A 72,089-nucleotide genomic window follows, 5' to 3' on the forward strand; every position below is an offset into this window, starting at 1 on the left:
GATGATATATCGTAGTACAGAGTTTATTGGGAAATTGTCCACCTGTATTTAATTTGTGATATAACATCTTGAAATATGCACTTTATGACTAGACATACATCTGCACATTCACCAAATGGTTACTGAATCATTAACTAAGGAGGGCTCCTTCACCTTTCTACAGGGAAACTCTGGCAATATAAATAATTATACTCCCCTTCCGTAGGTTTAACTAGTTGGAAATATAAAATAATAAAACATAAACTGAGAATATACAGTTTAATCTAAAGTATTAGTTATATTTGGCAATTAAGGCAACATGACAGACAGATTTGTCAGAAATATTTCTTGATTCTAAGCTTGGCTTTTTTTTTCATTATTGTTTTGGTACTGACCTCAGATAGCACATAATTTTCTTAGACAAAAAATGAAACTATTATTCTAAGAAATAATAGTCCAGAAACACAATAACATAACATGGTATATAACTTTAAATGAAATGTAGTATGGATGAAAGTTTTGAAGGTTGAGGAAAAGTTTGGGGGAGTAATAAATAGTACAATATGTATGAGGGAACTGAGGAATGTCATAAATTCTTTTAGATTTAGTCAAGACAATTAAGCTCGGGTAATATATATTAAAAATATAACATAAAATTATAAGAGGTTATGAGGGGCAAGGGGGAGGGGAAAAAAGGGAGAGAATTGAACAACAGCAGGGGAGGTAGAGAGGGAAGATGGGAGGGGAGGGGAGGGGGGAATAGTAGGGGATAGGAAAGGTAGCAGAATACAACAGTCACTAATATGGCATTATGTAAAAATGTGAATATGTAACAGATGTGATTCTGCAATCTGTATTTGGGGTGAAAATGGGAGTTCAAAACACAATTTGAGTCAAATGTATGAAAGATGATATATCACGAGCTATGTAATGCTTTAAATAATCAATAAAAAAATTTAAAAAAATTGAAAAAAAATATAAACCATTATCTATTCATGATATTAAGAAAAGTTTGAATTATATAGATCAAATAATGAAAATATTTGTCACATAATATGTGAAAAATAATAAAAACTTAAGGAATAATAACTAAGCCATAACAAGTTATGTAAAATACACCATGGGGTAATCACTATGGAACAATTAAAAGGGAAAGAAAAGTATAATTAAAAAAATAAAGTCAAAATCATCATCTTTCTAATTTTGTGCTGTCAAATTACTAGTCATAAACTACAGGAAATGATAAAGAAGAAAAGGCCATGCATCTTTTTCCTCACTTTAAATCTTGTTTTAGAAATAGAAAGACCAATCTGTTTAATAATGAATCTAAATTATAATGAATGGATTAGGCAATTCTGTGCTTTATCTAATTAAATTAGCCAGAGGTTCTCTATTCTGGAGGTATTTGAATCAGTTTTAGAGATAATTTGAAGTCATGAAGTTTTGGTCCAAAAGCAGAACAGTTAAACTAACTTTCTAAAGGTAAGCTATATACTTTTTAAAAATTTAATCCTCAAAGAAAATAAAAATTGGTAAAGTAGACTGTAAGTGTCACTCCATTTTACAGATAAGGATAATATGGCTTAGAGTAGTTAAGATTGAGGAATGTAGGAAACAGTTTTGTGGGACTCAAATTTGAATTTTCTGGTTCCATACAGGATTTTTTTCTCCACTAGACCATCAGATGTCCCCCACTACTAATGGACCTTGAAATGAAACCTCAGGTCCAGTAGTAACTCCAGAAATCATGAAGTATGGAAAAGATCCGTGAAGATCACACATGGCCAAATGCAGTCTAATGGAGGGTATGGGTTTATACTCAGGGTGGTGTTGTGTCCTCAGATGAGACTTTATTTGCTAGGGGAATGTATGGTGATCTCTGGGATGACAGAGAGGAGCATTTTAGTAAGATCCAAGAGGAGGAGAATCCAATCTTTTCAATAAGCTCCCTTTCTAATAAAAACTGTCTCTTCAGTCCAAAGGGCTTTCTTTAGGACTCTATAATATTTCAAGAAATTCAATTGAGAAAGGTAAAATCTGACTTCACAAGTCCTAGAAAGGGAGCAATTGATTAGTCTTACTCTCTGTTTGGAGGTATGCTGTCTCTGTCTCTGTAGTCGTTGATCCTGACCCTGAAGCTGGCCTCTCTGTTTTAACTCCCAGCTTCTCTGCACAGGGTAAGATTCCACTGACTACCTAACACTCTTTATGTTTCCCTGCTTGATACTTCTCCCCTGCACTTGAAGTATTTATATACTATATATTCTCCTAGTGTATTTATTTACTGTCACTCCGATTGGAGAGGAGGCATCGCAGGGCATGAAATTTTTCATGTGTATTATACAGTTCCTTGTTGTGCTCCTAATACTTATGTGGCAGTTGGGATATATAGAACCTTAAATAAAAATGCATTGAACAAACGAATGAATGAATAATTAAATAGATGACTTCTTAGAAAAGCTTTTTTTCCTGGTTATTGAGATGTGCTTTCTATATAGATAAGCTGTTTCTTTTTAAAAAAAAAATTATTTATTTATTTATTTAAATTAGGTATATATGACATCAGAATGCAATTTGATTAATTGTACACAAATGCACCACAGCTTTTCATTTCTCTGGTTGTACACAATGTAGTGTCACACTATATGTGTACGCTTCTCTACTGAATTGGTCCATTCTTTTGTTGAGAACAGGTTCCCAAATTTCTGTTTATGTATTTCTCACAGTTTATTCTATTCTTAACAATGTTTTTCATACTTTATCTCCATGAAAAACTGTCTTGTTTTGTAGTCATATATGTACCTAGGATAATGATGTCCATCGTATTCTATCTTATTTCCTGCTACCGTGTCTCCCCTTCCCTCCCCCACCTTTGCCCAATCAGAGTTCCTCCCTTTTTCCCATGTTCCCAACTCCCCTGCCATTATGGATCAGCATCAATTTATCAGAGAGAACATGGGCTTTGCTTTTTGCTTTCTAAGCTTACTTCGCTTAGAATGATATTCTCTAACTCCATCCATGTTTCTTTTTAAAATATTTAAAATTTGATCAGAGAATTAATTCAATCCCATTTTTCAGGATCTTTACTTTTTTAATTTGACAAACAAATCTGTATTCACCAATTCACAGGCTTCAGAGATATTTTTCCTCTTCTGTGGAATAGATAGTGTCTCTAAGTCATTTTTAAAATTTATTTTGTGATTTTATTTTTGTGGTGCTGGGCATAGAACCCAGGGCTGCATATATGTTATGCAAACACTTCCCACTGAGCTACATTCCCAGCCCCCCACCAAGTTCTTGACTTCAAGCTGTTGGACTGAAGTGGCATGATGATTAGGATGAAGGATAAATATATTTGGAGTTACACAAAAGTTGTCATCTATGTATTGCTACTGATGAATAGGATGAGCTTGAATTATTTACTACTTATTTGTGAAATGTAAGTAACAATAAAACGTAATATAGTTATTTAAGTAGTGACCAAAAAGTATAAAATACAGTTTATTCTAAAACTTTAATAATTAAAATGTGTTAAAGAAATAATTTCATTGGAAAGTTGAAATTCTTTATAAAATTTCAACTTATTCAAGGCTATTAGAATTAGGGGTGTATTAGGTAGAGGGAAGTGAATGGAGAGGAGATATAGGAGTAGAAAGGATAGTACAATGTATCAGATATTATTACCCTATATACATATATGACTACACAACTGGTGTAATTCTATATCATGTACATGCAGAAGAATGAGAAATTATACTCCATTATGTATTATGTGTCAAAGTGCACTCACCATCTGTAAAAAACAAAACTTTACAGGGCCTGGGGTTGTGGCTCAGCTGTAGAATGCTCGCCTGGCACATGTGAGGCCCTGGGTTCTATCCTCAGCACCACATAAAAATAAATAAAGATATGTGTCTAACCAAAAAAAATACATATTAAAAAAAAACTTTACAAAAGGAAAAAAATCAATGTTCCTTGAAAAAAAAACTGCTATGAACATTTATGTAAGTTATTTTGGGACACATCTTATTTTCTTGGGTAAATGCCTGTGAATATAATGGCTGATCTTATGTGAAGTATACATTTAACTTTTGAAGAAAATGCTAAACTTCTTTCTAGGGTTGTTATAGTATTATATTATACTCACTAATTATGAAAGTTCTAAATCTTCTGAATTCTTGTCAACACTTGTTACATCTAATTTTTTAAAAATTTAGCTGTTATAAAATGTATGCAATGTTGTCTCAATGTATTTTACCTTTCATTTACTCAGTTACTGGTGATGTTGAGCATTTATTTTCATGCTTATTTACAGTTCATATATATTCTCTGATGATAAATCTGTTCCAACATTTTGCTTATTTAACTGTGTTGTATTATTGAGCTTCAAGAGCTCATTATATATTCTGAGTATGTCCCTATCATACAAGCTATTTTAAATTATGTTTCCCATTTATGGATTAGTTCTGCATTTTCTTAATGGCGTTTTCAATATTTTTTTTAATTTTAAAGAAATCAAATTTGTCAATATATTCTTTTATGAAGACTGGTATTGACATCATATCTAAGAAATATTTTTCTGAAACAAGATCACATATAGTTCTTTTATGATTTCTCCTAGAAGTCTCATAATTTTGGGTTTTATTTTAAATCTATAATCCATTTAGAATTAATGCTTAAACATGGTTTGAGTTGTTAAATGAAGTTCGGTGTTTTTTGTGGATAATATCATTTACTGATAGTGTACCCTTCTCTACTGAATTGGTCCATTCTTTTGTTGAGAACAGGTTCCCAAATTTCTGTTTATGTATTTCTCACAGTTTATTCTATTCTTAACAATGTTGTTCATACTTTATCTCCATGAAAAACTGTCTTGTTTTGTAGTATTATAATAATACCCGATGTTGATCACTGTTCCTTTTCCAACATAATTTATCATTTTCAAAGTTATTTTGGATATTCTAGCACTTTTATATAAATTTTATAATAAATTTGTGAATTTCTACTGGGAAAACTTATTTGATTGGGCTTGTGCGTTGAGTCTACAATTTACTTGAGGTAGAATAGACATCTTGAGTCTTAAAATCTATGAACATGATAAATCTCTCCGTTTATTTAGATATTTTGAAATTTCTCTCAGAATTTCATGAGGTTCTAATGTGTGGATTTCTTACATCATCTAATATGCTTCATACCAAATAATTCATACTTTCAAAGCTATATACACTAAGCCCAAGGCCAACATCATTCTAAATGGAGAAAAACTGAAAGCATTCCCTCTAAAAACTAGTACAAGACAGGGATACCCTCTTTCATTATTCCTATTCAACATAGTTCTTAAAACCCTAGCCAGAGCAATTAGACAAAAGAAAGAAACAAAAGGGACACAACTAGGAAAAGAAGAGCTCAAACTCCCTATTTGCCTGCAATATGATTCTGTATTTATAAGACACACACACAAAAAACTCTACTAGGAAGTTTCTAGAGCTCATAAACAATTTAGTTAAGTAGCAGGGTATAAAATCAATGCCAATAAATTAATTACCAATAAATAAATAAATTAATCAATACCAATAAATTAATAAATTAATCGCATTTCTATAGAACAAGAATAAGTCAGCTGAAAGAAAAATCAGGAAAACTATCTCTTTTACAATAACCTCAAAATAAGAAATCTGGGAATCAACCTAACAAAAGAAGTGAAAGGCCTCTATTTTGAAAACTATAGAACACTAAAGAAAGAAATTGAAGAAGACCTCAGAAGCTGGAAAAAACTCCCAGGTTCCTGGATAGACAGAATTAATATTATCAAAATGGCCATACTACCAAAAGTGCTATACAGATTTAGTGCAATGTCTTTTAAGATTCCAGTGATGTTCTTTACAGAAATGTAAAAAGCAATCATGAAATTTATTTGAAAATTAAGAGTTCCAGAATAGCCAAAGCAATCCTTAGCACAAAAAGTGATGCAGAAGGCATCACAATGCCAGAACTTAAATTATACTGCAGAGCTGTAGTAACAAAAAGAGCATGCATAGTATTGGCACCAAAACAGACCCGAAACCATTGGAACAGAAAGCACAGAAACACACACACTTAAATACATTTATATCATCTTAGACAAAGGCACCATAAACATACATTGGATAAAAGGTAGCATCTTCAACAAATGGATCTGGGGAAACTGGAAGTCCATATGTTAGATAATGAAATTGAACCCTTATCTCTCACCTTGCACAAAACTCAACTCTAAGTATATCAAGGACTTAGGCATTAGATCAGAGATCCTGCACTTACTAGAAGAAAAAGTAGATCCCACCCTTCATCATGTAGGCTTAGGAACCAACTTCTTCAATAAGACTCCTAAAGCATAAGAAGTAAAATCAGGAATTGTTAAAGAGATTTTGTCAAACTAAAAAGCTTCTTCTCAGCAAAGGAACAATCAAGAACATGAATAGAGAACCTATAGAATGGGAGAAAATCATAACCGTCTGTAGCTCAGATAAGGCATTAGTTTCCAGGATAAACAAAAGACTCAAAAGACACCAGAAAAAAATAACTAACCCAATCAATAAATGGACAAAGAAAATGAACAGACAATTCACAGAAGAAATATGCTCTGACAACAGAGGTGTGAAAAAATGTTCAGCATCTGTAGCAATTAAAAAATGCAAATTAAAAGTACACTGAGAATTCCATCTCACTCCAGCCAGAATGACAATTATGAAGAATACAAATAACAATAATTGTTGGAGAGGATGTGGAAAGAAAGGTACTCTCATACATTGCATTGTTGGTGGGACTACAAATTGGTACAACCACTATGGAAAGCAGTATGAAGCTTCCCTAGAAAACTTGTAATGGAACCACCAATTGATCCTTTTATCCCACACCTCCATCTATACCCAAAGAACTTAAAAACAGCATACTCAGTGACACAGCCATATTATGTTTATAGCATCTCAATTCACAATAACCAAGCTATGGAAACTATCTAGGTGTCCTTCTGTAGATGTATGGATAAAGAAAATGTGGTATACATACATAATGGAATATTATTTAGCCATAAAGAATAATGAAATTATGGCATTTGCCAGTAAATGTATGGAGCTGGCGAATATAATGCTAATAAGCCAATCCTAAAAAAACAAAGGCTGAATGTTTTCTCTGATATGTGGATGCTAACCCAAAACAAGGGAGTTTGGGTAGAGGAATAATAGAAATTTATTGGATTAGACAAAGGTAAATGAAGGGAAGCAAGGGAGGAAGGGAATAGGAAAGATGGTAGAATTAATAGGTCATAACTTTCCTAGCCTTGTATTTGTATACACTACCAGGGTAACTCTGCATCATATACAACCACAAGAGTGGGGTCCTTAATTAATATTATGTAGTGGTGTAAGTTATACTCTGTGTATGTATAATTTGCCAAAATACATCCTACTGGCATATATAACTAAAAAGAGTAAAAAAAAATTTAAAAAAAATTCTTACTTTCAATGTCACATTAAATGTTAAGTTTAAATTTCCAACTTCCATTGATAATGGGTAAACTGATAAATGTTGTATTTCAAGTAGTATTGAACTATATTACTAGTTCTCATAGCTTTTTGCAGATTCCCTTGTGTTTTATATATTGACTACTACATGTTCTGTGAATAAGCATGGTTTATTTTTTTTCCTCTCCAAGCTTGATGCCATAATGGCAACGGAAAGCCTACAACTGTTTTTTCAGTATTGTTGCTTTAGTTTTTTATTACAGTTTTAACTACAATTGCTAGGTTTTGTTTGTTTGTTTGTTTAATACAGTACTGGGGATTGAACCTACAGTTGCTTTACCACTGAACTATACCTCCTGTCATTTTATTTTTTTTTAATTTTGAGATAGATACTTGTTAAATTGCCTAGGGCAGCCTCAAACTTGCCATCCTCCTGTCTCAAACTCTAGAGTAGCTGTCATTACAGCGCTGTATCACTGCCCAGCTTACCTTGTGCATTTTAAACTACCTCCACATAAGCAATATCATTTTGCTAGATGTAGATTAAGAGTCTTAGTATAAGTAGAAGAAAAGTATTACTCCATCCCTGTGAAAACCACCAGAGGTTTGATTCCACTGTACGTTTGGTTTAGTAATAGTTGGATGACCACATGTCATTCAGATCCTTTAGAGGTGTGCTATTTTATCTTCCTATCATTTTCCTCCCTCCTCAGTGCACAAATTCTAAAGCAAGAGATTACTTGGCTGTCCTTGCTCTGACATCTGTGCTAGAACTCCATGTTCCTATACTGGAGATATCCATGCACTTACAGCATACAATCCAGGATATTATTCCAGGTTACTCTTCCAACACTTGTTTCCATTATCTCCTTTTCTGATTTGTTTTATCTACACCATACCTTCTCCTATATTTGAAAAGACAATTTAAATTTAGTACAGTTTAGATAAATGTGTTTTAGATTTTTTTGATAAATTATAATATGAATCTATGGATCTTTTCTTTACCTTTGCATTTTTTACGAAGGTTACTATGTTCTGTTAATTTTCCCAAATGATACAAAGGAAATGAGAGTGTTAGGAATGTTTTTTATATGAAGATTTTTGTCTTGTATTTAATACAAGTGTTTCTATCTAAGTTATTATCTCATAGTCTAAATTAAGTTAGTATAATCCAGGATCTCATTTAAATTTAATTTACAAGAGTACAAAAATTAGAATTTAAAGATATTTTAAAACCAAAGAAAATCTCCCCATTAAAACTAAAGTTTGATTAAGAAATTTACTAATAGAAATGTCTCATGTTGGTTACATTTTAATTCTCTAAAATATGATGTATCACCTATTGTGTGTGTGTGTGTGTGTGTGCCTGTGTGTGTTTATGTGTGTTACATATCCTGTTTCCTGAAAGGAAGTTGGTGACATCAAACCTATTATTTGAAGCAACCTAAACTAGATTTCTTTTTTGCAAAGTCTGATATAATTTAGCAATTTTGACTCTGAAATTCTCAAATATAATTTGAATTCAAATATAATGTTTTACAGGACTTAGTAAATCATGACCCATTTCCATCTTTGGCATGCTTTACTATTCATTTTCTTCCAGTTAAATTCTAAGATAAATGAAAATGTGCAAGAACAAAGAAATGGCATATCAGATCAATTTGTATTAGTATAAATAAATATTCAATATTCATCTCAAGCATAAAAATACTTGTGAAAATTTGGGGGACTCATTTCCTAATTACATCTTAAAGCTCATCTTCTTAACTATAGTCTAACAACTTTGAATGACATTTTTAGATTCCTTGTTGCCATGGTGTTTTCTATCAATTAGCATTGTTGTTTTCTAGTTTACATTCTTGTGAATTTATGAGCCCATATATGTTATCCTTATATTGTCAAATGACTTTTGAATCAGTTTTTAAATTATCATCTTTCTATTTTATTTTTTTTATTGTTGGTCGTTCAAAACATTACATAGTTCTTAATATATCATATTTCATAGTTTGATTCAAGTGGGTTATGAACTCCCATTTTTACCCCGTATACAGATTGCTGTATCACATCAGTTACACTTCCATTGATTTACATATTGCCATTCTAGTGTCTGATGTATTCTGCTGTCTATCCTATTCTCTGCTATCCCCCCTCCCCTCTCCTCCCCTCCCCATTTCTCTCTCTACCCCCTCTACTGTAAATCATTTCTTCCACTTGTATTATTCTTCTCTTACCCCTCATTTCCTCTTATATGTAATTTTGTAAAACCCTGAGGATCACCTTCTATTTCCATGCGATTTCCCTTCTCACTCCCTTTCCCTCCCACCTCATCTTTCTATTTTAATTAAGTGGCTGCTCCTGAAAGTAGCATAAATCTGTGTACATGGTATGTGCTTGCTGAACTACATATGAAGCTTTTTCTTAAGCAATACTCAAGATAATTATTTAATACTCAAGCTTCTTTTGCAATTCTTTTATACATTTTGGTTGACTTTTATTGTACAAATTTTCCTATAGGTGAAGGTCAATGACAAATATTAATAAATTTAAATTGATTTATAAAATTATAATAGAAATCATAAAACTTTGAATAAGTATTGAAGCTTTACTTAACTATAGAAAGTCAGAAATCGAAAATCAAATACACACTATTTTGATTTCAATAATGGAGCAAAATTCAAAATTAATGTAAAAAAGACAGAAAAAAAACAGAATCTAAGATTAGCAATGAAAATATGATACATAAATATTTTTGAAATGCAATTTGTTGTTTTTGTTATGTAATTTACAAACAAACATCAAATTTGGTTTAATCAATATTAAACGCCCCTTCTAGGCATTTCCTTAGCATTATATTCTTTACTTAATATTACTCACTTATTATCAGAAATACTCATTTTAAAATTAAAACCCATGATCATAAGCTTGGAAAGGGAAGATATAAAGCTTTCTGAAACGGGTGCCTTTCGTGTTCAGCACAATGCTTGGCATTTGGTATGTGCTTATTATTAGTAGCTAGGACCCTGAAAGAAGGGAGGAGGGAGAAAAAGAAAACTAAAGAAAGAAACAGAAAAAAAGAGGAATGAGGAACAAAAAAGGAAAGAGGTAGGAAACTAATTTTATATTAAAACCCTCACTTAAGTTCAATTTTGTATAAAATCCTCATTTTATTTTTAGATGAATCTAATTTATAGATACAATGGTGGGAACACAAAAGAAACCAAATTTAATAAAAATATTACCTCTGCAATTTAATGTGCTGCTGCAAAAGTCCTGGAGACATACATACGTAAATAGACACGAGGTCTAATTCAACTTTCAATGTATTGAAAACTTTTTTGAAGAGTTTGAGACTTAGTCAATATCAGCTAAATGTGTGTGTGTGTGTGTGTGTGTGTGTGTGTGTGTGTGTGTCTATCTAAGCTGACCAAGAAGCAAGAAATTTCAAAATGCTGTTTATCTAAAGAAACTTTGTGAGATACTACATAGAAACATCCAGGAGTCATTTTGATATAACAAATTTAATATTAGAATGTAAAATAAAATATTTTTAAACCAGTGGAAAGGTATATTTAATGGTACAATGGTCATTTAAAATCAAAACAGTAAGTTTTCTTTTTTCCTTGGTGAAAATTTTTTGAAGCGGTATTTTCTATGTTTTCTGCAGTTAACATGCATTATATTTGTGCCCATAAAAAATAAGATAAATGTTAATAAAGATGAAAAATATAAAACAGGCTGGATGCAGTGACACATATCTGTTAATTCCAGTGATGTCAGAGGTTGAGGCAGGAAGATAATAAGTTCAAGTTCTAGGCCAGCCTTAGCAACTAAGTGAGGTCCTTTCTCAAAATAAAACATAAACATGGCTGGAATAGTTCAGTGGTTCAGTGTTCCTGGGTTCAATCCTCTTTACCACACACACACACACACACACACACCTGCGGCAGTCCGGCTGCAGCAAAATAACGGGGGGGGGGGGTGACGAGCAACTTGTGTAGGTTGATACAGCTGGAGTGGGAGCCCTTTATTGTAGGACAGGAGGGGTATATATACATTCCACACAGCTTATCTTAATTAACATAAAATCGATACAGCAGTCAACCAATAAGGAATCTCCACACTTAATGGCTCGCTGGCGCCACCTCGCAAACCACTCCCCCTGGCAAAATGCCAGGTGCCATCCTGACTTTTACAGACTCTAACACACACCTCTATAAACAGATAACTGAATTGAGAATAAAATCATGTTATCAGAGAATCATCATGGTGGTTTGTATTTAAATGTATAAATTCTTATATTTTGTCCTTTAATCACTTTTATAAAGAAAGACATTGAAAGCCAGGTTTGATTGCCCATGCCTGTAATCCTAGAGGCTCTGGAGACTGAGGCAGGAGAATGGTGAATTCAAAGCCAGCCTCAGCAATGGGAAGGCACTAAGCAATTCAGTGAGACCCTGTCTCTAAATAAAATACCATATAGGGCTGGGGATATGATTCAGTGGTTGAGTATCACTGAGTTCATACCTCAGTACTAAAAAAAAAGAATGAAATAGTATATATAGAATCACATTCTATTTTTAAAAAAATATATTTGATTATCTTATTGTGTGTGTGTGTTTGTGTGTGTGTGTTAATAAATATATGTATATTTTCCCCAAATTGATTGAATATAGAATTCTCTTTAGATACATTCTGTATCTTTTTTTCCTTATATAGTTTTGTAATTGTGCTGCATGCATTTGAAAATTTGAGATATCTGGGACAAATACTTTTGTACACAAGATTTTTAAGTGTATTGATAATGCTCTATAGACAAGTTGCTTATTTTATGTTTCTATTGCAAAATTAATCTTTATAATCTCTGAGAATGTTTGCTAATTTGATAGTAAATAAATTAGAGCTTACAGATAGTCTTACTTGGAGTTTTGTTGGTAAATAACATGACTATATTTTTTATGCATTGGTTAGTGGATTTTTATACTATTAATTTATTTATATTATTTTTATTCATGTTTTTAAGTATTTGTTTCATCACTTTGTGAAGTACCTGTTTAAAGAGTATTTGCAAATCAAAAATAATATGTCACCTTTATTCTGCAATAAACGTATAAAAATATAAATCTGAATATTAATTTGATTTACAGGAGAGAAAGATTTTGAAATCAACTTGACAAATTAATATGTCTGAACTATAAATAAACTATCTTGATTTGCATTTGTAGGTTGAACTTTTTATCATTAGTCTTTGCTTAAACTATATCATTCTGTATCATTACTAGAGTTTAGAAAATTAAAATATGAAATTAACAAGGTACAACCTTTGGCAATATATCTGTTACTTTTACTGATAGAGTAACCATTTAGGGTGCTAAAAACAGTTGCTTTCAAACTCTAAGACACTTCCTTTGGAATAGAATCATTGCAATTGTGGCAGTAAATGGTTCAAAGTGTATCTAATGCATTCAGAGTTCACCAAATTCTTTGCATTTCCAATCTGACCCACATCATATTTATTGGGCTATAATGACTGTGGATCACAATAAATTCATGATGCTTCTGGAAAGGCAAAATCTCTCCCATTAATAATGCAACAGTTGAACATTAAAGTACTGTCACTATACTAGTTTATGGTGTGATAAAAGTGTTAAAAGTACATTGCTATATAACTGCAGGGGTACACTTGGCTTTAAGTGTCTTTTTTAAATATGAAAGATAAACAAGAATAAAATGAAGAGTAAGGTAAGGCAAAACAAAGGAAACTACGTGTTATAAGGCTAAGAGGAATATATGCATATATGTGTGTAGACATGTATCATACATGCAGTGTACATGTTCTGAGTTCATGTGTCTCTGTATATGTGTGTTCATTGATGTGCCTTTATGTATTTATACGTTATTGTGTGTATGTGTATGTGTGCACATGCTTATCTATGTAAACTGGTCTTTAGATTTCCCAGTTTGCAAATGAATTTGCTAATGCCCTATAGTCATCAGGTAGGGAAACTATGGAGAGGATATGTGTTCAGGAAATGAATACTTCTATTAACAACAGAGAGAGAGCAAAATCTAAATATCCATTACACACCTGTAAATTCCTCGAGATCTACTCTAGTTTGTAGCACAATAATAATTTCTTTCAGAAAATATATACTGAAACAAAAACCTTACTTTTGAAAGAGGTTTATTAGTTTTTGATTGCTGTGTCATAAATTACCACATTTGGTACTTGACATTCTTATCTCTATTTGTATACATCAGGAGTCCTGGCACAGTTGAGTTGGGTCTTCTGCTCAGGGGCTCCAAAGACTGCATTCAAAATCTCGTTCAGGCTGCTTTAATATCAGTGAGCTTCATTAGGGAAGAATTTGCTTTGAAGCTCATTGAGTAAATGTTGGCAAGAGCTATCTTCTTACCATCATAGGATTGAGGAAGTTGTTTTCTAACTGGCTGTTGGCTGGGTTGACTCTGAGCTCACCTACCTCACCCACTACCCACAGTGCAGTTCTATGGGCTTCTACACAGCAGTTTTACAATATGACTGCTTCTCCAAGGTCAGGAAGAGGATCTCTATTCTCAGGAAAAGCCTAGTTTTTTTTTCTTTTTTTTTTCTGTTATGATTTATTTTTATTATTTTTTATTGGTTGTTCACAACTTTACAAAGCTCTTGACATATCATATTTCATACATTAGATTGAAGTGGGTTATGAACCCCCAATTTTACCCCAAATGCAGATTGCAGAATCACGTTGGTTACACATCCACAATTTTACATAATGCCCTATTAGTAATTGTTGTATTCTGCTACCTTTCCTATCCCCTACTATCCCCCCTCCCCTCCCCTCCCATCTTCTCTCTCTACCCCATCTACTGTAATTCATTTCTCTCCTTGTTTATTTTCCCATTCCCCTCACAACCTCTTATATGTAATTTTGTATAGCAATGAGGGTCTCCCTTCATTTCCATGCAATTTCCTTTTTCTCTCCCTTTCCCTCATATCTCATGTCTCTGTTTAATGTTACTCTTTTCTTCCTACTCTTCCTCCCTGCTCTGTTCATAGTTGCTCTCATTATATCAAAGAAGACATTTGGTATTTGTTTTTTAGGGATTGGCTAGCTTCACTAAGCATAATCTGCTCTAGTGCCATCCATTTCCCTGCAAATTCTATGATTTTGTCATTTTTTATTGCTGCATAGTACTCCATTGTGTATAGATGCCACATTTTTTTTTATCCATTCATCTATTGAAGGGCATCTGGGTTGGTTCCACAGTCTAGCTATTGTGAATTGTGCTGCTATGAACATCGATGTGGCAGTATCCCTGTAGCATGCTCTTTCTATCTATGCTAAGCCTCAGGCTAGCATCATTCTGAATGGACAAAAGTTGAAGGCATTCCCTCTAAAATCCGGAACAAGACAGGGATGCCCTCTATCACCACTTCTATTCAATATAGTTCTCGAAACACTGGCCAGAGCAATTAGACAGACGAAAGAAATTAAAGGCATAAAAATTGGAAAAGAAGAACTTAAATTATCACTATTTGCAAATGACATGATTCTATACCTAGAAGACCCAAAAGGGTCTACAAAGAAACTACTAGAACTAATAAATGAATTCAGCAAAGTGGCAGGATATAAAATCAACACGCATAAATCACAGGCATTTCTGTATATCAGCGACAAAACTTCTGAAACGGAAATGAGGAAAAACACTCCATTCACAATATCCTCAAAAAAAAAAAAAATAAAATACTTGGGAATCAACCTAACAAAAGAGGTGAAAGATTTATACAATGAAAACTACAGAAGCCTAGTTTCTTTCTTTCTTTCTTTTTTCTTTTTTTGGTATCAAAAAATTATAAGGATACTTGGCCACTGAGTTACATCCCAAACCCTAATTTATCTATCTATCTATCTATCTATCTATCTATCTATCTATCTATCTTTTAGTTTTGAGACAGGGTCTTGCTAAGTTGCTTAAGGCCTAGCTAAGTTGCTGAGACAGGCTTTGAATTTGTGATCCTCCTGCCTCAGCCTTCCAAGTCACTGGGATTATAGGCATGCACCACCATATCAGGCTATTCTCTCTTTTGGTTAATTAAAAATCAACTGATTTGTTTTAATTAAAATTCAATCTTAATTTGTTTTTTGCAAATTCCATTTATCTTTGCTATATATTATAGGCTAATCATAGGAGTGATATCCCATGATGTTCACATTTCCCACCATACCCAGTTTGGCTTTATCCAGGTCATGGGCAGGTATATCAGCAGGCCAGAATCTTAAATTCTGCCTTCCCCAGTGTCCATATTGTTTCATTCTCCTATTTTATTTGTTCATCAATTTCTTTCATCCAGTTACCAAGAATATAACATGTTTAAAATATTTTTCCAAATTTCACATTTTATTCTTTCAAACACTCTCACTTTTTTTTCTATACTTGTGCCTTATTTGTTGATTTTTCCATTATGCCAAAGACTCTAAACATTGAAAAACTGTTATATAGAACTTCTGGCTGTGCTCTCCATTTTTGTGCACAGTATCTTGCAGAAGCAACATGAAGAAAAGAGAAAAAATATTTTTCCCACAGACAAACCTAAGTTTGAATTTTGATTCTCCTGCTAATTATAAGGTCTTGAATAAATTCTTTCCTTTTTTGTGTGTGTTGTTGTTGTTATTGTTGTTGAGTCTCAACTTCCTTAGTTGCCAATAAATAAATAAATAAATCATAAAAATTACTTTTTTTGTCATAGATAGGAGAAACTATATAATGAATGTATAAGACAGAGTAAAATATTTGGTACAAGAAAGTGACCAGTAAATGGAAACTCCTCTCTAAGTTAAAAATAAAATCCTTTAGCATTGGTTCCAGAACTCAAAACATTTAGGCTTTGCAGAAAATAACTTCTCTATTTATCAATTACACTCTGTATATTTTTTACAATTTATAGTACGTATTTAATGCTTATTAATCTACCTGTGGCTGCTTTAGCAAAATACTACAAATTTATTTGCTAAACCACAGTTATTCTCTTAAAGTCCTGAAAGCCCAGAAGTCTGACCTCAAGGTGTCAGCAGAGCCATCCTCCTCTGTGAGAGGGAGTGAGAGCTCAACTCCTCACCTCCTCCTGCTCATGGGGGCTTCAAGTACACATTCTCTTGTAGCCACATCACTCCCACCTCTGCACCCAAGATCACATAGTCTGTTCCTTGTGTGTGTGTGTGTGTGTCTTTCCTCTATCTTTTATAAGGATGCTTAATTATATTTAAAGCCATTCAGATAAACCTGGATGACCTCTTCATCTCAAGTACCTTAGCTTTCATATGCGAAGACATTTTTTTCCCCCCAAATAAGGCCACACTTGCAGGTTCTGGGGACTAAAACATGGACATATTTTTCTTGGGACCACTATTACTCCTACTGCTAATAACAACCTACATTTTCAGGACCACTATTCTTTCAATTTTATAGAAGAAATCACATCTTGGAGATATTTAACTATCTCTCTGGAGATCACAGGACTGTAGGAGATGTGAAAGTGGGAGGGCTACATACACCTTTCTAATACCTGGCCTGTGATCTGATCCCCTCACTATGCATTATCCTCTGGCACACCTCAGCAAGTTCAGGAGCTCTAGGGAATTCTCATCTTGGAGGATATATCCATCAGTTAAAAAAGAAAATTTTCCATTTTTCCCTTACATGAGCTTAACCTGACTTTCAGAAAGTGTCAAAATCATTTCTTCTAGTGAAAATTACCCTGAGAGTGGGAGTGAGAGTTAAATTGCTTAAAATTTGAAGATGTCAAAGTGAAGGTCAAGTAGATGTCTAAGTTCTTTAATTAGAAAATCTCGGAATTCTGTGCTAAAAATTTAAAAGCAGGGTGAATCATTTCACCTTTATGCTACAATCTCTGATGCTTTGTTATTGACCCTTCATGCCTTACGATGATCAGACAATTGGAAAGGAAAGTAGGTTCACATGTTTTGAAGAATAACATTACCTCCCACACTTCCTACCAATCCATTTTTGTCTTGTGTTCCCAGCTAACATGAACTCCTTTCATGTATACACTGTTTCACTGATTTCGATAATTAGTTAACATTTCTCGATATATGCATGCACTGGTTGAGCATTCTGAATCTGAAAATCCAAAATCTGTATTATAAATGTCTTTCTCCAACCCCAACAGTAAAAATACATTTGTACTTGCATATGCTTACAATGACTGTAGAAATAAATGTACAAAATTCCACATGCTCTAATGGAGGAGTCTTGGGCTAGGATAACAACCTATGGTCTAGTTTTAGTTCTGAATTTATTAATTGTGGGACCTCAGCTAAAGGCCACGTGACTTCATGTGCAAAATTTAGATTCAAAGCATTATTTTAAGTATAAAGGAACTTAAAAAAATAAATGTCAAAACTTCTATTTTGACAGAAAACAAAGTGGTGTTCTAAAACAAAAGAAGATAAAAAATAGGAAGTGATTGAAATGAGCAAATTTCAAATCTATTTAAAATATTTGGATCTGTTTCCTAAACCAAGAGCTTTGCTACAGTTATCTTGATCTATTATAAAAGCCTTGGCATCCTCTTATTAATGACATTGAGATAGATGATCAACATTTCAGAAGGATTTTAATGTTGTTAATAGAATATAAATAACATTGCACTGAAAATACTTCATCCTATAATGACAATCCTGGAACTCAAAAAATGCCTTCAGAAATTTATTCTTATTGGAGCCTCCCTTTCCCCTTAGCCCTTAATTTCCAGATGTGTTACAATCCTACCCTGTGTAAGAGCTCATCAGCCAGCTCTAGGGAGCTTTAATGTTCAACCATTTACTCCAAGAGATAAGTTGTTAAATAGTAACCAAGTGTGTAGTCCTTTCCAAGAGGAGGTAAAGATGTTTGTGGTGAGTATGTGAGGTGGCTGAAAAGTGTTTAAACTCAAATGATTAGTGAAGTTGTCCAGGGACCAAGGGGACTTCTGTTGAGTGGGTTGAAAAAAAGATTGGCTTGCTGTTTTCCACAGATAGCTCCCATTTAAAACACAAAGTAATTAAGTGTTTTAATTTTGATCCCCATGGCGCCTCTCCTTTCCAGAGCACAGCAGGGAGGGTGAACATAATTGGCACCATTTGGAAAGCTGAGTGCCTAAGGTTGTAGCACGTCTTTGTTTGTAGTTGAAAAATGAGATTTTGGTTTAATATCTTGCTATTCTGAGCTATAATCCCTTCCTATTCCATTTATTAAGCAAAATGTATGTGCCTACTATGTTGTCAGAAAGCAGCCTTGAATCTTCAAAAGCTGATGTAAAAATATGTCACTCATCTGAGTGACTAACATTGTGTCCACCTGGGAAACAACATAGGCTGAAGATATGTGTGTGCACATGTATGTGTGTGTGTGAGTGTGTGTGTGTGTGTGTGTGTATTTGTGTCTTCCAATATCATTTTGAACTCAAATAAAAATTATGATTTTCATATTTTATTTTATCCTAAAATGTACTAATGTATGTATTCAAGATTCTGTATGAACTCTGATTTCCTAGCTAAGATCTTGATTTAATCTCAAATACCAGGAAAAATAATTGAATAATGTAATAGATTTTTTTTTCCAGTTGTCCCAGTGACAGCTGAGAAATACAGAAACAGGGTTGAGGGACTAGAGTTGTGGCTCAGCTGTAGATAGCTCGCCTAGCAGGTGTGGGTTCTGGGTTCAATCCTCAGCACCACATAAAAATAAATAAATAAATAAAGGTATTGTGTCCAAATACAACTAAAAAAATTTAAAAAAAAACACAGGGTTGACTTATTTACCACTGTTTTGAAACTTCATTCTAAAACAATGCCTTGTACATTTTAATATGTTATCTGTGGATATTCAGTGAATGAATCTTCAATATGCAATAGAGCATGGCAGCTTCTGATCCTGTCCCAGTCTTTTCACCTTGAAAATATGGTGATATACATGGAATGGCTCAGATTTAATGTTGATGTGAGGATTTTTCTGTTTCATCTACTACTTCCAAATGACACCAATTCTCTTTTTATTTTATTTTATTTATTTATTTAATTTATTATATATGACAGAAGAATTCAAATCAATTCGTATTACACAAATAGAGCACAATATTTCATGTTTCTCGGTGTACACAAAGTGGAGTCACACCATTGGTGTTTTCATACATGTGTTTAGGGTAATAAGTCCGTCTCATTCCACCATCTTTCCTAGCTCTATGCCTCTTCCCTCCTCCTCCCTCCCCTTTTGGACTAAGGAAATATAAATTTGGGATTGAGGATGTAGCTCAGTAGTAGAGCAGTAATCTAACATGTATAGGGCCCTGGATACAATCCTCAGCTTTGAAAAGAAAGAAAGGGGGTGAGAGGGAAGGGAGGAAGGAATGGAAGGGAAAATAGAGAAAAAAATAAGAAAAGTATCTAAGATCTGGATTACAGGTTTCATTTTAATAGCTGATTCACTTAGCTACTGTGCAAAATGGAACTCTTAGTGTCTTTCCTACCTACTTTACAGATATAAACCAAAGGAAGAATATAGAGTATAGCCAAGAGGGCTAAGTAGAATTGCCCTGTGCCTGACTCCACCACAGAACAGAAACAGCAAAATGGAGGGAGAGTTCTGAAAATTAGCAAGGAAATGAAGAGAACCCTGCCCTGCTTCCAGGCCAGGGGTAGCAGGGAAGGGGAACCTCACATGCTGGTAAAGGAATGCAGGAAAATGCCAGAGAATTCCAAGGTTCTTGAAGATTTAAATTCAGTTTGGGAAACTGGCTGATCAAAGATTGACTATTTTCCTCCAAAAAAGGAATTCACGTTGGCCTCCTGGAGCCCCAGAAACTATAACAACAGCCACTACTTGACACCATGTTGCCTTAGATGCCATTAGATGTTTGTGGTCAGGGTGCATCTTACTGCACATAAGCAGCCCCCTAAATGGCCTGAAGCTTCAGGATCAGAGGCTGATATAGCTACAAAAGCCTAGCACTTGTTCCCTGATCTCTTTTACAGCCAAGATCTCCTTTACAGCCCATATCCTTGGGACTTTAATTATGGATGCAAAGTCCTGGGCTCACCTACACTTGTCTACTGGGAGCCAAAAAGGTCCTAACAATGTCTTACTCCAGGAACATACCTTAGGTCACAGTCTCTGATAGTATCATCAGCCACCCACAGAAACTTTAGAAAAAGTTTTCTTCCCAGTCCACAACCTTGGGACTGCAGTGGCTGGAGCAGAAAGTCCAGCCTTACTTAAACTTGTCTGGGGGAGCCAGGATAAGGTCCCAGCCATATTTGATAGCTCCAGGACTATGGATAACAATGCAACAAGCTTCAGCCCCAGTAGAGCTTGCCCTATATGAACTAGAACATTTTCCATTCATGATCAGTAGCCTCCAGGACATTAGATATGAAAGCCACAAGAAGCAGTATCACCCATGCTTAACTTGTAGGACATAGGACGCTCTCTTTCAGGTCCTACATCTCTAGAAGTATGGATACCAGAACATAAGTAATTACATTATATGCACACACTCCAAGGGACCTTGGGAAGTTCTACTCTACGTCCCATAAACTTGGGGCCACACCTGTTTTTAACATTCCTTGGGGATAGATTTTTAATATTTTGGCATGAGAAAAATGCATATCAAAGTTAATCTAACAGTTAAAGTACTATGTGGTAAAAATATTTAGTCAGTTCATGTAGAACTATGTAACACTTAGAAAATTAGAATTTTAACAGAATCAGCCATGTAGTGACATGTTTGAAAGCAATGGTTCTGAAACCAAATGGTCTGGATTTGAACTCTGTATCTTCTTTTTGCTATCTGTATAACCTTAGGAAAGCAATGTAGACTCTTTATCATAGTTACATATTGTAAAAGTTATACAATATTATAACCTAGTTTATAAGAGCTGTGCAAGGTCTAACAAATCCATTTGCCATTGTTTCATGGGAACTAGTAGAAAGCAAAATATTCTTGGATCAGAGACAAAGGACTTATTTAGCCAAGGCACATACCATTTCTTCTGTTCCTCAAAGTCCCACCAGAGAAACATGGTGGAGTCCAGATGGATGCTGCATAATTACGCCAATTTGTGTTATAGATAAGGATTCACAAGATCAGGAAGACCAATCTTGTATAATCAGCTGCAACCAAATCTATATGAATTTTTTTTTCTGAAGGAAGACTTAATCTTTATTGTAATGAACAGAACGTAGGCTAGCCATTTTTACAGGAAGACATAATATTTTTCTTCCCAAACGGATTTCTTATACACACATTTTTGAAAATAATCTAGAATAAAAATGTTCTTGTTGCCTTTGCTTGTTAAAAGAAATCTGAGAGATTCATAACAAATTTTCTCTTACCATGTTGATGTAAATTAGTAAATTTGTTATTTAAAAATAATTTTACCTGCTATTAATGTAGTCATATATTTTATTCCATCTATTTAGTGTTTCTATATGGGATTTATTGTATCTGACTTCTCTAATTAACGTGAATAAGACAAATAGCAATTACAACCAAGCTCCAGATATAGAACATGGAATTGAGTCTCACAAAGGTCCCAATAAGTTCTTTTCTTTTTTTTTTTCTTTTTTCTTTTTTAAAGAGAGAGAGAGAATTTTTTAATATTTATTTTTTTAGTTTTCGGTGGACACGACATCTTTATTTTACTTTTTTATGTGGTGCTAAGCATTGAACCCAGAGCCCCACGCATGCCAGGCGAGCACGCTACCGCTTGAGCCACATCCCCAGCCCCCCAATAAGTTCTTTTATTAATATACCTCAGCTCAGGTTTAGAAATTTCCCAATTTTATTTATTTTCCTCATGCTGACTTACTGTATTTTCATATAGAACCCCATAATTAAGAAAAAAAATAATTTTCTCTGTAGACATGAAAGAAATAATTGTGTGTGCTTTATAAAATAATTATTTTGGTAAAGATAAAACTAAACCCATGTATTACTAAAGTATTAACAATTCTCATTGCTGACCATTTTAATTTCTCATTTTAAAAGTAGTATGTTTAGGTTTTGGTAATAATTTTATAATACCTTTTTTTCCTGATTAAGCAGAATAAAATTACAATAAGAAAATAGTTGATCATAATTATATCAAATTTACAAGTTTATTTCAATGGAATTTTTCTAATCTATAATATATAACTTTAAAAGTTCTATGTATTTGAAAAAACTCACAATTTGATAAACTTATGTCCACTTTTGGTGGGGGAAAGTGATGTAGAAAAAGTAAAAGTTGGATTGGAGAACATTTAGGCTGCCACAGCATACATTTTAAAACATGTCGATAATTGCAGTTGTTGACTTTCTCCAACTCAAATCCCTTGATCAAGAAAATTAGGGGAGCAGAGGAATTTTAGAAATCAGTTTCATGGCAGCAAACAGAAGTCCAAGTCCCAAAGCTTATTTTGCTAAAACAGCTGTAGCAAACGCTTGGCTCTGGGTACAAGGTCTTTAAGGACCTCACCCCTACTGGGAAGGCATCAGTCTCTGTGCCAGCCTTGGCTCTGAGTGAGAGACCAGGGAAGTTTAACTGGGTCACACATGTCAAATTAGATGCTGAGGATGGGTAGCAAGACATTAGAAATAGGAAAAGCTCGAGAATTAATCACCTTTTCTCACCAAAATAATAATTCCATCCTTCCCCAAAGAATCTACAAAACATAACCCTAAAGTCAATATAAGTACAAGGAAACTTGGAGTCTGTTACTGAGCAATGGTAGAGGCTATTCACTTCTAGTAGCTGCCACAATTTTTCACTGGAAAAAATAGGTCATTTAATTCCAGTGTAGTCCCTTGCTGTCTGTCCTATCTCACACGTGGACCCCAGGGACAGCATACCATATCATGTCATAGACTATCTTCTTTATTCATTTATCTTTCCATCCATTAACTAATCAAACACATATTTACAAAATGTAGGTAAAAATGTCATCATGGATTCACAGATGTAGTCTGAAAAAAATCTCTCCCCCCTTTTTAAATTTGGTACTAGGATTTGAACACAGGGCACTGTACCACTGAGCAACATCCTTGGTCTATTTATTTATTTTTCATTTTCTTTCTTTCTTTCTTTTTTTTTTTTGAGGGGGTGTTACCAGGAATTGAACTCAGGGGCACTCAACCACTAAGCCACATCACAGCCCTATTTTGTATTTTATTTAGAGACAGGGTTCACTGAATGCTCAATACCTCACTTTTGCTGAGGCTGGCTTTGAACTTGCAATCCTCCTACCTCAGTTTCCTGAGCTGCTGGGATTACATGTGTGCACCTCCTCACCTGGTTTATTTATTTATCTATCTACCTATTTATTTATTTTTAATATTGAAACAGAGTCTTGCAGAGTTATAGACATTGGCCTCAAACTTGTGATCTGCCTGCCTCAGCTTCCAGATTCACTGGCATTACAGGGATGTGCCACCTCAGCCAAAAAACAAAAACAAAAACAAAAACTTATTAGTCTTCTTTATGAGATGTTCTTGCTTGGCCTTCGCATTTAGTTTTTGCTTTCCTTTTCCTGTATAATTGTCCTTTTCCTTAGGTTAAGATATTTATACCCACATGACTATAGTGGATAATTTCTTGATGACTTAACATATCTTAGGAATAATTTTATTTTAACCAGAACCTCCAAGAGATGATTATTTTAATGTACAAATAGAGACATAGTAGTTTCCTGGTGCAACATATTAGGATCCATCATAGATCAAGATTTTTGTTTGTTTGCCTAAATACAAGATTCTTGATTCTTTAGAGGCTAAAATTTCATCTTTTTGCTCCCACATTCTAAAACAATGTCTGGCAGTGTTCCCTGAAACAAACTGAACTAAATTGAAATGTTAAAACACCCACTTCTTACTAGTGCAGGCCAAAATATAAACCAGTCAGAAATATATTAAGAGTTTACTGCTTTGGATTTCTGTTTCTAGTTTGAGTTCTTTGGAAACATTCCAGCAAAATCCTCCCTAATTTGTACACAAAATCTTAAAATAAGAACCATGGTTTATATATAGATAACAATAGGTTTTTTTGGTTTGGTTTCCTGAACTATTTTAAGCATTTCTAATGATAGATAATTTTGACTCTAGAATGTTAAACATTTTGTACAACATGATTGTCTCAGACAAAATGAGTAGATACAATAAAAAATATAATCTAGGGAATTATTTGATTGCAATAAATATGATTTTCTTTCATCTTCGATTCTTTGTCCATAATGTGCTGACTGGTAACTCATAAGTCAAAAGGCTTTTATATTCATATTATATTTAATTCTAAATTGCCAACTTAGCTAGGTTTGTAAGACACCCAAAAATAAATTTTAAAAGTTTACCTTTATTTTCTAATTCTCTTTTAAACATCTCATTCTTACTCCTTTATTTCCTATATTACCTGAAATCTTTGAGTGAAATAGTGACTTGAAAGCAAGAGTTTAGGGGCTGGGGTTGAGGTTGTAGCTCAGTGGTACGGTGCTTGCCTGGCATGTGTGAGGCACTGAAATCAATTCTCAACACAACATAAAAATAAATAAATAAGATTAAGGTATAAAAAAAGAAGGAAACAGTTTAAAAACTAGAAGTTCCAGAGAGAAAAATGGCTTATAGAAGAGGAAAAAAAAACTGCAATTCCATATCATCCTTCAAGTTATTCACTTTTTTTTCAAAATTCATTTTTATAAGCACATTGGAAAGATTATTGTAGAATTTAACAAGTTCCAGACAAAAGACATCTCTGTAATTGCTCATTTGTTAAACGTTTAAAACCTACTGTGTGTCAAAGATTAAGGTGAATGCTGGGGTTATAATTGTCAGCAAACAAATTATTGAAAACACAGTATAAATAAATATAAAAGTATCACCTCACCAGTGTGTATGTGTGTGTGTGTGTCTATCTATTATATATATATATATATATATATATATATATATATATATATATTCAATGGAAATGTTGATATGTTGATTAAACAATCAACGAATATAACGTGGCAGTTTTTGACAATGAGATGAAGAGTTTTTATAACAGCAGCACTTGAATTCAGACAAGCTTAGAAGAAAAATAATGGCCCAAAATAGTGAGAGTATTCCATTTTGCATCTTAGAAATACCATTATCAATGCCTTCACAAGTATTTTCACTAATTTTTGTTTATGTAGAAGAACATTAATTCATACTCCGGGGTCCTGGGGACATGGCCAAAACTGTTCTCCAAAAGCAAAATCTGAATTTCTTAGCCTACTTTCAGTCTAGGTGACCTCATGTTTCAGTTGTCCCAGTTGGTGCCTGTTGTTCTGGCTTAATTTTTAATAATATTGCTCCAGTTGACTTTCAGAAGTGCTGTGGTTAAGACGAAAAATTATAATGTCATTAATTATTTAAACTTATATTTTATCTAAGTATTCATAGTACTAGTTTATCATGTACCAAAATAATTCTGTTATTTTACATTAAAGGAAATAATTAGGAAAATATTTTTCAAGAAAAAATTATTAGTCTTAGAGTACACATAATTCAAGTATAAGCAATTTCAATATTTAAGAACATAATTCAAAACTAGTTTAAATAACCATAAATAATTTAGCTTCTTCTTTGGTTGCTCTAAGACAGAAGATAGAGACAAACAACAGATCATGACTATTAGTTCTAGAGACAGAAACACAGGATGGTTAGAGACTAGTCATCAAGGACAGGGTAATGTCTGTTCCTGGGTTTTAAGGATGGCATTATGTATTTTTAACTTTTCATTTTACCTCACAAATATTAACTTATTTCTTCTATTTTCATTAAACAAATTTGGTTTTAAGTGCCTGTGTTGGGGATATGGTGGAGAATAACAGAAAAAAAAAGGGGGGTGGGGGGATCTGTCTTCATAGTTAAAATTAGATGGTAGTGCACTATGTATGTGAAGACAGAATCAGTATTCTTTAACACAACAAATTTGTCATTTTGATAACATACTCAGACAAAGTGACATAAACGTTATCAGAGGGTGAGATTTAAAATTATATAAAGAATTTTACATCATCTAGATATGTGATTGTTATCACTGGTTTGTCATCATATAAAAAGAAACATCAATGATTTAGCTGTCATACAACTTTTCAAAACTTTTTTTCCCCTAAAACATGACAGAAAGAGCAATAATAGTGGGGATTAGAAACACATTATTAAATTCATAACTTATCAATGAGATGTACTTTATAAAATGATCACCTTAACTTTCTCTACAGTTTGCTCTACTTTGAGGGAAAATAAAAAACAAAGCCATGATAAGCATAGGGACAAACATGTGAGCTTTTTACAGAAACACATATCCTTGTACAATTCATATTGCAATAAAGTTCTTGTGTTGCTTTTTCAATTGTGGGCAGGATGTGTTTTATTAAATGGCCATGCAAGAGGTAAAATCATTTGAGAGCAAGCCTTCACAATGTTTTCCACAGCTAACCATTTAAAAACTGCTGAACGAGGAAGGAAATTGAGTAACAGTTTGTGTTCTTAAAAGCCATCAGCTCTTTATAGATATTATCCTCAAGAAAAGGAAATTGCATCTGCAAAACTCAAACCAAACACAGTTCTCTTAACCTTCTGCTGTTAGCCTTCCTTAAAGGGAAAGGGGAGATTTTTTTCAATACTCTCCTTGGACTGTCCACAAGCCAGAATCATGCTTAATTCTGTTAAAGAAAATCACAGAGCTAATTTTCTAAGTGATAAATCTGCATTTTCTATGTATTTAAATATAGATAGATAATAGACAGCAGTTTTGTGGAAGCATATCCCAGTAGCACTTCGGGAACCCATCAGGACATTAGAAAACCTGCACATATGCAGAGAAAGACCTGTTTGCCAAGCTGCCTGATCAACCTTGTGGAGAATACAGAAGAAATAGCAGGCCTGCCTACTGCAAGGTTACAATTCATCTGAGATGGCATTTTTAGTCAGTGTTTTCGCTGCTGTGACTGACCAGCACAATTATAGAGGAGGAAAAGTTTATTTGAGGGCTCACAGTTTTAGAGATCTTAGTCCATAGAACGTCAGCTCTATTTCTTGAGGCTTGATATGAGGCTGAACATCATGACAGAGTGTGGGGCAGAGGAAAATCACTCACATCATGGTGATCAAGAAGCAGAGAGAGACTCCACTTAGAAGATACAAATATATACCCCAAAGCCATGCCCTAATTTCCACCTCCTCCAGCCACACCTTACCACTTTAGTTACCATTCAGTTAATCCCTAACAGGGAATTAAATTACAGATTAGGTAAATACTCTTACAACCCAATCATTTCTCCTCTGAACCCTCTTACATTGTCTCACATGTAGACTTTTGGGGGACACCTCACATCTAAACCATAACAGATGGTACAAATTTACTGAGTGTTTTCTCTCTTTCTGGAATGACCTCAGCATTTGGGAAGAACAACCTCACTTATTCGTTAATAACATCTTTAAATTAGCATTATAATATCTATCTTGAAAATGATGACACCAAATTCCAAGAGAATATATATATATATATATATATATATATATAACTTTGGAAGATATATCTGATAGATCTAGAATTTAGAGCTCCGTCACATTCCTAAAGGAGTGATTTTAACTCTCTGCTAAATTACTTTATACAGACAATTTGGACAGGATTCCATCATAAGTTACTGTGTTAATGTTAGTCTTTTTAAATAATGATTCTTTGCAGAATAGAAATATTTGTAAAAGGTATGCATTTTATTAAATGCCATTTGAGGCCATGTCCTTCCCTCTGGTTAGAGACATGGGTTTATTGAATCTCACATAATAAAAATGATGACGTATCAAATTAGCACAATCCACATACTTGCACATTGAATTTGTATTATATGTTCTGGCATCCAACTATATTTTAAGAGGATATGTCTATTGCTTGCTATAAATCAAACCTTGAACCAAGTCTGTTTAAACATCCATTTCTTCCCTCATGCATCATTGCCACAAGAAAGTGTAGCCTATTCACTACTTACCTAGTCTCAAATTTCATCACACAAAAACAAAATTGTTAGTTTTAAAGAATTTATTATGCATGGAATTATCAATACACACCAGATAAATTTCACATTGTCAAATTTATGTATCTAAATTTCTTTTAGTGACTTTTTATTTCATAAGCAATATATTTTAGATTTATTAATAATGGCATTTCAATAATATTTAATGTTATTTTCAACCCTTTGCTAAATAGTTACTAGAAAGGAATATTTAAAATTGTATTAGTAAAAAGTGTGCAGAAATTTAGATAAATCACAGTAGAAAATTTCATTGCAACTTTTTTCAATATTATAACATTATGTATCTTGACTATGATTAGCATCCATCAAAGATAAATTTTAGTACTTGAAACTTGAGCAAATCTATTGCTTTATAATAAAATGCCATATATTTACTAAACCTTTTCCAATTTATTATGATAAGTCAAAATTAAAAAGACTATACTAGTTCTGGATATTTGAAGTTTACATTCTTTATCCTTCTCCTAGATAAGTAATTTAAATATTTCTCAGTTTGCTTCAAAGAAGATACAAGTATTGATGGTAGTTATGTAGAATTAAGAATCAAATGGGGGAGAGGCTTGTGGGAAGCCGGTGGTGGCAGTTGGGCTCTGAGGGTTTTTTCCTGAGGAGCTGTTTTGTTTGGCGTTTGTAGTTCTAAAAATAAAGTTAGTTTCTTTTGACAAGTGGCTCCTGAATTGTGCCCAGCCAGACTGCGGCAGTGAGACCCTCTATCAAGGAATATCACAGAAGCAATATTGCACCATTCCTGGAGCATCATATCAGGAGACCATCATGTCAATTGTCTCAATATTGCTAAGCAGGGACTGAATCCAGCGACACTTTACCACTGAACCGCATCTCCAGTCCTTTTTATTTTTTGAGACTGAGTCTTTGTTATGTTGCTGAGGCTGTCCTCAAATTTATGATCCTCCTGCTTCTGCCTCCCAAGTCACTGGAATTAACTAACGGGTGTGCACCACTGAGCCCAGTTCTCGGCGGACACAACATCTTTGTTGGTATGTGGTGCTGAGGATCGAACCCGGGCCACACGCATGCCAGGCGAGCGTGCTACCGCTTGAGCCACATCCCCAGCCCCCTTAAATTTTTTGAAGGCAACTCAGTGATTTATTCCTGTATATCCTCTCTTGACTTCAATATGATGTTTTTTGCATTTGGTAAGCACTCAATAATTGTTTAATTAAAATGAGTGGAAAACTATTTTGTCATTAATTCATCCGGCTGAAACAACTGGTCAGCCCTTCTCATCATACGAAGGTAAATGCCTACCGAGCCTTCATAAGTAGTGGCCACAGGTTTGAAACGGGGCTTGGGAGAGAAGGACCCACCCGTTGAATTGGTCGCCCGGCAAAGGGAAACAACGTCATCAGACTGCTGCGGAGGAGATAACTTCGTTGAAACCAGCAGCTACAGGTGTGTGATCCCATAGCCTTCCCTCTCCACACATCGGGAAAACCTTAAGGGCCCCTCCCAGCTCTCACGTAAGGGCTCCTCCCAGCTCTCCCGTGAGTGCTACAGCCAGCCCGAGGGAATCAGAGGTGGTGCGGACCCGCGGCGCGGAACTACCGCTCCCACCAGGGCTGACTGCTGAGGTCTCTTGCACCAGCTACGGGGAAGTGGATACCGGAGGGCAAGTAAAATCCGCTGAGGATTCTCAGCCCCAAGCTCTACAAACTTAGGGTCTGAGGGAATGGCAAACTGGAAGAGTGTGCCCAGTCGTTCATGAAAACAGGGCTCCCGGGAGCAGCAGACCTGGCGTGTAGCCAGTATTGTTGTGAGAGGGGCCTGGCTAAAGAAAAAGTGGGAAGTGACTAGACACAAGAGGAGGACCTAGACACTCAGGAGTGGAGACTGGCCCAGTCTGGGAGGAGCTGCTGCACAGTGATTGGTGCCCGCGTATTGACAGGAGAAACTTGACCCGGTGGGCACAGCGCCATCTACTGGAAGAGAAGTTAATCAAACTCTAAGAAGGCATTTATTAGGTTTTTTTTTTTTTTTCTTTTTTTTGATTTGGGTTTTTCTTTCATTTTCATTTTTTTCTTTCTTGTTGTTTTATTAATTTTTTTTTACAAAATATTTTTTTTAATTTTTTTTCCTACTAATTTTGATTTAAATTTTTTAATTATTATTATTATTTTATTTTACTTTATTTGTTTGTTTTTTGTTTTTTTCTTGTTAATTTTTTTCTTTCTTAGTTCCTATTTTTTTCTTCTTTAGTCTTTTCATTTTTCTTATCCCCCCTTTCCTTGAATTCTACCTGCCTACTCTCATTCTCTTTAGAGACTTCTTCCCTTCCCTTCAAATACCTTTCCTCCCAAACATCAAATTAATTTACAGGAGTAAACAGTAACTCAGCATTCAAACAGAACAAGAAGTAACATGAGCAGCTTCAAAAAACAAGGAAGAAAAGGAGTACAAACAATGCAGGACAGCCTAAATATTCAGGAGGACCTAGAGTCATCAGAAAAATGGTCATATAAAGAACTCAAGGAACACCTTAGACAGATGGAATGGAACCTTAAAGAGGATACAAGACAACAAATCCAAGCAGTGAAAGAACACATTGAGAATGAATTTCATAAACAGATAAAAGAAGAAGTTAAGCATCTTTATCAGGAGATAGAAATTATAAAAAATAGTCAAACAATAATTCTAGAAATGAAGGAAACGATAAACCAATTTAAAAACTCAATTGAGAGTATCACTAACAGAGTGGAGCAAGTAGAAACCAGAACGTCAGATAATGAAGACAACATATACCATCTTGAAAAGAGTCTAGCCAACTCAGAAAGGCTGGTAAAAAATCATGAGAAAAACATTCAAGAGTTATGGGATAACATGAAGAAACCAAACTTACGAGTCATCAGGATAGAAGAAGGTACAGAGATTCAAACCAAGGGAATGAAAAACCTACTGAATGAAATAATTACAGAAAACTTTCCAGAAATAAAAAAGGAAACAGATATACAAATTGAAGATGCATACAGGACACCGAGCACACAAAATCACAGTAGACCAACGCCAAGACACATTGTTATGAAGATATCCAACATACAGAACAAAGAGAAAATATTAAAAGCTACAAGAGAAAGGAGACAGATTACATTTAGGGGTAAACCAATACGGTTAACAACGGATTTTTCATCACAGACACTGAAAGCAAGAAGGTCATGGAAAAATGTATTTCAAACACTGAAAGACAATGGATACCAACCAAGAATTCTGTATCCAGCAAAATTAAGTTTCAGGTATGACAACGAAATAAAGATCTTTCATGATAAACAAAAGTTAAAAGAATTTGCAGCCAGAAAACCAGCATTGCAAAGCATTTTGAGCAAAACACTACAAGAAGAATAAATGAAAAACAATAACCAAAACCATCAGTGGGAAGTGCCTCAGTAAAGACAGAGGGCGAGGGGAAAGACAATCATGGAGAAACAAACTAAAAAATTTTTTAAAAAAGGATAAACAATCAAACATGGATGGAAGTTCAAACCACATATCAATAGTAACTCTGAATGTTAATGGCTTAAACTCTCCAATAAAGCGACATAGGCTGGTATCATGGATTAAAAAAACAAATCCAACAATATGCTGCCTCCAGGAGACACATCTGATGGGAAAAGACATACACAGGCTGAAGGTGAAAGGATGGGAAAAAATATACCACGCACACGGTCCTCGCAAACGGCCAATTTGGAAAGCAGTTTGGAGATTCCTGGGAAAGCTGGGAATGGAACCACCATTTGACCCTGCTATTGCCCTTCTCGGACTATTCCCTGAAGACCTTAAAAGAGCATGCTACAAGGATACTGCCACATCGATGTTCATAGAAGCACAATTCACGATAGCTAGACTGTGGAACCAACCCAGATGCCCTTCAATAGATGAATGGATAAAAAAATGTGGCATCTATACACAATGGAGTACTATGCAGCAATAAAAAATGACAAAATCATAGAATTTGCAGGGAAATGGATGGCACTAGAGCAGATTATGCTTAGTGAAGCTAGCCAATCCCTAAAAAACAAATACCAAATGTCTTCTTTGATATAATGAGAGCAACTATGAAAAGAGCAGGGAGGAAGAGTAAGAAGAAAAGATTAACATTAAACAGAGACATGAGATGGGAGGGAAAGGGAGAGAAAAGGCAAATTGCATGGAAATGAAGGGAGACCCTCATTGCTAAACAAAATTACATATAAGAGGTTGTGAGGGGAATGGGAAAATAAACAAAGAGAGAAATGAATTACAGTAGATGGGGTAGAGAGAGAAGATGGGAGGGGAGGGGAGGGGGGATAGTAGGGGTTAGGAAAGGTAGCAGAATACAACAATTACTAATAGGGCATTATGTAAAATTGTGGATGTGTAACCGACATGATTCTGCAATCTGCATTTGGGGTAAAATTGGGGGTTCATAACCCACTTCAATCTAATGTATGAAATATGATATGTCAAGAGCTTTGCAATGTTGTGAAGAACCAATAAAAAAATTTAAAAAAATAAAAATAAAAATAAATTAAATTAAAAAAAAAGAATCACATGGGGCTATTTGTGGTAGTGCACACCTGTAATCCAAGCAGCTTGGGAGGTTGGGGCAGGAGGATGGTGATTTCAAAGCCAGCCTAAGCAATTTATCAAGGTCTTAAGCAACTCAGCAAAACCATTCCTCTAAATAAAATATTAAAAAGGGCTGGGCATATGGCTCAGTGTTTGAGCATCCCTGGGTTCAATTCCTGGTTACAAAAAAAAAAAAAAAAAAGAATCAAATGGATTAACTGAGAAAAATCTGACTTCCTTCCACAAAGCACTTGGTTGATACAACTTGTTATTAACTTCAATGTGGGCTGGGTGTAATTTTCAAGTTTCTTATTATGATCATTTGGAAAAACTTAGTTCATTGATATCAGTAATTTTGCACTTATATTCTGATCAAACAAAATGTATTTGATGTATCCAGCAATGATGAGAGATTTGTCATGAAGCTATAACCATACCTCTTTTTAATAAAACAGGCTATGGAATGCAAAATAGCATTTATTTTAGTAAATAGAGCACTCTCTCTTCATTTACTTAAATAGGCTTTGGGAAATTTTTATTTAAAATTCATATATGTGGCAAGTATAGTAATTTCTAGTCAGTATACTCCCTTGTTCAATAAAGGCACTATATAAATCTGCTCAACAACATAAAAACACTGCCTCAGAGAGATCTCACGAATTAAATAGCCTGTTTCCTGGAGAGAGAAAAGTATAGAGCAAAATTAATAGTACAGTTACTGTATCTCAATAGGGAACTACCCTCAAGCTTGAATCACTGCAGAAGTGAAGTTAACACAGCTGATTTTAGTGAGGATGAAAGAGAAAATGCCTGTGAACTCAAGAGAGAGGAGTAGGAGAGTTGATTTGGTAGCATGTTGTTAATTAGCCAACTTAACAGAAATGAAAGTCATGTAAAAAGCTAATTAAGTTAAATTGATGTGCATGATCTTTGTCTTCATTTTGAATACAGCCAAAGCAATCTCTGAGCCAGAGAATATAGCTCCATGGAAGCATCTTCCATGGGCTGAGTGCTGATAAGAGAAGCTGATTTCAGCTGTTCTTAAAGGTATGCTTTTCATGCTCCAGTAGTTTGCTTAACACAGTCATCCATGTCAATTCTTTCTTGAGAGACACCTGGTTTTTGTAAGATTGTCAGACACATTAAATGTGTGAAAAAAATTGATATTATCTTCATTCCATTATCTTTCTAATTATAACTCCCTATGGCCTTAGCTAGCAAAGTGCTATGAACAACTGTTCTGCCCAGAGCAGAGAAATATAGAGTAAGGTATGGATCTCTTATGCACATTTAAAAAATCTGTGACTTCTTGATATCTCTATTGAACTAAGATTACATTTTATCCGCTTCATTTTATACATATGAAATGCATATTTGAGTGTCTATAACCCATATAGTCTATCATAGAAAACTTGAAAATATTCCATATTTGGGGAAGCTCATGTTAACTTTCAGTAAATTTAATTGTAAGTCAATTATGGAAATGAACAGAAGAATGGCAAGGATAAACTTAAGTTTATAAGGCCTTGTCTATCTCTTCTTGTACAAATAAGAGGATAAAATCCAGTATAAGGTTCAAGGGATTTGGAAAAAAAAAACATGCGAATAAATATAAAAAGTGATAATGGAAATCACCAAGTGCCTTCAACATGTTGGTGACTATGCTGGGCATATGAAACTAGTATTCTCTTAAATCTTGACCAAAGTCTTTTACGAAATTATGATTCCCATTTTATAGAAAATTAATGTGCAATTCAGAGAATACAAGTAATTATTCATCACCACAGAATTAGTAAAGGGAATTAAAAATCTTTAAAATTCTTAAAAACACAGATTGCAAAATAGAAGAAATTATTTCTAAGGGTCTTTTTTCTAAAAGATTTTCATGTACGGAATTTCCTGATCCTACCTCTCAAAAAACTCAGGCTATTGACATTGAGCTGTGGTACTAGGTATTTGATATTCCTGATACTGCCACTTCTCTTGTAACAAATATATCCTAACGTTTTATATACCTAAAAAAGAATCAATGCAAAAGAATGTTAACTACTAGATATTATTATTAAGATCTTATATTTATATCCTGAAGATAGGTGACTTGATGAAATACTAAAAAGAAAGTCCTCTTTTTAATTTTTTTTTATTTTTAAGGGTTTGAAAATTTATTCCCTATTTTATTAGTTGTAACTCTTTACATACCATCACTATCAAGGTGAATAATTCACAGAAGAGCTTAGTCTGATAAGATCAGAATTTAGTCTGATAAGATCAGAATCTCAATTGATTCTAAGATGTATTTAGACGTTGTATATAACTAGACATGCCTGGAAGATTGATTAGGACAGACAGGCCAGAAGGTTTTTTATTTTTATTTTTTTAATAAAGTGCAAAGAAACCTTTAGGGAAAGAATTTACCCTAAAGGTACAACACATAATTCTGCACAATTATGCACAATTAGGAAGCTTTCCTAGCACTATGAGAGGGATGAATAATCTAAAGTACAGTATGATATCTTCCACTGAAATTTATCCTCAGACCCATCTGTTATAGGGCTAAGATTTGAGTTCCTGAAATAGCTTGGCAGAAGTATAAAACCTGGTATCCACAAATTCTTTCAATAGCATGTGGGGAATAAAGCGTATCTTATAAAATAAAAGAGTATAATCACTCAAATGCATGGCTTCAGTGTACTGGCTGCTCCAAATCATATTCAGATGTATAAAGTTGTTTTGACATACTGAGAGGGCATAAATGTGAGGGGAATGGTGAGTTTCAGTGCCCAGGTATAAGCACAGATCCCTCACTCAGTGAAGGGGATACCAAGAGTAATATGTATGCTGCTGTTATTTAGCAACAGCAGGAATCCATGATAGTGGATTATGAATTGAAGAGGTACCATTCACTTTGGAATTTCATAGTATCCTTTAGTATGAATGTAGATCCCTCACAGATGATATTCCCAACTGTGGCACTGAAGAACCAGCTTCTTAAACATACACAGTGGATTTCATTAAGTAGACTTGGAGAGGAAATGGGCAGATACTAAAATGAAGTACCTTTGGTATGTGTAAACAAACATTATATAGTCTTAATAAAATATTTTGACTATTTTCTATCAATATGCTTTATAGTGATCTGATTAGTTATGAATCTTTAATTTTGTTGTCTAGGATATCTTGCATGAGTCCATAGAAGCCTAGAGTAAAAATTTTAAGGACCACTTATTCTCAGGGTCATGAATATTCTTGACCTTATTTAAACTGAACTCACCTCATTTCTAATCTTGGAAGTTATCATTGTCATTTTCCTGATGTATTTGAAATTTGTTTGAAATTTTATCATTATGATTTTCTACAGATTTTTGAAAGGCACTCATCATTTGAGAAAGATTCTTTGCATTTTTATCTTGCTATTAGTTTTAAAATTGGTATTGAATTAAAACAATTATTTTTTTCATAAATTAAAATACTCGAGTTTTTTCTTTTTGGGGGATGGTACCGGGGATTGAACTCTCAGGGACACTCAAACACTGAGCCAATCCCCAGGCCTATTTTGTATTTTATTTAGACACAGGGTCTCACTGAATTGCTTAGCATTTCGCCATTGCTGAACCTGTGGTCCTCCTATCTCAGCCTCCTGAGCCACTGGGATTACAGGCGTGCATCATCATGCCCAACAAAATACTCAAGATTTTTTAAACCTATTATTCAGTCTGTGAAGTAAGTTAAATTAATATGTCTATGATGCTGGTTTATTTTTACATTCCTGAGGTAACCTTATTTTCTGTAAAGACCAATTCAAATACCACTTTTTTTTATTTTTTTGCTACTGGGGTGGGAACTCAGGGGCTTAATCACTGAGCAACACCCCTGTTTCTTCTTGTTTTTTTTTTTTTTTTATTTTGAGGTAGGACAGGGTCTTGCTAAGTTGCTTAGTCCTCACTACATTGCTGAGGCTGGCTTTGAACTTGCAATCCTCCTGCCTCGCTTCCCAAGCTGCTGGGATTACAGGATTGTAATACTGTGTACCATTTGAAATACCACTATTGATCTGTTAACCAAAAAGAAAAGTTTTTGTCTCTCTTCCACATTGCTATAGCACTATATTTACCTTCTCTCTATACCTTTTTATAATCTACGTCATTTTACATCTAGATTTGTGCATATTATCTTACTATATTTTTTCTCATACTGCAAAGAATAATGGTTGAGAGGTCAGCAAAGTTGAAATGAACTTCAAGTCTACCACTTGAATGAACATTCACTAGATATGATCATTTCGAAGGCTATCAGTCATCCTTTCTGCCGTTGGTCTGTGTGTGGCTCACCATGCCATCTACGACTGACATGGATGACCTCCAGGAAACATAAGCTACAACCAGAGCAAAGAAGTCACTGATCTGCTTTAATATCTGAGATTATTTTCTTGAGATACTGGTAAAATAATGTTCTTGAAAGGAAGAATTTTTGAAAAAGTTGGCTTCTAAATCCTAAATTTCTTCCTCTACATATATAAAACAAGAACAAAAGTCAGCATATTAAATCAAATAAACAATGGGTATATAAAACTCAGCATTTTCTGTAGAGTAGTAAAATAAAATAATGTCATGTCAACTTACAGAACAACCCATGTGTCAGTTAAATTGCTATGTAACAAACAACATCAAAACTCAACATTTTACCAGAGGTAATTTATTGTAAGTCTACAGGTTGAATACAATGTTATGCTGATCTAACCTGCTTGTGCCCCTGCGTGTGCATTTAGCTAAAAGGTCTTCAGTGGCTCTTGATGCACCATGATTGTTAGAGTTTGGATATGAGATGTCCCCCCAAAGCTCTTGTGTTATTGCAGGAATGTTCCAAGGTGAGACAGTTGGTTTGTAAGATCTGTAACCTCATCAGTCTATCTTAGTTTGAATGGACTGAATGTTAACTGAGGTAGGTGGGACAAAGCTGGAGATGACAGATCAAGGATGCATCTTCCAAGAGGCCCCTTCCCCACTTCGCTTCACTCTGTTTGCTGGCTGCCCTGTCCTGAGCAGCTTCCTTTTGCTACATCCTTCCACCAGAGTGTTCTACCTCAACTTGGATCTAGAGCAATCAAGTTGGCCTAGATGAACTAAATCTCTGAAACCACAAGCCAAACAAAAAATTTCCCTCCTCTAAGTTTTTCGAGTCAGGTATTTTATTCACAATAATACAAATTAACTAACACAGAAATCTTCATGGTGATTCTGAGAGGAACCAATTCTGTTCCATGTCGTTTCTCAGCCTTTAGCATTTTATCTCAGGCTTGCTTTTCATGGGGAAGGCAAAGGACTAAATAGAACTAAACTATAAATTATCTTTTGAGACCTAGGATTAAGATTTTTTTCCTAGCATCACATTGGCTGTCTCATTTTATTTGGTTAAACAAAAAAAAACCAATAATGTAGGCTTTCCCAATTCAAGTAGTAAGGAAATAGGTGCCACTGTTGATGGACAGAACTACAACTTCACACTTTTGCAGTATATCACAACTGTTCATGGGAAAATCCTGCAATGGAAGTTTTAGATATGGCAAATATGTCAAAAAACACAAGAGGTTGGCCCCAGTGTCATTTGGTAATGTTGAAAGTGACAGTCACAGGGATTCAATGACCAGTAGAAAGTTTTAAGAGAAGTCCTGACTAGAACACTGTTACTCCCTTGTATAGTAAGGCAGATCTTATTAGAAGTTTCTGTGTGCACTTTGGGACACAAGAAAGTGGTAATATTGATATTTTTGAGACTCAAGACTAGTTATGCAATCACACAGCAAGGAGCAAACTAAAGAAGCAATGATTAAAAAAAAAAAAAACTCAAACAGGGATTACTGATGTATTGTTGCTCATAGAAACAGAAGTTTGCAGCATTTGTAAGAGATTAAGGAAGGACCCCCAAGGAGAAAATCCAATTTATGTGCTCTCAAGCTGTAGGACTAGGCCAGCTAAAAGACTAAAATGGAGATTGACAAAGACCATAACAGACCTATTAGATGGCAAAACAAGAATATTGAGATATTCAGAGTAGAGAATGACACCATAGAGAAAGAGGCCAATTGATTTCCTTCTCTTCTAAACTTGAATAGAAATTATCACTTTAAATAGATCTTGACTGTAAAATATCTTAAATATGTTTACAAAGTCTGGAAGGCTGAATAGCAAAGCCACATGAGTGAATGGATGAAGGCCCCAGTCCAAAGCAGGCCTGAGAGTTTCCTGAGGCTTACAGACATCATGGAGAGGAAGCCCACTACCCAGTCTCCACAGACACCTTTCTCCAAGCTTCTCAGATTTAAACATCATGTCAGCTCCATAAGAGGACATCTGATATGCTTTCCATATTTCTCTTCTCTCCTCCCAGGAATCTCTCTTTGATTGTAAGGACCCAGTAGGATATTAAAGTTTCTTGTTCTCCTTTGGTGAATCCATATCTAAGACTCTCTTTCTCAAATTCTATTCACACTTTCAAAGTTCTAATGGCCAAATTATTTTCACAACAACCTTGGTGTATTGATGATAATATGCTGAATGTTCTTGTTCACATCCAGTCTTCACCCAGGATTATAAAATAGGGTCAGCTGTCATTTAGACTGCCTTAGTCACTCCCATAGAAGGATTACAGTTTCTCAGTCAACCAAAACTGAAAATGCTGATTTATGATTCTAGTCTGTTGTTATCTCATAATTTTTAAAAATCCACTTTTTATCTGAGTCACTTGATTTTTTTCCTTTTTATATGGAATGCAAAAGTGTTTACCTAATTGAACTTCATTCTCTGTGTCTCACAATACTTTTGAACATGTCAGGATTTTAATGTAGCCTAGCATCATTTTATTTTCAAATAATCATTTGAAATAATCACATTTAAAATTTAAGTTTGTCATTGTCCTCATTTAGTTTTCATTTAATTAGCTTGTTTTTAGAATCAAACTTCACAATTATGCACACTAAAAAATAACAAGTTATCATATTCTCCTGTTGACTGACTAAATAAACAACTTGTTCATGTGTTCCATCTTTTTTGCCTCATACATCATCAAGCTGTGAAAACCCACTCTTTGAGATGGTGTTTAGAATATGTTCTAAAATATAATCTTAGGTTTTAATCTGCCATCACACCATGAATTCACTTTAAAACTTTCAGATTAGAAGATAGCTATGTGGCATTTGTGGAGTATTTTTTACTACTCCTTATTTTAAAACTTCAATATAAGGCAACGAGCTCATACAATTTTGAAATTCTTTCTTTATAGTCAAGACTATAGTTAGGAAAAGATAAGAATTTAATTGATTGAATTTTCAAATTACCTCAACATTACCCTCTTAATAATGGCTGAGCTAATATAAATACAAATACTCCCATTTTAAGGAGAGAAATTCTGTGAACTAGATGTCTTTGCATGTCTCTGATTATATATCACTTAGTCCATTTAGTAAAGCTGTACTGTCATATTTACCACCCTTACGTTATACAGGTCCTGACACAAATAGATCATTTCAGCAGGATCAAACATCCATTAACTTGGGCTCATTTTACTGGGAACTGAGGTATGACTGCCTAGTAAGCAGTTATTAATTTCTCCATTTAAAGATTTACAAAGACACATGAATGGGAAGGAATATTTCTTAACAGAAATAAAAAGTAATGCATGTAAATTTATAGAGAAGAAGGAAACTCTCATGGATAGAAAAATAGTGTTTGGGGGCACAGAGCTGAAATTCAGCAGTATCACAGAGTTTGGTGTGAGCTGGTTGATCCACTTTGCCCCCTGGTCTGTAGCATTTTGTGGTTAAACTCAACTAACATTTTCTAAAATATGTACTATGATATCTACCATAAAACAACCCATGCCAGGAAAAAAAAAAGGAAAAGAAAAGAAAAAGAGTTCAAAAAAGAAAATAAAAGAAAAAAATGTAAAGAACTAAGAAAGAAACTTTGTAGCCAGTGGGTATGAGATCCTGAGTACCATGACAGAATGGAAATATCTTACATTGTTTTGAAAATCAGTTTCTCAAAGAATCTAACCAGAAAATCCCTTCATACCCTCTTTTTATGTATCATTTCTTAATTCACTGAAGAACACCATCCAAGAGACATATTGGGAGATTTTGATCTCTAAGTTTCCTCCAGCTTTAAGATATATAATATACTTCTCTGAAAGTAATACTCTCTCCTAAAGTTTATTTTATCATCTTACAAGTTTCTGGATTATGAGTTCCCTACTCTGTGGCTGTCCCTTCTCCAATTTTTCCTGCACAGAATCTGTCACACCCTTGAGATTGTTCCAGCCCTCCAGAGAGATATCATCCACACAGGTCATCTGCTGGAACTTGGCTCTGGTCATCTCTCTTGGGAGTTCTCCCTGTCCTCTGTTCAGAGGTCACATTCATGTCCTAGAAGAGCACATTCTCCCACAGTATATAGCAGTCTACATTTCTATTGAGACTCCAGTAAAGGGCACAATCTGGGAACCAATCCCACTACTACCACCCTACTTAGCCAGAGCTGAATCTGAGCTTCTCAAGAGAAGGGATATTCCCCTCTAGGAAGAAAAAAAAAAGACAGGTCTTTGGTAACCTTCCATAAATTTGTAGACAGTTAAGCTGCAAACAAGCAGAACAATTACAAGAGGAATAAATATAACCACAATTGTAGCTCGTAATTAATTCCCTTATGCAGTACAATAGTGTTTAAAGGATCTATTATCATAGGCTGAATAATTATTATTGTCTTTCCTCTGGAGCTTACACTGTGCCTCCAGCAGTATGGAACTCTGGCACCTGGATTATGTTCTCACCTAGTCCTATGTTTTGTTTTTTTCCAGCCAGCCTAGAATTCCTTTTCACTTACCTTTAGTCCTCATAGGAACAATTTACAGAACATTGCCTATATTAAAATACTTCTTGGGGTAGAGTTAATAGTGACTAAACGTTTAAACATCTTGTCCAATAAAATTTAACCTAAGGAAAATACTTGTTAGTTGGGAATCTTCTATTCTTTAAAGTAAACTAATGAAAACTTAGATTGAAGTAAAGAAGACATATTAGCTCAAGTAGCTAAAATGTTTAAACAAATATATTGTCAGTGTATTTTAACTCAGAAACTTCCTCAAAACCCATTTTCTTCCATTATTTTCTCATGGCCTTAGATACTTATGTAGCATCATTAAGCTGATTCTCCTCAGCATGATTGATTGGCTATTCTGTAATGGGGCTTTAGGGAATACAAGCTTCATCCTTCATACAAAAGAGGAAGGGTGAGAACCTCATTTTTCCTGAAAATGAAACAATATCCTTAGGCTTTATTCTGACTGATTCAGTTACATCCTGTCTCCATCCCAAAGTTAAATAATAAATGCCTCAGTTCTGGTTACCAGTTAACAATTAACAAGGGTTTGGGCTGGACAACCCCTACCTCCAGAGGTGAAAATGAAGTTAGTATCATTCAAATTGCAAGATTTTCTCCCAAAGAGTAGATAAAAGGGTGTGGAAGATTGAGGGGTGACCTCAGTGCCAATATACATAACCATGTTTTATAAAATGGGAAGAAATAAAAATGAGAAAATTGTAAGCACCTGTGGACAGGACACACTTCAGAATGTCTGCTGCATATAGTCTCCTCTGAGGCCACCTGTCCCATACTCACAATGTGCTGAAAGTACAGCCTATAATTAGTTCTGTTTATAAAATGCAACATGCCCTCTGTGTTTAATTAGTCCTAGGTAGGTTTCCTATTTGAACACAGCAAATCTACAGGAATATAAGATTAAAAAAAATAATAAGACTCTTTTCTTCACCAATGAGACATGCAGATAGTTTTAGCTGTTATAATGGAGCCTGGAAAAATGTAAAGTAGTTTGAGTTGAGGCCACAAGCTCTCACAGGAAGCCAGTTCTGAGTAATAAGAACCTCTGAGACAGATAATTTGTACACATAAGAAAGAGAGGAAGTCTGTTCTGAGTTAAAGATCAGAAGACCTGAGAGGAAAGTCAGAAATGCAGGGCAAAGTGGCATACCAAATAACCCATGTCTGAACTGCCTCCATTCCCCTCCTGGTTCTCGGAGAACAATTCTACTTCTCATTCTGGATCCCTGCTGCTGTTTTTCCTCATATCTTCTTTCATAGTCACCTACCTTCTCCTCACATGTGGTACTTAGAACTTCTGTTCCATATAAGGATAGAATCAAATGGAAGGACGTTATAAAAGTCAGTTTGCTTTACAAACAATTCACTATAGGGTTCTTTGAAAAATATTTGCCCTCCTGATATATTAAGATTTTACCTTAATAATTTGCTTGGCAAGTCCAGAAACAATTGCTTAAAATGATCAACACTTTTCTGAAAAAAAAAAAAAAAAGATTGTTCATTTAGATTTTCTATTAAAATTTTAAAGGAAAAAAAATACTCTTCTGTTCTTAATACAAGAGAGACTGCAACTGTTCTATGCTAATGATAGCTGTTGGCTGGGGATATTTGACCCTTTTTGTACACACATGCTGGTTCTCTCACTGGTTAAATCAGTGAAAGTTGAAATGACTATTTCCTACATGTTAAGTGGGACTATTAGTAGACTCATTCATTAATTACTAAGTGAACACGCACACTATTTTGAATTTATGAAGCATTTTCAAAGGTCTTAAAATGAAAATGATTAACTTACTTCTAAATAATCAATACTGAATATAACAACTGGATCCAGTTTTTAAATTTTGGTACTATTGTGATCTATGAAGCCACATTATATGCTGATAATGAGTTGGAATATCTTCCAGTATTCTTTTCTGGAAATAAAATGTAAATTTGGTAAGGCCAAATACCTCACCAACAGAGCCCAGCTGCTAACATACTGCTTTGAGTCAGCATGGAAATTTGCCCAGAAGCAGGGGTTTTGTTCTCCTAATTGACCTGCCAGTTTGAAGTCTTTTCTTGGCAACTGTGACTTCCTACAGAGTTGAAAGTACTGTCCATCTTGAACTCAAATTGTATGTTTAATCTGAGACAATAAATGTGGTATTCAAAATAAAACTCTTTCATAGGAGTAAAAAAATATTCATATTTAATGGAAAAAATAATTACTGTTGGGGTCAAAATATTGGATTCAAAATATATTCCCACATCTTTGAATTTCCAAGGAAACTTTTCTAATTGCCTACATTCTTAAAGGGTAAATTTTCATTCCTACAAGAATCAACCATGCTGGATCAATTAACATGAATACATTTATTTGTAAGATTTTTGTTGTAAAAAATACAGGCTTATTATTTTCCTCTGTAATGCATTTCTTCAGGCTGTCTCTCCCAGACACCATGAGAAGTTTTAAAGCCTTCTGCATGATTTATGTCTGCCTACCACATTATTGGTCGTTGACTGGCTGTTTGGAATTCCTCTCTGACCCTAGAACTGCCTCTGTGTGTGACTTCAGCAGGAACTGTTGAATTTTCAAGATGAATAGAACTATCATATGATCCAGCAATCTCACTACTAGGAATAGCCAAAGGAAATAAGATCAGTATGTCTGCAAAGCCCTGTTTGCTGCAGCACTATTCACAACAGTCAAAGAATGGAAATAACCTAAGTGTTCATCACTGATGAGAAAAGAAAAGGTGGCGCATATAAACAATGGAGTACTATTCAGCCACAGAGAAGAAGGAAATCCGATTATTTGTGACAGAAAGGAATTGGAGATAATTATGTAACTTGGTCTAATAAAAGTTCAAGGAAAAATGGTTGTTATTAGAGGCTGGGGAGAATCAGAGGGAGGGGACTTGGAGTAGATGTTTCACCTTGAATTTTCTCAGGGAGAATACTCTACACCATTCATAACAAGGAGCTATGGTATAAACCCAGTACTGCATAGGGGCTATAGATCTGGTCAATCAGACTATGTGTGCCTTTAGTCAAAGTGAAAAATGCCTAAGAATTCAGGGAAGAATATATCAGCTGCTAAGGACCAGCACATATAAGATTCTTAAAAGAAAAAAAAAAAAACATTTCCCTTTCCTTTCCTTCTTTTTCCTTTCTCATTCTTTACTTTTTCTTTCCTTTACTCCCTTTATGAATTTGAAACTATGAAACCTTAGGTCAAAACTTCTGGAGGCCCTACTTCTACCTGAATGGGCATTGTCTTGAGAGTAGAGCTAAGTCAGAGCCAAGAGATGAAGGAAAACCAGACATTAGCAACATTGTTTGAGCCTCTGGATCCAGTCATACAAAATGTCCCTTCTACCTTTGTACTTCTATGTTACTTAAACCAACACATTACCTATGTGTTTAAAACAGCTCTAGAATGTATTGTTTGAACTTGTAACTTGGACTCTTAATTCATAATGACTACAAATAGACATAATTTTATTAACTGAAAATGTGCATGGTTTCCTATTCCTATGGTTTTTCACTTTTAGCCTCAGGAACATCTGTATCTACAACCATGTACAGAGGTAAGACTGAATTTACTCTATCAAGCAGAACTGCCTTAAAAGTACACCATTAAATTAAGACTGTCTCTATATAAACCACTGAAATTGCATTTGGCTCAGGAAGTGGAACACCACTACCATGCACGCATTTATGAAAAGTTATGCTAGGTAGCTTGGTAGATGCAAGATAACAGATAACCTCCCACCATCACATTTGTTAGCTACTGTGATGAGTGCCAAGCCAGAGGGAGATGGATGATGACTACATTTTCCATCATTTCATCCTGCCAGTTAGTACATGCTCAAATGCAAAATAAATGGTATGTTTGGTGTTTGGCCAGTGAACTAATACTTTAAGAATCTGGCCTTAAGTTGTAGGAAACATATTTATTTGGCAGGAATAGTCTTTGGACTACTTTGCTCTGAAAGCAGCTGTGTTTGAGTGAGCTCTGGAAATCCCATTCAATAGAGTACTTGAATGAATACACTTTTCAATCAGATGAACCATTGCATTAATGAAAACCTATAAATCTGTGCATATTTCAAGTGCAACTGCTACCTATGCTAAGCTGCTGGACTTCACAGAATATGCTTTGTAGAATCCATGATGTAGAATCTATTATTTAGAAAAAAGAGTAAAAAGAAAATATTAGTCATTATGCCCACAAAAGCATATTGGACTTAAAGAGACAAAGGGCACACTCCAGTGATATTTGTTTGGGCATATGTTGGCAAGAAAAGCATGATTCTATTTTACATGATCCAACCCACACTGAAGACTAAACTAAACTACAGTTACCACAGAAACCTCAGGGGAAAATCTGTGGCAGTATTATTGCCAATGTCTGAGAAATGGGAGGGTCTAGGGGACTGGAGATCATTCATATACTTTTGCAGATACAAGAGAAGGGCTTGCCTTCATTCCTTAGTCATGGATTAATTCTTTCCAATTTTATTTTTATCATTCTTACATGTGTTGCCTCTTTGCCAGAATGAAAAACTCTTGGGGTAATTTCTTCAAAAAATAATTTTACACAGTTTTCTTAATATTAATGGTTTAAAATTATATAAAATATAATCATATAAAATTAATTTAATTGATTTATAACCCAAGAGCAAAATGGGAGGGGGAACTTTCAAGGGTTACATGCAACAGAAAAATTATGCAATTTAATAAAGATTCCCAATTGCCTGAGATGCTAGGAGAATTCTAATGCTTTCGTTCTTTCTTGGATTAATAAAAGGTATTTGAACACATTTCATCTTTTCACATTCTCTTGAGAGAAGATTCTGTTTTGAAATATCCTTGAGTCTTGTTTGCTAAGAGGTTAACATGATCAAATGACTGATACATAGGACTGGAGTCTACATGTGCAATGGGGTCATGTCATGAGTACATTATTTGACTTATTTAAGCACTTTTTAGATGTATAACTAGATATTCAATGAAGAGATTAATTAAAATCTCAGTTACCTCAAAAGTTGTATAATCCTTGTTTGCAGGCAAGACATTTTTTTCGAGATAATACTTAGGGCATACGAAGATACTTGCAAAACACTATTCTTCAAAATGAATATTCTGTTTTTTAAACCAGACCTGGATATTGAAAATAATAATGATTGCCACAGTGATTGATGGCACTAGCAGTTTAAGTGCAGGGATACAGATGTGAGGATGTTTCAGTGCTAAAAAAAAATTGGGGGCATTCCTAAGATTTTTAAATATGCCACTGGAAAAACAGTTTTCAAACTTGTTCATAATTATATGAGACTAAGATTCTATTTACATGTTTATACAAATCACCTTTGCCAGAATTTTTCTGCATTGAATGTTCTATTTTAATATACAAATAAAAGTAAGGCTTGCTTTTATTTCCTGAACTTTATCGAGAATGTTTTTATCTTTACAGAAATAACAACTCCAAAGGCCAAAACAAGTATTATATTAAGAAAACCATATATTTGTATCATTCTCCATTTATATGTTTGTATTTAGAGGAGACATGCATTTATATCTGTATTGGAAAGTGTCAACTAATATGAAAAATTCAACACTTGTTATTTAAATATTAGAAATTGTGCTTCATAATGTCACCATAAATTAAGATTACAGCTTCTCTGCCAAGATTTTTGTTTCAAGAATGAAGTAAGTACGAAAGAAACAAAAATCAACAAAATTAAGTAATTTTAAAATGAAATGTGTCAAACTTGTATTGTACCTTCTGATTATCTCCAATTTAACAGCAATTTAACCAATCTGCCTGATATGTGAATATCAATCTTAACACACGTTAATATTAGTATTTAAAATTATTTCTTTTTATTGAATTTTCTATAATTCATACACAGAATGCCTTTTTATCTTTACTTCTCTGAATTTAAAACTTAACAATTGCAAGGCTGGAGTTGTGGCTCAGTGGCAGAGCACTTGCCTCATATGTGTGAAGCATCGGATTCATTTTTTCAGCACCATATATAAATAAATGAATAAAATAAATGACTCTCGACAATAAAAATATATTTTTAAAAACCCTAATTATTGCAAATAAGTAAATTATGCAGATCACTTCATTAACCTTTCAGGTATAGTTATTACTAAAAATTTATATAACAAAAAATACAATATTGTATTTCATCCATTCTGTTTATCATTCAATAAAAGAAAAATAACATAGCTTTTTAAAAAAATAGGTGTATGAACATTATGCTTTTTCTGTGAATTCAACTTCAAGATAAAACAGAGATTTCTATTAAGCTGTTGTGATAATAAGAATGCACTGGATTTTTAAAAATGTTTCTATTAGTGCATTATAGTTATACATAACATTAGTGCATTTTGACATAGTCATACATTCATAGAATATAATTTGTTCCACTTTAGTCCCCAGAACTTCCCATTTTCTTCTCCTCCCCACTCCCCTTTTTCTCCTTCCTTTATTCTATTGGTCTTCCTTCTATTTATTTAGATTTTTATTTTTTAGAAAATTAGTGCTTTATAAAGGTAAAACACACTGTGGTATATTTATACATACCATAGCATAATTTGATCAAATTCATTCCTCAGTTCCTCCTTTTTTTCATTCCTCTTCATCCCTACCCTCCATCCCCTTTCTCTACTCCACTGATCTCCCTTCTATTTTTTATGGGATCCTTCCATTTTTCCCCTTGTTTTTCTTTAAACTTCCACATAACAGAGAAATATTTGACCCTTGACTTTCTAAGGCTGATTTCACTTAGCATGATGTTCTCAAGTTTCATCCATTTACTAGCAAATGTTATAATTACATTCTTTTTTATGGGAGAGTAAAACTCCATTGTGTATATATATACCACATTTTCTTTATCCATTCATCTCTTGACAGACACCTGGGATGGTTCCATAGCTTGGTTGTTGTGAATTGTGCTTCTGTAAATACTGGTGTATCTATATAACTATATTATGCTGATTTTAGTTTGTTTTGGATAAATACCAAGACTCGGGATAGCTGGGTTATATGGTGCTGTCATTTCTAGTCTTCCGAGGAATCTCTAAACTGGAGTGATGGCCCTAATTTGCTGTCTCACCAACAATGTATGAGTTTATCTTTCTCCCCACATCCTCAGTAGCATGTTTAAAAAATTTTTTGTTGATTATCATTCCAACTGGAGTGAGATGAAATCTCATTGTAGGTTTCATTTGCATTTCCTTATTGCTACAGATGTTGAAGATTTTTTTTAAATATATTTATTGGTAATTTGTATTTCTTCTCTTGAGAAGTGTCAATTTAGTTCTTTTGACCATTTATTGATTTTTGGCATTAAGTTTTTGAGTCTTTTTTTCCCATCAAAATATCAATGACATTCTTTGCAGAAGTAAAAAACAAAAACCACCACCACCACCACAACAAAAATCAGTCCTAAATTTTGTTTGTAAGTATAAAAGACCTAGAACAGCCAAAGCAATCCTGAGCAAGACAAGGGACCCTGGAGGTATCATAATACCCATTCTAAAATTTAGCTACAGTTATAGTAAAACAAAACAAAACAAACAAACAACAAAAAAAAACCATGGTATTGTGCCAAGATAGACATAAATACCAATGAATATAAAAGAAGACACAAAAACAAATCCACATAGATACAGTAAAAAAATGTTGGATAAAAGATATCAAAGCTCAATAAAAAAAATTTAATAATCAGTAAGTGAAAATGGATTACATTTAAAAGCTTCTGCATAGCAAAGGAGACAATTAAGAGCATGAAGGAGAGTCTACAGAATAGAAGAAGTTCTTTGCCAGCTGCTCCTTTGACAGGGGATTAGCATCTAGAAAATATATGAAGGCATTGAATTTAAAAGGACTGAGATCTGGGCTGGGGATGTGGCTCAAGTGGTAGCGCGCTGGCCTGGCATGCGTGTGGCCCGGGTTCGATCCTCAGCACCACATACCAACAAAGATGTTGTGTCCGCCGAGAACTAAAAAATAAATATTAAAAATTCTCTCTCTCACTCTCTCTCCTCTCTCACTCTCTCTTTAAAAAAAAAAAGGACTGAGATCTACTGACTCAGGATTTTATCAAAATTAAATTGATATGAAAGATATAAAGGCTCTCACACATTAATTGATCTTCAACTCATGGTCAGTAAATATGAAATCTTATAAAATGAGGACAGATTATCACTTTTGATGTCAGCAGGAATATGCTCAAAAAACCATACAAATGAGGTTGCATTTCAAGTAGAATATGTATAATGGTTACTTAACAAGAAATATAGACAGAAAGATTTCTTGGTAAGAGATATGCTTGAGCAAAAATCTAAAAATATAATAACACAAGTCATTGTATATTCAAGTTTTCTCCCTCAAAAGGCTAAGAGATATGATATTTGGAATTTTAGTTAGATGTAATAAATCAAAATAAATTAAGCCAACCATGCCAAAGAAATATCAAGATAAAAGCAAGAGGGGAAAGTTACAAGTCAAAAAATTAGATTAAAACAAGAAAAATTTATCCAGAGGAAAATTAAAAGTGTAGATAGAAAATAAAGATCTAGCAATGTCTTCTTTGAAAGTAGTCATAAATAAGTATATTTATATGTAGAATAAAATATACTATTTTATTATTTATAAAAAATATAAATAATAAAAATGGTTACTTTACAATGGTCAGAGAGGTTTGATGACAAGACTTGAGAAGTTTTAAAGACAATTACTTTTTTTTACATGGTGATCTAGCTATGTTGCTCAGGCTGGCCTCAAACTCCTCCCATCTTCACCCCAGAGCAGTTGAAACTGAAGGACTGTGCCCACAGTGGCTGCCTGAAGACATAATATCATGGAAATTAGAGAAAGATTATTTTAAGAACACTAAAGCTGTTTTCAGAATATAACCACTGATTGGAAATGTACAAGGCCACGTAGATAAATTACAACAACATTCTTAATAGATTGAAATCTAGAATTACCCAGTCTCCTTTCCAATTTTTGACCTGAAATGCCAAACAATATAACAAAGTAAAAATTGTGAGGTCAGTGGCTAAATGGATGAATTTTAAAAGAAATAAACTTGGCTATGGTTGGACAATGTCAATTTATAGATAAGTTACAGAGTAAAATCTATAACTAAAGAAGACCGCATCAGCCAAGATATGAATCAAGAGTTCCCTAGAAAAGGGAAGGAGGAAAATGTATTTCTCTACAATTCCAATAGCACATTTGGGCAGTAATATCCTATTAGGAAGATGAATGATAAGGACCAATGCATCACGGCACCAGCTCAAAGGGTTCTGTTAAGAACATTAATTCCAAAGTCTGGAATATGCTAAGTTACTCAGAGATGTTTAACATATGTGGAAAATGTGTGTGCACTTAACATATGTATGTGAATGGTAAGATATGCTATAATAGTATGATCCCTTACTGTGATTTGCCACTTAATTTCAGCTAAATAGGAAGTTTTTATTGCCATAACCAACACTCTAGTAACTTCTACTACCCTTTTGAATTGCAATTTCTAACTTCTATAACACAAGTAATATTGTAAGAGTTGAAAGACTGTATGAAGATTATTTGACCCCTTTTACCTTTTGCAGACCTGGTTAGCAAGTAAGAAGCATTTGTTTGAGTGCTTATGCTTAATATCAAAATGCTTATGTGAATCCTCTTTTTTCATTTAGAAAAATTTGGACAAATTCTAGTTCCTTTAAGTGCATATGCATTTCAGCATTGGCTACTATATTGAAAATGGGAACAGCAAAATACCTGTCAAAATAATGATTGGAGTATAATATAATGCAATAAAAAATACTTAAATTTGTGGTATAGATTTGTGTTTATTGACTTTTCAATGAAATGTAAAATATAGTGATAATCATTTCTAGTCATCTACAAATCAGCTTATGTGTTTGTGTGCAGTTAGTATATGCTAATAGAAAATCAGTATGTATATTTGTTTTAAAAAAGAAAGTCCACATAAAAATGTTACCTTTGGTAGAAGGAATATATATATATATATATATATATATACACACACACACACACATATATATATGTATATAGACACATATATATATGTATATATATAACATTCTATAATATATGTTAGTTTTATATATGTGTTAAAAATAATGTAATTAGCACCTTTTACTCAGCACTTAACTTTAACTGATCTTAATATTTTGGAGTATTCTAGTGTTTTTGAAGTCCCTTATATACCACTCTTGATTTCTCTTTTTTTTAATCTTCCTTACCCAGAAGTAATCTCTCTATTGAACTTGACTTTATTTTTTTATTCAATTTGAAAAATAGTTTAAATATTTTTACTACATATACATGTTTAATAATAACATGGTATTTTCTGCTTGCTATTAGTTACTAGTACTTGCTATCATATTGTATTTACATTTTTCAACATAATTTTTTACACTAAATACTGTGTTTTTGAGGTTTATTAAGATTTTTTCATGAGAATCTAATTCACTCATCATCACCAAAAAAGAAAGCAAAGTGGGCATAATTAAAGACTAGAGCCAAATAAGAATAAGATTCTAACTTTTAGTGTGTGGAGTAAAGATTTGTTCCCAGGATGTAGGCTCCCTGTTTATCTCTCTTATTGTTTCTTTTGTTGAGAGAAAACTTTTTAGTTTGAGTAAGTCCCATTTGTTGATTCTAGTTGTTAACTCTTGCGCTATGGGTGTCCTATTGAGGAATTTGGAGCCCGACCCCACAGTATGTAGATCATAGCCGACTTTTTCTTCTATCAGACGCCATGTCTCTGATTTAATATCGAGCTCCTTGATCCATTTTGAGTTAACTTTTGTGCATGGCGAGAGAAAGGGATTCAGTTTCATTTTGATGCAAATGGATTTCCAGTTTTCCCAGCACCATTTGTTGAAGATGCTATAGAGCCCTAATATCCAGAGTATACAAAGAACTCAAAAAATTAGATAATAAGATAACAAATAACCCAATCAACAAATGGGCCAAGGACCTGAACAGACACTTCTCAGAGGAGGACATACAATCAATTAACAAGTACATGAAAAAATGCTCAACATCGCTAGCAGTCAGAGAAATGCAAATCAAAACCACCCTAAGATACCATCTCACTCTAGTAAGATTGGCAGCCATTAAGAAATCCAACAACAACAAGTGCTGGCGAGGATGCGGGGAAATGGGTACACTTGTTCATTGTTGGTGGGACTGCAAAATGGTGCAGCCAATTTGGAAAGCAGTATGGAGATTTCTTGGAAAGCTGGGAATGGAACCACCATTTGACTCAGCTATTCCCCTTCTCGGTCTATTCCCTAAAGACCTAACAAGAGCATGCTACAGGGACACTGCTACATCGATGTTCATAGCAGCACGATTCACGATAGCAAGATTGTGGAACCAACCTAGAAGCCCTTCAATAGATGAATGGATTAAAAATGTGGCATTTATACACAATGGAGTATTACTCTGCAATAAGAAATGACAAAATCATAGAATTTGGAGGGAAATGGATGGCATTAGAGCAGATTATGCTAAGCGAAGCTAGCCAATCCTTAAAAAACAAATGCCAAATGTCTTCTTTGATATAAGGGGAGTAACCAAGGACAGGGTAGAGACGAAGAGCTTGAGAAGAAGATTAACATTAAACAGGGATGATAGGCGGGAGGGAAAGGGATGGAATTGGAAGATGAGCCTCAGGGTTATACACAATTACATATAAGAGGAAAGGAGGGGTAGGAGAAAAATTATATAAGTGGAAGAAACGATTTATAGTAGAGGGGGTGGAAAGAGAGAAGGGGAGGGGAGAGGAGGGGAGGGGAGGGGGGATAGTGGAGAATGGGATAGACAGCAGAATACATCAGTCACTAGAAAGGCAATTTGTAAATCAATGGAAATGTAACTGTTGTGACACAGCAATCTGTATACGGGGTAAAAATGGGAGTTCATAACCCACTTGAATCAATCTGTGAAATATGGTATATTAAGAACTATGTAATGTTTTGAACAACCAACAATAAAATTAAAAAAATAAAAAAAATAAAAAGTTCTCAATATCATATGTCATTACAAATATAGTTTAACACACATTTCAATACATTCATATGTACAAGCACAATACAAATACAAGAGACAAAACTTTTAAAAATGCATCTTACTAATGTTACACATTGGAGTATTATTTTTTTGGTAATATTCATAAAAACAGAAAAGCATATGGTGTTATTTGTTCTAGAAATGTCTTCTGTTTTATATTTGGTTGCCCAAGAAAGTAAACTTGGGTTATTTTGATAATTCACGTCAGTGAAACATCCCATTCCCTGACATGAAATTGCTGTTGTTTATCATCATGGTGATAATCCTAATGATATTAATAAAAATAAATGCCTAATAAAAAAAAGATTCTAACTTTTATATTTTTTAAATGTGTGTCACCATGGATAAGGTATTCAGTCTCACTGTACTTCATTTTCCTCACCTATAAAATCTAAATATTAACAATCTTTATTTTATGATATTGTATGAGGGTTGCATGTGTTACTATTGGTGAATCACCTACAGCAAGCAGCCCATGGTAAACACTAGTTTAAAACAGCTTGCTAAAGATTTGTCTGGTATCATATTATTTTATGAAATGTATCTATAGTATCATGTTGAACATTTAAATGTTACTAAGTTTTGTACTGTTGTACATTGTGTTATATACTCTCACTTATAAGTGAATCATTGAGGATGGGTCTGTGTGCACTTTTCAATAATTTCTAAGTTCATGTGTGATATGGAATTATTGCATCACAGAACATTAAAATGCCTTCATTTCTCTGGGTATTGCTGCTGCATTTAATACAGGTGTATTCTGATGCATAGTAGAAACATATCTTCTATTATTGGATATGATTGAAAATTTATATCAAATGTTTCTCTCTCTCTCTCTCTCTCTCTCTCTCTCTGTCTCACTGTACTGGATATTTTTTTAAGAGAGAGAGAGAAGAAAGAAAGAGAGAGAGAGAATTTTAAGAGAGAGAGAAAAAAAATAATATTTCTTTTTTTTTAGATTTTGGTGGACACAACATATTTATTTTATTTTTATGTGGTACTGAGGATCAAACCCAGCGCCCGCATATGCCAGGCAAGTGCACTACCACTTGAGCCACATCCCCAGCCCAAGAGAGAGAATTTTTTTAATATTTATTTTTCAGTTTTCAGTAGACACAACATCTTTATTTTTATGTGGTGCTGAGGATCAAACCCAGTGCCCTGTGGATGCCAGGCGAGCGTGTTACTGCTTGAGCCACATCCCCAGCCCCACTGTACTGGATATTGAACCCAGGAGTTCTCCAACATTGATCTGCATCCCCTGTCCTTTTTATTTTTCAACATGCAAAGTACATGTGATGTTGCTGGACTGGCCTTGAGCATTCGATTCTCCTGCCTCAGCCTCCCATGTAGCTGGGGTTATAGAAGTATGTCACCACTCCTGGCTTGTTCTTTTCTAATAAAATTTAATTCCCATCATCATTTTAAAATTTTACTAATAAATTATTACATATTAGAATTATAAACATAAGACAATGAGTCTATTCTTTTAGATACAGCTGACCTATACCATTTATTGAATGAATGATGAAAATGTAATAATTTTGTTTTCTTGTTTAAGCCATCCTCCATCTCCTCCTCCTTTTTCTTCATATTATTATTATCTTTACAATAAACTTGGAAGTGGCTGCATCACGGTACTATACTGATTTTAAGTTCTTTGGGTATAGACCAAGAAGTGGCACAGCTGGGTCATGTGGTGATTACAGTCCAAGTATTCCAAGGAATCTCCATACTGCTTTCTAGATTGGTTGCATCAATTTACAGTCCCACTCACAATGTATGAATGTGCCTTTTCCACCATATCTTCACCAACATTTATTGTTGTTTATATTCTTAATAACTGCTATTCTGACTGGAGTAAAATGAAATCTTAGAGTAGTTTTGATTTGCATTCCTCTAATTACTAGAGATGTTGAAACTTTTTTTATATATTTGTTGATCAATTGTATATCTTCTTCTGAGAATTATCTGTTCAGCTCCTTAGCCTATTTATTGTTTGGGTTGTTTGTTTTGGGGGTGTTAAGTTTTTGAGTTCTTTATATATCCTGGAGATTAGTGCTCTATCTGACATGCATGTGGCAAAAACTTGCTCCCAAAATGTAGGCTCTCTCTTCACCTCATTGATTATTTTTATTACTGAGAAGAAGCTTTTTAGTTTGAATTCTTCCCATTTGTTGATTCTTATTTTCATTTCATGCACTTTCAGAGACTTGTTAAGAAATTTGGGGCCTAATACAACATGATAAAGATTTGGACCTATTTTTTTCTCTATTACATGCAGGGTCTCTGGTTTAATTCCTAGGTATTTGATCCACTTTGAGTTGAGTTTTGACAAGCATTGATCTTAAGAAAAGATGATGGCTGTAATATGCATGATTACTTCCTTCCTTTCCTTTAAAACAATCAATGTTGAAATATTTATAAATTGCAAAATAAAGCATATTTGAATGTTTATTTAACTTTAAGTCACTAAATTTCCAGGGTCATTTCTAGTCTATTAGGCCTTGAAATCGTTTATGCTAATCTTTTTAAAATCAATCTATATTAGTTGTTGATGGATCTTAATTTTATTCATTTATTATATGTGGTACTAAGAATTGAACCCAGTCCCTCACACAAGCTAGGCAAGCATTCTAACATTGGGCCACAATTCCAGCCCTACACAAACCTTTTGGAGAATTCAACCTTACAAGGACTAATGGCAAGAGAGAAACATCTTGAGCCAGTAAAATTTCTCTGAGTCAATAAAGCACTAAGTCCTAGCTAACAGCACAAAAAACGGAAAGGGAAAACATTCAGCCCACAAAATGGTAATGCCAACTTATTTTAATTCTTCAACCACAATAAAAACCAAATAGCAATGAACATCTCAATAAATTACCTTGACGTATGATGGGTATTTAACATGTATTAACTGTACTTGATTTACATAGTAACCCAATTTTACAAAGCATAGACGTGGTTCAGACTGGTTAAAGCTCAATACTATACCTTAAAGAAGAGGGCATGAGGAGGTCAGAAACCAAATATATGTGCCTGCAAAGTCAAGTTCTTTTTATCAGACCTGTCTAGTGAACAAGAAGAGTCTTTGGAAAAATACTGCTATTATGAACCAGTTTTAGGATGTCATGCAGTAATAAGCAGTGGCATAAATCACACCACAGATTTGTCTACTGAGGGTATAACTATGTTGCAAGACAGCTGACCCCCCAACTTGCTCTGAGTATCACCTTGCCTCTGGCAACTGTTGCACTACCAAAATAAGGTTTTTAAAGTCACTTTAAACTTCTGAGTTAGTGCTCTGATTGGTAGAGCCCTTGGTGATAAGAAGACAGAGAGAGCATGTGTCTAGCTTTTTCAGTTTCCATAACAAGGTCAAATGTACTAACTAAAAGATTCATAAGGTATGGAGATCCTCAAATATTGGAAGGGGTTCATATGAAGTTTGGCAAAAATGAAACGAAAGCTGCTCCTATGATGAATAAAATACAGCTTATATACTGGAATCTTAATAAAAATAAGAGTTTCATTTGGTAAAAATGTCTAACCTGGAAATTGATTAGATCACTTCAGAATGGCAGCTAACAGAATGGCTTTTGGGAAAAATCATTCCTAAATGCATTGGGCTGCTTCTTGCTTGCAGAACAGAAATTACTGACTATTGGTTAAAATGCCATGTGAATTAATTTTCAGGCTCATTTCTTCTCTGGCTAAGCATAAAGGCAATTTCCAAGAGAGAAAAATGGCCCCAGTATGTGTTGCTGCAAATCTTTTGATAGATGAGAAATATTAGTAACTGGTACAATTTAATTCCAAATTCAAACAGCTATCAATGTAGTTAACAATTCTGGATGTGTACTTTGCAGATTCAGGGAAAAGAAAAGACTGTTGTTTAAGCTTAGATTTCAGTTATGTCTTTTGGTATCTAATTTGCTTACAATTGCTTTAACATAAGAAGATATACTTAAGCACAGAATTCAACCTTGGTAAACCTTGGTAAAGAATGATTTCATTAATTCTCTTTTCTACATAATATTTTCCCCTTCACTCTAAGGAGAACAGTTCCTTGATGACTGTTGGTTATAGGTATTGTTTTGTTGTTTTTTATGACTACCATGGAATAAACAACAGTTTCTTAAATTTCAGAAAATAATGGTACCAAATAAGATCATTTGTATGAAGCTGAAACAATGTCTAAGAATTGTGATGAGGCAGGTATACTTTAGCTACTAAAAATGGGTGGAAATGTGACATGGCAGTGACAACCTTTGCAGATTTCATATAAGCCTCCACAAGTGAACTAAATTAGCATACATTCATTCCTGAGTAATTGCATGGCAGTAAATTATAAGTAGGAAATGAATCTAAAATAAAGGTGATATTTACCATTTGCAGTCAAAGCAGAATCCCCTGTGTAGAATGGTGCTTTTTTAACTCAATTTTTGATACAATTTAAGTTAGATTCAGATCACTAATAGCTACAATCTCAATTTCAAAGAACAAAAGCCCGTTTTTTTATTGGATTGTCAGAACACCTTACATGAACTTTTGTTCTTCAAAATGTACTCTTGCAATGGAAAGATGGAAAATATTGTAAAGCAAGATTGAAAAACATTTTAACTATAAAATTATGATTTCCAAAATAAATTGATTTTTAAAGTCATCTGTTTTTTGAAACCATAAGTTTATGTCTATACTTCTTTTATTAAATGAGGATTAAAAATTTCTTTAATAGTCATTTTTGTTAGAGCCCTTGGACAATCTAGGGGATAATTGTAATATTCTCCTGAACTAATGTATGACCCAGGGAAAGTAATTTAATCATTCTAATTATTAAGCATTTAAATGGGATTTCAGTATGCACTGATTGAGGCATGGCTGATTGGAGCACGATGTTCCTTTTAGGCAAGTTTTTAATTTATTTTCTGAAGGGACACATTACATAGTACATCCTGAGCTTCTGTGTTCAAAGGCCCTGATTAACAAATACAAAACTAAACTGAGGGTGTGGCTCAGTGGCAGAGCACGCTTGCCTGATACTTGTCAGACACCAGATTTGATCCTCAGCATCACATAAAATTAAATAAATAAAATAAAGAGGGGCTGGGGATGTGGCTCAAGTGGTAGCGCGCTCTCCTGGCATGCATGCGGCCCGGGTTCGATCCTCAGCACCACATACCAACAAAGATGTTGTGTCCGCCGAGAACTAAAAAATAAATATTAAATATTCTCTCACTCTCTCTCCTCTCTCACTCTCTCTTTAAAAAAAAAAGAAAAAAATTTAAAAAAATTTAAAAAAATAAATAAATAAAGATATCATGCCCATGTATAATTAAAAAAAGAATACAAAACCAAAGAGATGAGTAAAATATACGTCACTGAAGTTCTCTGTTGTACACCTCAGTGAAGAGCCAAAGGGATACACCTGCTTTGTAGATATAAATGGAGAAGGGGCTGCTGCCTCAAAGACCAGGTATGATTCTATCTGTTCACACAGCATCACAACAGCATGAGTTGTTCTGCACAAAATGCTTTGGCAGCTTATACAGTTAAGATAAAATATATAGTTAAAAAGTTTTATTTAACAACTAAAATTTTAAAATCATTAATAAAACAAATTAAATCACATCCCAAATGTAATTAATAGAAGATATTGACTGCAATTGAAACTTTCCGGATATCAGAGATTAATCCTTCAACATAGCCCTAATTCACCAGTGTGTCAGATTCAAATATTCTGTTTTTGTTGTTGAATTATGAAGTGTTCTTTTTTTCTCATTCATGTACTCTCCTTTATTTTTCAGCAAGCGTTTACCGCTTTTAAAAAAATGATTAGGACAAGATTTAAAAACTAAATAAAGTAAAAGAAAAAAAAAAAAAGGACTTTTTGTTCTTGGTTCCAAATTAATTCTCCTGAGAGGCTTCTTCCTCTAATCAAGATGAAGTATCAACAACTGATTTATTTGGTTCAGAAACAAGAAAGAAAATGAACAAAACTTATAAGACAATAGTGTTTTAGATATGGTACATTAGGCAATGAAAGTGAATGCTGTGCATAAGCCTGTGATTCAGTGGCTTGGGAAGCTGAAGCAGGAGGATCACAAGTTCAAAGCCAGCCTCAGCAAAAGTGAGGCGCTAAAGGAGTGAGACCCTGTCTCTAAATAAAATGCAAAATAGGGGTGGGGATGTGGCACTGTAATTGAGTGCCTCTAAATTCGATTCCTGGTACCAAAAAAACATAAAATAAAATAAGAAGTGAATGCTTCCTCAGACTTAAGTTAAAAAAAAAAAAAGTCACAATGAGACTTGTTAAAACTGTCAGGTAAAGTGTTAGTTTAATTAACCCAGTTTATTGCTTAGCATTTAGAGATAGTTTCCAGGCCAAAACCTGATTGGAAAAAGCCCAGATGTATCCCAATGGTCTCCTTGTGTGGAGGAGACAGAACTGTGAGTCTGGAGATTGGAAAGTGGCTAAATCCAAAGAACAAAGCATTTGATAGGGAAAAAAAAAATGACAGAGAGACAGCTACAGGTATCAGCTGAAGGCCATCCTTGAGTATTCAGCAGAGCACCCCTTAGCAAACCTATGTGAAGAAAATGCACAAAACTGCCCAGTGCTCACAGAGACTGGTGGTAATGCTGATTCCCACCATCTGGAATGGAAGCACATCTAGTTCACAGGACATCAACTGGAGTACCCAGGAAATTTTGCTTCAATAAAAAGATAATGACACATACACTAAGCATTTCTGATATTGTCAAACAAATCTTAATATAAAACCTAACAAGTACCAAACTGTTTCCTATTCCTTAACTAAATCCCACAATAAAGCTCCAGAAAATTTATAGAATTACAAAAGTAAGAAAACCACGAGTCAAAATTGTAGCATTAATCAACCCTAAATATACTAAGTGAAATAAATGAAGAGTATGTACAAAAGGGAAATACACAATAAAGGAGAGTTGCTCTTTATCCAGTAAAATGTTGTCATTTCACTACTATTTTCCTGCTTTCAGATTTCATGACTTTCTAGATGTTCCATTGATTTATTAATATTTTTATTTTATAATTTATGTATTTAAAGGTTTTTTAAATGCATTTTGTCAGTTCATTCTGTATTTGCAACAAGTTTTAATGTGGTAGGCTTTAGAGATTTAGTGAACAAAAACAGATACCGTTCCTAAAACATGATGTTCCAGTCCTGTGGAGAAACCAGAAATTCACAAAATTATGAAACATAGTGTATAATAAGTGAATCGATTTTTATCCTTGCAACTTTTGTCTTCAGCATGATGTCTCCATGGGAAGTTACATTTCTGATCTTGGCCTTTATGTTTCTGAAAGCCCATAAACTTACTTATTTTTTTTTTAATTATTTATTTTTTAGTTTTCGGTGGACACAACATCTTTGTATGTGGTGCTGAGGATCGAACCCGGGCCGCACGCATGCCAGGCGAGCGCGCTACCGTTTGAGCCACATCCCCAGCCCTAAACTTACTTATTATGTGTCCATAAGTAAAACACCTAGAGAAGGTGAAAATGACCATGAGATGCTTCTCACTTGCAGTAGAAAGGTATGTATAAAATTTGTACCTGAAATTGTAGACAGGAATGCAGAAAGACAGAAATTTTCTTATTTCTCTAAGATTGTGAAAGTATACTAGGAGGACCAATCATCCTTTACAAATGATAGTTATACTAATAAGAAAAAAGTGCTCTGGAGCTGGTACAGCTAGGAAGAGAGGACAAAGTAGATGGACATTTTATTAGTCAGCTTTCCAGTTCTATGACAACATACCTAAGACAGTCAACTTAAAAGAGGAAAGATTTATTTTGGTTCATGCTTTAAGAGGTTTTAGCCCATGGAAAGTTGACTCCATTCTCTTTAGTCCTGTGGTAAAGCAGAACCTCATGGCAAGTGGGTGTGTAGTGAAGAAAGCTTTTCATACATGATAGTTGCCACAAAGTAAGGAGAGGGGGAGAGAAAGGTGGTAGCATCCTATTATCCTTTACATGGGCATGCTCCAAATTCCCTCACTTCCTTCTAGTCCCCACCTTTTAAAAGTTCTACCATCTCCCAATAGTGCCACAGATGGCAATTAAGCCTTCAGTATATGGCTTTGGGGGACATTTTAAGATTCAAATCAAAGCAGACCTGATTGCTTGGCAGGATGGTACAGTTTTGTACTGCACAAAGCTAAGGGAGCCCTTCATGACAAACTTAGATAGTGCATGACATCTGCGAATTGAGGTGACCCCGAATAGACTTCTATGCAAACTGCTACTCTGAACCTCTGAAACACTTAACCCTGTCTAAGATGTCACATTCTGCAGTGATCGTAAATTGTTAAGGTTATAAGCTAAGATCCACTGATCTAACCATGCAGGACAGGGCAAAGAGCTGAGCTTTCTATATAGTAACCAGTGAAGTTTCTTCCCTCTTGTCTTACAATTTTATATATTAGTGAACTTTGTCAAATAGTGTTAGTGACATTAATGTTTAATAGACAAATTTGTCAGGTAAACAGAGAACTGGACAAGCAAGCCTTAAAGGACCAAGAGCTATTTGTGTCACCATCTTAAATAAACCCTGAAAGGCAATGAGATATGTATATGAGAATTAACACAAAATGATTTCATTCAGTCACAACCATGCTCTCTTACAATTTCTTGGGTTTGGCATTTTAGAGAAAACTTTAACAGATCCATGGATCCAGTTGCAATAAAAACCCTTAAAATCTTCCATGATATTTAAATTTATATCAGCCAAGGACTGCTCTGATATATAGTGTATGTTAAATAGATAACTACGTATGTCTTCAACAGCTAATAATTTTAGAGAAACTTAATAAAGACATTTAACATCAGATAATGTACCATGATTACCAATGTGAATGAAAGCAGAGTGGGATTTCTTTGCATAAATCTCACTGACCTAAACCTTTTAACAGATAATAACTAGTCAAATCAATGACAATCTTTGAACTTTATATAGTTAAATTCAATCGTGCTAAAAGATGTCTTCTCAGAGGAAATTATTAAGGTTATAAGCTAATAATGCTGAGAAATAGAGCAACTGACAGAAATTCTAACCTTCATAGTGCAGCTACAATGCTTTTAATCTTTGGCTCATAGATTCTATTCAAACTTTGACCAAGAGAGCCAGGACATTGTTTTTCTTCAATGTCTTTACTCAAAATACCTCTATTCACTTTCTTATTCATTTTGCAATTACTAATTTAGTACCTATGTTCCAAGTACTGTGCTGGGATAAAGGGATAAAATGAGTAAGCAAATTCAAAGCAAGAATCTGAAAACTAAAATTTGTATGCTTTAGCATTTAGTATCCTATCTGTAAAGTTAAATAGGTGAGTAGCAATGGTCTTATGTTGTTGACAACCCAGAATATTCCAAGTCTGAGAGTAGAAGTAATAGGAGAAAAAAATATTTATAAAGGGTTAAGAGAAAAGGTAAATCTAAAATGTGTTTCCCATAGGAGTCCTGGGGGCGTGGAAAAAAGGAAAGACCTCTTATTTTACTAGGTATAATGATAAAATATAGATAGTGATATTTTTAAAGAAATCAGTATTTTGACATTAAACCTAACATCCAGATGTACATTTTATTATGTTAATTCACTGCTTTTGTTATAGGCAGAAAAAGTTCACAAATAGCAACACACTATTTACCACTTTCCTAGGTTTCATATATGTTGGAAACCACATAAATGTCTTTGTGTTTATGTATCAGAATCATGGAAAGGGCTGAGGGTATTTCTTCCTACCTTAATAATGGAAATTTGTCCACTGAAACTTTTCTCTCTCTCTCTCTCTCTCTCTCTCTCTCTTTCTGTCTCTCTCTCATTTGTTTATGCATGTGTGATTGGAATTGAACACAGAGCCTTGTCACACCTAGAACATGCTTTATTACTGAGCTGTATCCTCAGCCTTACTGATAATTTTTAGTGCTACATTCCATTCTCAAAGTCCAGTCCCTACTCATCAAATCTATTCAAGGAGTGCTAAGACAGATAAAAACCAGGCTAAAATTTATGGACTATAATGTTAATGAAACAGCTTTCAGTGGAAAAAGCAAATAATTTTAAGTCCTTATATTTATGAAGTAAAATTATTTTCCACCATGATGACTCTTGTCTCTTTTCTGCTTCCATTTTCGAATTTCTTTTTCTCGAAATTCTACATAGATATTAGAAAAACATAAAATAATATTTTTATGGTAGGGTGATTAACTCAGGAACTATTTTGTTTGGGCTCATTTTTCTAATTTTCTCTTTAGGGATACTCAAATTACTATATATATATATATATATATATATATATAGTATGTCACAAAGACTAACATGAACTAGGCAAAAGGAATCTTTCTGACTTGGAAATGTTCACAAAGATCAGATATTTCATACATATTTGAGGACAGTGATACATTTTCAGAGAGCCTAATTACTTTTTTTCAGAGATATAAAGTGAGAATTTTCATTATACCTTATAAAGACATGATTTGGGGCATGACATTCACTTAACATTCATGATAATACTGTCCCTGCATTTTTTCTTTATTTGTATGATATGAGCACCTGCTTCTTCAGACAAACTATACTTGAGTCATGGAGATGCATTGGTGAACAGAAGTAGAGATAATGTCTCTATTCCTATGTAATTTATATTCTACTGGGGACATTATTGAAAATATTTAGATCTTCATTGATTAGAAAATTACATATAGGAAGAGAAAAAACAAAAGAATATATGCTTTTCTTCCTTGTGTTTGCATTTTCCAGCTCAAAATTAATAGATAAAAACATGGTCTCTAATATGGGGAACAATTTTACTATAGTTATTTTTCTTAGATTTTGTTCACACCAGGGGAATCGTGAGCATAATAATAAACTCATTTAATAGAGATGTCTGATAGAATAGAGATGTAGCCATCATGACTGCAAGGACTCATTATGCTGCATAATTGCTGAAAGAAACTGCTAAGGACCTTGGAGAACATGTTTTCTGTCACAGAGAAAAGTGACTCAGATGAATTGGAAAGGTATTTGACTCATGATCCATGATGTATAAATATCGCCAGACTATCTCTAAGACTCTTTGTGTGACTGGCAGCATTAGCTAATGAAACTTGACCCATTAGAGCAACTGTCTTCATATGCAAGAGAGAACTTGTTTAACTTTGGCATTTCCAATGAGTTTTGCACTAATTATTCAATATCCATATAATTACATACTCCATAATTGATTCCGACAAAACATTCACACAGGTGCAGAGAGAACATTGTCTTCTGAAACTTCAAAACTCATTAGACTCATCTTCCAAAAGAAAAAAAAAAAGGCTTTCTGCAATCAAATTACCTATTTCAATGAAATGCCAATGTCATCTTGACCAAGCCAGACTCCAAGAAAAACTAGACTAATGCAAATCAAATTCTTTTGAATTTGTTTTAAATTGAAAATACACCAGAGGGGAATTTATTTCACATTTTTACATGATCTGAATATCAGTGAACTAGTCCATGTATGCAGTCTTATACATGTTATATAAAAATGCATGTAGTGACTTCCCAGCCAGAGTGAAGAATATGCTGTTCAGTTTTATTTGTTTATTTTCCTAGCCATGATGAGTACTGAGTTCAAAGGTGGAGAGTGAGGACTCTGCTATGTGTGCTTGTGTTTCTGGAAAGCTTGAGCAGGGTATAAATCAAATAACAAGTTTTTGAGAAAGCAGGGTGAGACCATTGGACATACTATCGGATTATAAAGAGAGTCAGGTAAGACTTTCCAAGGAGAAAATTTTTGCAGAAATTATGACATGCATGAGATGTGTGAAATTAAGCAAATTTCTAAAAATTACTCTTGTTCCCATTCTTACATGTGGAATTTTAGAGGAAAGGATGAGATATTTTTTATAGACTGCCACATTACCATTCTGTGAATGAATCATATCAAATGTATCAATAAAAAATGCTTCAATATGATATTGTGAAAACTCTATTTGATCTTAGTCCAGTTTCTTGGTATACAACTTCTAAAATCCTCGAAATTTTCAATGTGACAAATGTAGCAATGCCTACATATTGAAGCTGCCATAAAAACCCAAAAGGACAGGGTCCAATGAGCTTCTGGATAGTCAAACATGTGAAGGTTCATGGAGGCTGGGGTGCAAGAAGAGGGCATGGAAGCTCTCTGTGCTTTGCCACATGCCTTGCCTTAAGCATGTTTTTATCTGTATTCTTTGTAATTTCTTTTACAATAAACCAATAAACATAAGTAGATATTTTCCTGAGTTTTATGAGCCTTTTTAACAAATTAATCATATCTGAGGGTGGTGCTATAGGAACCTTCATGAATAACCAGTGGGTCAGAAGCACAAGCAAACAACCTAAGGTGTCTGAAGTGGAAATGCAGTCTTAAGAACTGAGTCCTCAACCCATAGGTTCAATGTTATCTCCAAATAAGGAATGCCATAACTGAACTGATTTAGAGGGCGCCTAGCTGGTGGCCACAGCTGCAGAATTTCTTGCTTTATGTAGAATGAATCTCACATACCTGGTGTCAAAAACATGATGTGAGAACATTGTAGGAGACATACAGTTGGTTTTTTTGTATTCATCCAGTCACCTTAGTGACTGAAGGTCAATTTGGAGACTGTACATACTGTGTTACTTAAGAAAAGGAAATAAGAGATAAGAATATTAGTCAGAAAAATAGAGCAAAATAAATATTTTCAGAAAAAAATATGTAAATAGAAAAAAAGGAAGAAGATATCCAAATCTATAAATAACAGATCCATAAAATACAGTTTTTCATATATTAGCAAAAACAAATTGCAAATATGATTAAAATTATAATTTTTTTCTTTTAAACAGTATGCACAATAAAAAATATTCTAACTATGCCAATCTTTATCAAGAAAGTTATATAAAACATTGCAGAAGAATGTAAAAGACCAAAGTAAATATGAGGGCATTTATTCTTTCTGTGAGGAAATCTAATACCATAAAGATATTGATTCCCTTGAGAATAATCCCTGCACTTAATTCAACTTAATGTAAATCTAATCAAAATCCAAGGACATTTCAATATGAATAATACATTGAGATGAACCATGACAAAAACAAAATGTACTGTAGTTCTACAGTAATTAAATGGTGGAGTATTATCCCAGGAAAAATACTAAGTTCAAGGAAATAGAATATATTCCAAAAATAAGCCTTCAGTCAATAGCCAAAATTCTAAAAATTCAATTCTGACAATCTTTGCAGGAATTCTCATTGCTTTTATGGAAGACACAAGTTCTGATAATATTAATTCCACCATTTTCATGAACATAACTTCTTCAATGCAGTTTTAAATTGGTCTATTAATGTGCTTGGTATTGACAGAAATCAACTGAGTGATGATTTGGAAATGTTAAATTGTACTCGAATATATTATAAAATGTACTTGAGTATTTAGTTAGATATATGTTGTATTGATAATCTAAACTGTATAGTTTTTACATTTCAATTAAGACCTTTCTTGCTTGATGTTATTACAAAATATTCATAAACATATCCATCTACCTTAAATTGTTTCTTTAAAGGCTTAAGATGATATTGGATATGAAACTCAATGGAAAATCTGCATGGGCTCTAAAATGAAAGTTTTCAAATTCTTTTATATGGTATACAACTATTAAATATCAAGAGGCACTTTTCTATACATAACTCACAAATCTCAATTAAAATTAGTTTCACCTCACCTCTATTTTGATGGTAGCCATTTAAAATGAGAAATGCTCTCTCTCTCTCTCTCTCTCTCTCTCTCTCTCTCTATATATATATATATATATATATATATATATATACACACACACACACACACACACACATATATATATATATATATATATATATATTATTAAACTAATGTCTGTAGAAGACAAGTTTAATATCTGAAGGAAAAAAGTAGAAAATGGAAGGGGAAATCTGATCTATATTAAATTTTCAAATTTTTATGGTCACCTAAAATATTTACTACTTAATACCATACAAATAATTATATCAAGGATTTTGGGCATTTTGCATATTCTGATATGTTTCAGGACAGCATAATGCAGGGGAAAGAAAGAGACCACCACCCTTTGAAAGTACCTAAATATAACTTCTGAGTAAAATATTACAAATATGGTATCATGATCCAATTACTACCTTTTTTGGCAAAATTTTAACATTACTTTATGAAAAAAAAACTACCAGAATTTTTATTACTTTTTCTGTCACAAAAATAATCTAAGAATGTCTGAAACAGCAATTCTAAAGTAACACTCACCAAAAATAATAAAATGATCACAATCTCTCTAAAGACATCATTAAAAGCTTAGTGAGAAAATTTTAAAGTCTGTAATTACACATATAATAATATATTCATATGTAAAATAATGGCAAATCAGATACTGATCATCTATTGATGTTGGCCAGTTTAATAATCTATAAGGATTACTGAATACAGTATCAATGGAGATCAAAGATAAGGAAATAAAATAAGTGACTTTATGGGAATTATTACAGCTTCTATTCATTTTAATAAGATTGAAATCAGGGGTGGAGCCAAATAAAGCAGAGTAAGACTTTCCAGCAATTTTATCTCCACAGAGACACAAATTTGGACAGCTATTCATGCACCAATCTCTCCTCATAAGTATTAAAAGAAGTCATGCTGGAGATTGCAGTATCTGCTTTCAGTAAAATAATCAGAAAAGACACATTTAAGAATGCTGAGTTACCTGCGTTACCCTTCCCCCAGTCCCAAGCACTACAGTATGGAAAGATGCCTTCCCATTAGGGGAAGGAAAGAGAATGAAAGTCCTAAGCCCTAGACTTGAAGCCAGGTTTGAAAATTTGTCTTGAAATCCCATATCAGCCCCGTTGTGGTGAAACCCCATAGTGGACACAGCTCCATGGCCCACGTCTCAAATCAGTACTTATAGACTGATCCTCTGGATCTGTTTAGCCATGTAGCAAAGGTCTGCCTCCACCATCACTCCTCAACCTCTGGCAGCACAGTACAGGTCAAAACTACCTGCTGGGCATATGGAAATAAAATGAGCATAGTACTTAACCTTAGAACTGAGTGGCAGAATAGAGAAACCTAATACCGAGGAATTATTAATGTTCACTATCTCCAGGCCAGTACCCATAAATAGACCCTTCATATCTGCCTTCATATACCAAACAATTGTGTTTTTATTTTAGCCAGTATCACTTGTGCCTCTTTACAACAATCTCGTGCTATGAGTTTACCTTAGGCTCATGTACATTATACATGCTTGGGTCTTGGTCCTTTTCTAGTACTGCACTGCACAGGCCTTCTCAAGTTACGGCTTCCAAGTGTGACTCAGGGTTGCAACACTGAAGGCCAGGAGACTTCGAATCCAACCTAAGGCAGCACAAGATGGAAAGAATAATTTTCTGCTTGAGAGAAAGAAAAGTAGGGACATGACAAGTTGTTGACCAAGAGCTTGGGGCCACTCCAACCATAATGAGGCCCAGAGATAAACAGAATCTTTAGTACCTGACCATGGGCTGATAACTCTGAATGAGGTGTCTGGGCCTAACCTGACATTGAGTATAAGCTTTTGGGGGAAAATTACTCTTTTGTAGATACAGTGTATTCTTAATAACATATCAGTTATAAATTTGGGATGAACTTAGGCTAGGGGCATGCTTTAGTGCAAAAAAAACAACAGCACTTAGCAACAGACTTGTCGTAAATATGGATTTAGGGAGCCATCTACTTTTTAAATAGCAAAAAAGTCCATAGGATAAGAGTGCATAAACAACCTACCTGAATTTCTGGGATAGGTACAAATAAAGCCAGATTAGAAAGACTGGAATAAATACCTAGTTACTCAATGCCTAAATAATACTGAATATCACAGCATCAAGAACTTAAGGGAACCATAAACTTGCTTAAAACATAAAATAAGAATTCAGAAGATAACCAAATGGCAAAGGATATGGGTGAACTCTCAGAAGGAGAATTCAAAACAGCTGTTTTAAGGAAACCTGATAAACTTTAAGAAAACACGGAGAAACATTTTAGTATTCTGTCAGAGAAGCTTCATGGAAAGAAATAAAAAATAATGTTCATGAAGTGAAAATTAAAAGATGATAGAAGGAATTTATAACATAATAGACCAGGCAGAAGAGAGAATTGGTAAACTTGAAGACAGGCTATTTCAAAGTACAAAATTATAGGAGAAAAAATTAAAGTGTGAAGGGGAATTAAAAAAATTACAAGAATGTTAGGACATCATTAAAGGAGCAAATATTAGTTTATTGGGGTTCAAAAGGGATTTCAGAATGCCAAATAGGTAGAGAGTTTATTTGAAGAGACAATAAAAGAAATTTCCTAAATCTGGAGAAGGATGAAGATATCCATGTACATAAAAGTGAGATTGCCAATTATTTGACAAAATCATGCCTAGCCCAAGCATATTATAATTAACTTTTAAAATGTTAAAGAAAAGGTCTTCAAAACAGCAAGGAAAAAAAAGTCAAATAACTTACATAGGTTTCCCAATCCATAGTAGACTCACAGGTCAGGAGGAAGTACTGAAGAAAAAACAAAAACCCTGTAAATAAAGAATACTTTACCTAGCAATGGTACCCTTTAGTAATGAAATAAAGATAAAGATAATTCTAGAAAAACAAAAGTTAAAAAGATGGGAGTATTTATTTACCCAGAAAAGATACTCTTTAGTAATGAAGAAAAGATAAACATTCTGAGAAAAACAAGAGTTGAGAGAATTTATCACTCCCAGATGTGTCCTACCAGAAATGCAAAGGGAAGAATTTCAAACTGAAAGGAAGAGATGCTAATGAATAAGGAAAAGTCATCACAAGCTATAAAATTCACTGTTCAGAACACACAGACAAATCCAGAAGGCTCTAATATTATAAGTATGGTACATAAACCATTAACGTCTTTAGTATGAACACTAAAAATTGAAACATTTAACAATGATAACAATTATATCAATATATTAGGAGAAATATTGAAAATGTGAAGTGAGACACAAAATAATTCAAAATGTAGGGAGGAGCTCAGTGCAACTATAACATTTTTATAAGAAATTTTTCTCATTAATTTTTTATCTTTATGATCAATGTCAAATTACCATCAATTCAAAATAGGTAATTATAATCAAAAGATGGTTTTGTAAACTTCATGATAACCACACCAAATGATTATAATGACAATCAAAAATAATAAGCATAGATTAAAACACACTACTAGGCCAAATTAATCACAAAGAAAAGCTGTAAGAGAGGGAGAAAGAAACTACTACAAAACTAGGGAAAAAATCATAAAATGGTCATAGTTAAAGCTCATGTGTTAATAATTAACAGAAAGGTATTGGATTAAATTCTCCAATTTAGTCTCCAAAGACCGACTAACTAAAAGAAAAATAAATGAATGAATAAGAGCATCTAAATACTGACTATAAGAAAATCACCTCAACACTAAGGTCACACATAGCCTGAAAATGAAGGGAAGGCATAAGATGCTGTATATAAATGGAATCCAAAAGAGAGAAGAATCAGGCTTAATTATATCAGATAAAATACACTTTACATCAAAAGACGTGAAAGAAGACAAGGAAAGTCATTACAGGGTGATACGGGGGTCAATTCAGTAGGAGAAAATAACTATAAATATGTTTGCACTCAAGAGTGAAGCACCCAAATATATAAAGCAAATATTAATAGACCTAAAGGGAGAGCTAGCCTCCAGTGCAATAACAGTAGGAAATTTTAACACCCTACTCTCAGCAAAGGACAGATGGAAAATTAACAAAGAAAGCACAGAATTAAAATTCACCCTATACTAAAGGTACCCAACAGGCATCTACAGATCATTCCCTTTAACAGCTGCAGAATACAG

Source organism: Spermophilus citellus (genome assembly GCF_964194105.1).
Source record: "Spermophilus citellus genome assembly, chromosome: 1".
In the NCBI taxonomy this organism is placed as follows: Eukaryota; Metazoa; Chordata; class Mammalia; order Rodentia; family Sciuridae; genus Spermophilus; species Spermophilus citellus.